Source organism: Ceratotherium simum, chromosome 22, assembly GCF_057802395.1.
Source record: "Ceratotherium simum simum isolate JZ-2026a chromosome 22, ASM5780239v1, whole genome shotgun sequence".
In the NCBI taxonomy this organism is placed as follows: Eukaryota; Metazoa; Chordata; class Mammalia; order Perissodactyla; family Rhinocerotidae; genus Ceratotherium; species Ceratotherium simum.
Genome location: NC_141921.1, coordinates 26,360,369 through 26,429,775, shown reverse-complemented (window position 1 = coordinate 26,429,775; position 69,407 = coordinate 26,360,369). Strand labels below are relative to the sequence as shown.

Here is a 69,407-nt window from a genome sequence, read left to right as displayed (position 1 = left end):
TCAGACTCAGTCCCAGGTATCACTGCTCCAAGCTCTGGACGTGCCCAGCTGACCACAGCGAGCCACAGGCTGCTCCCCAGCCTTAGCTGGAGTGCCATCTGGGGCCCAAACATCTGAGCCCCCAGGCCTCAAGTAGTGGGTCCTTGGCCAGGAACCTGGGTCAAGCAGAGCACAATGGGTCTTTGTCTTCCCAGAGGGCCCTGCTCAGCCTCCAGAGGAGAATGGCCCATTCTAAGCAGCTGGAGCAGCTGGGAGGGTCGGAGGCCTGGACCCCTGGGGAGAGGAGGAGGCCTGGGCCTCTGCTCTGCTGTGTGACCTTAGGCATGTCACTGCCCCTTTCTGGCTTCACCTCCCCTTGTAGAAAAAAAAGAGCATCAAAGGGCCTCTAGGGAGCATCCAGGTACAGAGAGGAAGCCAAGGCACAAAGAGGGGCAGTGGCTGCCCAGGGTCACAAGGGAGGAAGGACAGTTACTGCCAAGACCCAGACCGCCTGCCTCCCAGGAGGCTGAAGGGCTCAGAGGGTAAGTCCTGCTGTGTCTCCTCACCTGTTGCTCTGCCTCAGGCCCTTGGGACAAGAATAAGGCAGAGAATGAGTCACCAGGAAGGAGATGGCCATGGAAAAGGAAAGTGAGGTGTCCAGCCCCCCACAAAGCCCTGCCCTTTTCCTCTCCTCTTTGGCCAAGGAACCCAGTGAGTCACGAGATTCCACTGGGGCAGACTCAGCCCTAAGCTCAGTGATGACGAGGGCCCCTCGAGCCATGCTCTGGGCTCTGCTCTCTTCCCTTCCCTGCTCTGTTCCTGCCTCCCATGCACAGACAGACAGGCAGGACAGGCAGACAGCCAAAACCCCCAAACAGACACCTACACAGATACATGGACACCCAGCCAGCCAGGCAGACAGACAGACACCTAGGAGCTAGGCAGACACAAACAGGGACAGTCACACAGCTATCACACAGACACACAAGCCAACAAGCACACAAATGCAGGCAAACAACACACTGACGGAGAGACAGACAGACAGACTCATGACGCACACAGAGGCAATATTCAGACAGATGCACAGGCACATAGCAGACAGACAGGCAAACGGAGAGACAAGCAGACTCAGACAAACAGACACTCGAGCAGAAACACCCCACAAACACAGTTACTCAGATACACACAGGCACAACACAGACTCCCACAGGAGGCCTACAGAGGGTGATTTGAGGCAAAGGACAGGCCAGATGCCCTTGGGCCAGCCCCTAGCCCGAGAACCATTCTGAAAATGATCCAGGAAGATGAGCTCTTCTGAAGGCAGCCTCCATCTCCTACCCTGGGGATATGATGTTTGCCAATACCAAGGGGCCCACCTTGCAGCAAGGTGACTGGAGGTTTTATGTGAAAAGGGACTTCCCACCCAGGAGGGTGTTGAGACCTGTAGCAGGTGACTAAGCTGACTGAGAGGAAAAGAGCATGACCTCAGGTGAGTCTGTTCTTCCGAGCCTCAGTTTCCCATCTAGGCTTTGTCCTCCCAGGTCCTTGCAGGGAACAGATGGGCCAGCGCCTGGGTGTGTCAGAGCCAATGCTGGGGCCCCAGGACATTATTCCCTCATCCTCCCACCCCCTCACCAGCACAGGATCCCCTTGGTGACTCACTGCCCAGTGCCCCCTGGCAGGGGGTGACCCAGTCACAGATGCCCATTTGTCCTGGTCCCTCCCCTCCCCCAGGGGCTGGCCAGCTGAGGCTACCCCTGGGCTGGGGGAGGGGTGTAGGAAGGTCAGAGAGAGGGCAAAGGGGATCCCCGATGCTTGATGCTCCCCCACCCAGGGCTGGTGTGTGAGGCTCAGGCCTGGTGATGGGAGGAACCTGTCCAGGTGTGGTCTTTTTCATCCTCCCTGCACTTAGAGCCCTCTGGCCTGGGCCCAACCTGTTGGAGTAGCAGGGATTGCGCAATCAGGAGGTAAAAGGTGACGGCAGGCTTGGCGGGACAGAAGCCCCATTGTTTGGGGCCCAGGCCAGCCCAGGCAAAGGAAGGGTTTATGCCCCAGGCAGGCAAGGGGGGCTCTGCAGGGGGCGCCAGCTGGCAGAGCTCTTGCCATTGGGCCCTGGAGGGGGACAGGTGCCAAGCAGGATGCCCCTCGGGGTTGATAGAGGGGGCAGTGCTTGGCAAGGTGCCCAGGCAGACTGGGGAAGGCAGACCCAAAGAGGGGTCACAGGGCAGGGAGGCAGCCCCCACACCACACCCACCCCACCCGCTGGGGAGGATGAGCAATCTCTGGAGGATAAGGAGTCTACAGGGTCCTAAAGCATCTTCTCCAGATTCCAATCATTCCTGGGAACGGAGGCGGCTTGGGGCAGCTCCAAGCCTTCCAAGCCTGGGGGGCACAGGGAAGAGGGATGTGCATGGCTGGTTTTGTTACCGAGGGGTCAGAGGGGGGCTTAAGGATTTCTGCTGCCCACACTCTCGCCATAATTTCCCAAACTTAGGTCCAAAACTCGGAGCTCGGCTGTCCCCTGTCTCCCCTTCTCCACGCGAGACCCTCAGCTCCACGGTGAGGCCCATTGGGCAGTCCTTACGGGTGTCAGACCGCAATCCTTTCTGCTTAGGTTGGAATTCCACCCCCTAAGGGAATAGCTTCCACTGGAGACCTAGGAGGACAATCACGTGCTCACCGTCCCCCCTGACAAGTCCCAGCTTCGGAGTTACGGGGCTACCCCAGGTGCAAACGAGCCGGGGCCCCTCCCTCCCGCAGCCCGGCCGGGGCGGCGAGGCGGGCGGGGCGGTACAAAAAGCCGTCCCGCCCCGCGCTCCGCGCTTGACTTTGAGTGTCCGGCGGCGCAGGACCCAGGAGGCGGAGGCACGCGGGGCAGCCTGCGTGGGCCCAGCCCACACCCCTCCTCAGGTAGGGACGCTCCCCTGCTCAGGGGGTAGAGAGTGTAGACAGAAGGAATGGGGGGTGGGGGGGGGGCGGTGGCCCGGGGGAGGGGGGAAGCAGACAGAGGGACCAAGACAGATGGCAGAGAGGGAGAGTGGAGGGGGACAGAGGGACACAGAGAGGAACAGAAGAGAGGGGGCCCACGAGGTCATGAAGTTAAGGACCCCTGTCAGGAATGGAGACTGAGGGTGGGGCAGAGGGACCCAGGATAGGAGAGGTCCCCAATATGGGTATGGAGTGGGGGGCACCGAGAGTGCCACAGTCCCCATCTCCTATCTTTGAAGGTCCCCAGGCGGGTCAGGGAGGGGCTTCATTTCTTGCCCAGTCCCTTTCCCCTGTAAGCCGGGGCACGTAAACTGTGGCTCCTCTGCCCATGTCCTGCCTGGGGACGCAGGAATCAGAGTCTCTGACCCTGCTGAACCCTCTTGAACTCGCAGCCCCAGGAAGCCGAGATCAGTCCCCGGGGTGCCAGGGAGTCTCTGCTGCCCACCACCTCTGACCCCTGACCTCTGCCCTCCCTGGGCCCAGGAGGCACCATGTGGCGATGTCCACTGGGGCTGCTGCTGTTGCTGCTGCTGGCTGGCGAGTTGGCCCTGGGTGCCCGGCGGGGTCGTGGGCGCCGGGAGCTAGCACCGGCTCTGCACCTGCGGGGCATCCGGGACGCGGGTGGCCGGTACTGCCAGGAGCAGGACCTGTGCTGCCGCGGCCGCGCCGACGACTGCGCCCTGCCCTACCTGGGCGCTACCTGTTACTGTGACCTCTTCTGCAACCGCACCGTCTCCGACTGCTGCCCTGACTTCTGGGACTTCTGCCTCGGGGTGCCACCCCCCTTTCCCCCCATCCAAGGTGGGCACCAGACGGCCAGGAGGGTGGGTCACTTTGTCAACCCCAAACTCAGCAAGGCTCAGGAGCAAGGCTGATGCAGTGACATTTCCAAGGGGGGCTTTGTAGAATCTGGGAGAGACCCCGCCCCACTCTCTGCACTTCTGGGAAGTCCCTGCTGTGGTCTAACTTGAATCTCTCCAGCAAAACTGAAAGAGAGAAGATCCTTGGTCAGTGGGATTGTAAAGTGGCCCAGGAGAAGGGCAGCCTCTTGCCCTTTCTCCCAGTCCTGCCTCCATTCCGGACGTGGAAGGTGCTGGCCCCGCCTGCTGACTCACCCGCGGGCTGATAAAGCACAGGGGTTGGTCAGGGTCATCTTAACCATTCCTCTGCCTTTGCTCAGGAGTCTCTACCCCTGAGAGGGCTGGTCACACCTGGGAGGTGGGTCAAATCTGTTCAGTCCTCACCGCCATCCTTTCCCCTGCACTTGCCCCTGTCCAGTTGGAGAATCACCTGAATTCCTTCCCACAATCCCATGGGGCTCTGGGCATGAGACTGCATACCTGGGTTGTCATCCCAAAGTGCTGTGTTATCTTAGGGGAGTCACTTACCTTCTCTGGGCCTCAGCTTCCCCATGCCCCTCCCACTCCCCATCTCCAAGCCCCAACCCACTTAAATGGCAAAGGATCCAAGGGATGTTGTGGTTGGCATCGAAGTGAAGCAAGAGGGATCCAAGTTAGAGTCACTGAAGAACTTCCCAAGTAGCAGTTGGTGTGTGACCCTGCAGATGTCTTATAGTTTGGCTTTAGTTTCAGTGAGGGCTGGGATCAGTGTGTGTGTGTGGGTGTGCATGTTTGGGAGAACTCAGGGCACCTGGCCTCTGAGGACCTGGCCATCTCAGCCCATCGTCTCTGGTCTTGGTTCCACTTCTCGTCTCCTCTTCCCTCCCACCAGGATGTGTCCACGGGGGTCGCGTCTATCCAGTCTTGGGAACCTACTGGGACAACTGTAACCGTTGGTGAGTGTTTGGGGCTTGGAGGGGGCTTGTCTTGTGGGCTTTGTGGCCAACAGACTTGGTTCAGATCCCATCCGTGTCACTCACTTGCTGGGGCAAGTCCTTTCTCTTCTATGAGCCTCAGTTTTCTCATCTGTAATATGGGAATTTTCACACTAACCATGTAAACTTAAATAACAACATTCCCCAGGAGTGGTCAACCATGGATGCCTGGCCCCAGGTGCTGCCCTGACCTGGGAGTCCTTCCCTGCCCCTCTTGGCTTGGGTTGGGCTACTGCCCCTCCAGACCTTTCTGTATGTCACCGGAGAGTCCGAGAAGGGGGCGCCAGGAAGGAAACCTCTGACTGCAGCATCCGCTGCCCTGGACCGGATGAGGGTCAGGGATGGCTGAGCTGGAGGCCAGCCAGCCTGTAGTAAGACCTTTCCTGGAATGTGGCCCTCCCCCTCTCTGACCCCTCCCCACCAGGAAGCTGAAGGGGTCGGGGTGCCCCCTACTCTAATCTGAGGCCTGAGATGGGAAGTGGAGAAGGGTTAGGTAGGAAGCCTTGAATGCCTGAATGGAGATGATGGGGACCCCTGGACTCAGAGGAGGAGGCCCTGCACCCACTCCACCCCATGCCTCCTTGCCTGGGACTGAGAGGCCCTGGGGAGGAGGGAACGTTTTGGAATGCATTACGCACAAGCTGTTTCCATTGCCTCGCTGGCGTCAGGGGTGCCCGGGTCACAGTGAAAGTGAGGACTCCTGTGTTTCAGCATGTGTCTGGGTGAGAGGATGTGTGTGCAGGTGTGTGGTGTGAGTGTGTGCGAACTGTGTGTGCATGTTCAGAAAGATGGGGTACGCCTGCATGATTCTGCCGGTCCTGATAGGATGCCTCTGGACACTGAGGGGTTAACTCTCTCCCACTCCTGTCCCTGGGGCCTGGCCACCCAGACCCCTTCTGGAATGCTGGGACCTGCTGCCACCAGCCCTGTCCAGACCTGCTTGGGCAGCCCTGGGGACATAGGGGGAGGTGGCAGAAAAGGACTGACCAACCCACTGCCCCCCCAGGCCAGCTCTGGGTGGCTGTGTTCCCTGCACTGCACATGCCTAAGTGAGGGTGTGGGGCAGTGACTGGGGGCCTTCCAGGCTGGGTGAGCCCTTGAGGGATGCTCTGAGAGTCAGAGGGGGAAGGAAAGGACAAGGAGAGCCTCCCCACCCCTGCAGTCTCCTGGGGCTGGAGAGCCCAGCCATACTGGGTCTTGCCTTCCCTTGAAGCTCCTTAAAAGGCAACATGGGAGGCGGGAGCCTTGGGCGGGCTTGGAAGGAGGCGGATTAGCATCTTGTAATAGCCGAGTTATGAGCTTGTAAAAGCATCATAGAATTCATAGAATTCAACTGTTGGGTTGACACCTATTTATTAAAGACCTACTATGTGCCAGGCACTGTGCTGGGCCAAGGAGATGGAGCCAGAACGCGCCACACAGTCCCCATCCTTGCACTGGGGCTTCCAGTCCAATGATGAAGGACCACACACACAAATAGACTCGTCTAGCAACCTGTTAGAGGTGGGATAGGGGAAAACAGAGAACAGTGGGGGTCTCAGTTTAGAGGGGGGTGGGGGCAAGGAAGGCCACTCAGGAAGAGACACTTATGCTGATACCAGGGAGATGGATAGACTAGGGGACGAGCGGCTGGGAGGTGGGACCGAGCTCACCTCAGCTGGAGTTGCGAAATGGGGAGAGAGGCCCCGCCCACGGGTCTCATGAGCTGTGCCGAGGATTTTGTACTTTGTGCTGAGTGTCGTGGGGAGCCACTCAGTGAGCACACAATCTGACTTACGTTCTTCAAGGATGTCTCTGCCTTCAGAGTAGGTAGGGAATGGACGGTAGGTGTGCGTGGGGATGGTGAAGAGGCCCAGAGCCCGGTTAGGAAGCCATCGCCAGGGTCCAGGTGAGAAGTGACGAGGGACCAGAGTAGGGTGGTGGCAGTGCAGGGGTGGGAGGCAGACCGGTTCAGAGCCTTCCATGATGTGCGTCCCAGGACCTGCTGATGGTTGGGGCGGGGCACCCCAGACCACTCGGAGTTCTGGCTTGAACAGCTGGGTGGAGAAGGTGCCATTTTCTGAGTTGAAGAGGGGGGAGGAGCAGGTCTGCGGGGAGGCAGTTTGGCTATTTTCAGTTTCAGTTGCCTTTTGCACACTCAGAGATGTCAGGAGGCCAGCTGGACGTGAGTCTGAAACTCAAGGGTGGGGGGTTGGGGTTCCTGTAACAAGAACGATAACAATAGATAACAAATCTTGAACACTTACGATGGGCCAGGCCCTGTGCTAAATACTTTACAAGACCTGCTATTTAATTCCTGGAAAGTGGTCCTATTATCATCCTCATTTTACAAACAAGAACATTGAGGGAGAGTTTAAATAACTTACCTGAGGTCATGTGACTAGTCAGCGAGGATGGAACCCAGGATTTGAATTTCAGAACCCATGTTTTTAGTCACTTCTCTATACTGCCTCCATTCATTCAGTCATTCAACAAACATTTACTGGGTGCCTACTGTGTCCTAGGTTTCGTTTTCTAGGCACTAAAGATACCAAACAATACCTGACCTCAAGGCCCTTAGAGTCTATGAGGAAACAGTTATAAACAATATAAATAACTAAATATATAGTATGTCAGATAGTGATGACATGCTAATGAGAAAAATAAAACAGGGAGGGGCCAGCCCGGTGGTGTAGCGGTTAAGTGCTCGAGCTCTGCTTCGGCAGCCCTGAGTTCACAGGCCGGGCGTGCACCGATGCACCGCTTGTCAAGCCATGCTGTGGCGGCGTCCCATATAAAGTAGACGAAGATGGGCACAGATGTTAGCCCAGGGCCAACCTTCCTCAGCAAAAAAGAGGAGGATTGGCATCGGATGTTAGCTCAGGACTAATCTTCCTCACAAAAAAATAAAATAAAAAATAAAATAAAATAAAACAGGAAAGCAGGCTAGGAAGGCTGGAGGATGTTAAAGTTGAAGATGGGGTGGCCAGGGCAGGCCTCCCTGAGAAGGTGACATTTGAATAAAGACTTGGAAGACAAGAGTGTGAGCCACAGGGATGATGGAGGAAGAGCAGCTCAAAGGCCCTGGGGCAGGAGCACGGCCGATGTGAACAGTCAGGGGGCCAGCCTGGCTGGGGCCTCAGGAAGCAGGACTAGGAGGAGGAGGTCAGAGAGGGGACCGAAGGGCAGATCATGCAGGGCCCGTCAGCACGGTAAGGACTTTGGCTCTTACTCTGTGACGGGAAGCCAATGGAGGGTTTTGGGCAGACGACTGACATGATATGACTTGGGTTTAACAGGATCACTCTGGCAGCTGTGTTAAAAATATACTGAAAGGGGGTGCAGGGCAGAATCGGGGAGAACAGTGAGGAGGCTGCAGCATGATCCTGGTGAAAGGTGATTGGACCACGGTGGCTGCAGGAAAGAATGAGACGTGGTTTGGATTCTGGACGTGTTTTTAAGGGAGAGCCAACAAGATTTGCCAATGAACTGGATGAGCACGTGAGAGAAACAGTCTGGGGTCACTCCCAGGCTTTTGGCCAGAGCTTCAGGAAGGATGGAGTGGCCATTTTCTGAGGACCGGGGGAGGAGCAGGCATGGAAGGAGGGGGAGCAGGCATGGAAGGAGGGAGATCAGGAATTCGGGCTGGGATGTGTCAACCCACCACTGTTGGTAGACCCCTCAGTGCTGATGCTGAGTAGCAGCAAGATTCTTGAATCTGGAGTTTAGGGAGAGATCCAGGCAGCAGATATAAACTTGAGACTCGTGAACTTGAAGTTGACATTTAAAGCCTCCAGGCCGGAGGGGATCATCTAGGGGTCTTCCCATAGACGCTCGTGCAGAATCTCAGGCCCGTGTTGACCTCGGAGGCCTCCTCCCTTCAGAGGGTGCCAGCCCCTCCTCACCTCTTCCTTCCCTCCTGTTGTCCCAGCACCTGCCAGGAGAAAGGGCAGTGGGAGTGTGACCAGGAGCCATGCCTGGTGGACCAAGACATGATCAACGCCATCAACCGGGGCAACTACGGGTGAGAGGCCCTGGCAATGCCCCCAGTGGGCACACAGGCGCGAGCACGTACAACACACATGCATTCCGCCCAAGATGCATGCCCTGCCAGGCACACCCACACTCTAGTCTTATTCATGTGTACTCTCAGCCAGGATGTGTCTCTCCCACCCACATGCGTGTACCTCCAGGACCCCCAAGCTTGGCAAGTCTGTGACTCCCATCCCCTCTCTTTCAGGTGGCGGGCGGGGAACCACAGTGCCTTCTGGGGCATGACCCTGGATGAGGGCATTCGCTACCGCCTGGGCACCATCCGCCCATCTTCCTCCGTCACCAACATGAACGAGATTCACGTAAGTCCATCCTTGCCCACAATCCCGCCATCTCCCCAAGGCCTAGGGCCCCAGGGACCCTGGCACCCTGTGCCCTGTTCCTCCAAGGGCCTGGGCCTATCCCCCACCATCAGGCTGTGTGTCCCTGGGCAAGTCACTCCCCTTCTCTGGGCCTTTGGTTCCTGCCTATAACAAGATGTGCTGCACGGGAAGAACACATGCTCCGATGCTGAGTCTTGCGGTCCCGGCATCAGTCCCTCCCTGGCCTCCACAGCCTGGGAAAAATGCTGTTGGACCGAGTATGGCTGGGTCAGGGCCCACGGGGCCGGGAGGTCACCTTGGTATTTTGGGAAGGGAGGGACAGATACTCCTCCAGCCCTGGCCAGAGAGCAGCAATTCTCGGAAACAAATGCGGACTCAGTGGAACCCCGAGGGAGGAGGGGGCTTCTCCCTTCCCACTAGGGGGAGCCTTTAGGGGGAGATATGGAAACCAGGCCCGGAACAGTCAAAGGGTAAGGAAGGGAAGCTTCAGCGGGACGGGGCTGGGGCCCACGCTGGAGGCTCCATGCATCAGTATGGGCAGGGAGGAGGCAGTTGCTGGCCAGAGTGGCCCTCCCTGCAGAGGGACTTCAGCTTAAGGCTAGGGTGACCAGACCCTGCCCCTGCCCTTACTCCCCTGGGCCTCTGCTATTTTCTGCCTCCTGCTGTTTACCTTGGCTGCCTGCCTGGTCATGGGACCTTCCTGCTTCTTCCCTCCCCTGCCCTTTGGGGCCTGAAGCCCAAGGTCCTGGTGGGAAGAAGGATGTGACAGATCAGAAGGCGCAGAGCAGGAATGAGGCATGGGTTGAGGATGGAAAGTGGGGTGACCGTGGCCTGGCCACTTCCCTGATCCTGGCCTCAGTTGCCCCATCTGTAAAACAGGACTAGTCACCCCCTACCTGACACTAGGGAGGCACTAAATGGTGCTTGGGTCTTCCACTTGAGTCAGCATGGAGCTTGCTGGAATCTCTCAGCAGCAGGAGGGCTCAAGATCAAACTGCAGAAGGCCCTGGACTCTTGGTAGCCCTCCAATGCCAATAGGCTCCTTAGGGTCAGGCCGGGCCAGAGGCAGGAGGCAGACAGAGTGACCTTTGCCTTGCAGACAGTGCTGGGCCCAGGGGAGGTGCTGCCCACAGCCTTCGAGGCCTCTGAGAAGTGGCCCAACCTGATTCATGAGCCTCTGGACCAGGGCAACTGTGCAGGCTCCTGGGCCTTCTCCACAGCAGGTCTGTCCAAGGGCAGGGGCTGGCGTGGTGGGAAAGGAGGGCCGAGGCCTGAGCCCCCTGACAGCCCCTCTGCCTTCCCCACTAGCCGTGGCATCCGATCGCGTCTCAATCCATTCCCTGGGGCACATGAAACCTGTCCTGTCACCCCAGAACCTGCTGTCTTGTGACACGCACAACCAGCACGGCTGCCGCGGTGGGCGTCTCGACGGTGCCTGGTGGTTCCTGCGACGTAGAGGGTGAGCAGCAGGGGGAGGTGGGCAGGGAAGAAGGCACGAGATGGGGGCCTTCAGAAGGCACCCTGCAGGAGGGGCCTGGCCCATGCTGCGCCATGCTCACTCTGCCCTTGCTCCCTCCTGCCGCCCCTCCAGGGTTGTGTCTGACCACTGCTACCCATTCTCGGGCCGTGAGCGGGACGAGGCTGCCCCCGCACCCCGCTGCATGATGCATAGTCGGGCCATGGGTCGGGGCAAGCGCCAGGCCACTGCCCACTGCCCCAATAGCCATGTCCATGCCAATGACATCTACCAGGTCACTCCTGCCTACCGCCTCGGCTCCAGTGTAAGTCTGCATTTGGGTGAGGGGCTAGAGGCAGGAGAGCTGGGAGGTTAGCCAAAGGCTGGATCCTCACCCCTGATGGATCCTCTCCTCCCCACCCACCCCTCTCCAGGAGAAGGAGATCATGAAGGAGCTGATAGAGAATGGCCCTGTCCAAGGTAAATGCCTCTCATCCTGCCCCCTGCTTCCAGAAGTTTGTGCCTGCTTGTCTGTATGGCACTGAGCAGCAAGTCCACTGGGGCTAGGAGTGGGGGACCACGAGCAGCATCTGGAGAAGGGACTTCGAGTCTTGGTACTGAGAGGGGATGCGTGCCCTGGGGCCTGGGCATGCATCTCAGACTCAGGCATCAGTGCCTGTGCTAATGGGCTCAGCTGGCCCTACTGTGACCTCTGCCCACAGCCCTCATGGAGGTGCACGAGGACTTCTTCCTGTACCAGGGCGGCATCTACAGCCACACACCTGTGAGCCATGGGAGGCCGGAGCGATACCGCCGGCATGGGACCCACTCGGTCAAGATCACAGGGTGAGGGGCTTGCTGGGCAGAGGGGGTTGGGGGCAGCAGCGCTTGCCCTGGGGGCTCTGAGCCTGCCTTGTATCCTTACCATCTCTGCAAAGCCCCACTTCAAAGAGGAGGAAACCGAGCCTCAAAAAGAGGAAGGACTTGCCCTGCGTCATATGGAGAGTTAGGGGCCTTTTAAGGTGTTCTAGGAACTGTTCTTTTCTTACACACTGGGATAAAATAGCCCCAATGAAATACAGACAAGGATTCAAGAGTTGCTCAACCTCACCCCATCTCAGCACCTGTCCCAACTCTGCCTGACTTACTCCCCAGCCCTCAGTTTCCCCACCTGATATAACGGGAGATGTTAGAGTCACTGATTTCAATGGTCCAACCAATGAAATATACTTTGCAGCGAGAGTTTGGGGCTCTAAGGTACCCACATTCTCTGAGTCTCTTCCTTCTGGTCCCTGGTACCCACCCGTCCCTGGCTCCCCAAGTGAGGAGGGTGGGCAGGCAGATGTGTGAGTTTCCACAGAACTGGCCCCTGAGTCTGGGTCCCTGGAGGGAGAAGTCCCAGGGTCCCTCCTTTTCTGCATGCCCTCCAGCTAGCCCTTTGGTGCCTTCCCCCACACTGGGCGCGGGCACACAGACTTAGAGATGTGGAGACTGCAGGAGGTGCAGAGAGGGACAGAGACCTGCCCAGGTCCTACGGGTGTACCCACTGTCACCAAAGGCAACAGGGGCCTGGATAGGGAAGGACCCCCGGGGTTCCAGCCCCTGGAAGCAGTTAGAAGCAGCGCCCTTCCCCTCCCGGCTCTGCCCCGCAGGTGGGGAGAGGAGACGCTGCCAGATGGAAGGACGCTCAAATACTGGGTGAGTCCCTCCGCCGCGTGCCCTTCCCCGGCCCTCCTCTCCTCCTCCCCTTACTCCCATTCCCCCCATCACGGCCCCTCCTCATTCCCAGAGCGCGGCCAACTCGTGGGGCCCAGCCTGGGGCGAGAGGGGCCACTTCCGCATCGTGCGCGGCGCCAACGAGTGCGACATCGAGAGCTTCGTGCTGGGCGTCTGGGGCCGCGTGGGCATGGAGGACATGGGTCACCACTGAGACTGCGGGCACCACACCGGGCCGGCCGACGGAAGAGCCCCCTGTGGGGCGGCGCCCCCCGCCCCGCCCGCCTGCCCAACGGAGCTCGGAGCTCGGGGCGCAGGCGGGCGCCACGGGTCTAATCCCCGCGCGGGTTCCGCTGACGCAGCGCCCGGCCTGGGAGCCGCGGGCGGGCGGGGTGGCGGAGCCCCCAGACCTCCCAGCGGGGACGGGGCAGGGCCTGGCCTGGGAGGAGCGGGCCTGCAGATCCCAGGCCCCCGGCACCCCCGCGCAACACCACCGAAGCCAGGACACCCCAAGTCTCCAGCCCCACTACCCCACCCCTGTACTCTTATTCTTCAAAGATATTTATTTTTCTTTTCACTGTTTTAAAATAAAAAGAACGTATTGATAACTATCATGGAACCTCTGGGAGTGGAAAACCAGGCCAGAGTTGGGGTGGCATATGGTAAGACAGCAGAAAGGACTGCCCGGGGCCTTGCTGGTTGGCAAGGGTGGGTGGACTAGAAATCTCATCCGCCATTCAGCCCTAACTGTCAGTGGCCCTGGCCACCGACCCACTTGGAGGTGGGGCACGGATGGCATGGCCTTTAGCTCCCAGGGAGCCGTGGGCCCATGGGAACCACCTTTCAGACGCTGAGTCAGCACCGCCTGAGGGGGTAGCCCAAGCCACCAATCAGCAGAACTGGCGCCAGTGCCCAGCAGGCAAGGGGGGCACAGCCCCACAGAAGCTGGAGCCTCTGTCTCCACAGATCAGCCTCTCCAAGCCACCCAGGCGAAGGGGTCCCCCTTCTCCTTTTCCTGCCCATGGCCCAGGCTGGGCCTGCCTGTCTGACCCTCTCTCTACCCCACCTCCCCAGGCGCTCAGTGCCAGCAAAATAAGCCCAGGCCTCAGTCTGGCTTTCAAGGCCATCAAAACCCACCCCACCAGCCGCCTCACAAGCTTCTGCACCCAGTGACCAGGCAACTCCAGAGTTCTCACTGCTCCTTAAATGTCCAGTATATGTGCAGACCATTGGATATTTGCACATGCTGTTCCCCCAGTCTCGATGCCCTTCTGTTCCACCCATCCCTTGTCCCACTGCTATTTCAAAGCTAACTCCAGGGTTCCTTCACTCAGACAGCCCTGTGGAGAGTTACGCGTGCTCCAGGGGCTGTGCAAGGGACCCATGCTTCCCCAAACGGCCCCAGCCCCACCTAGCATGGCTCAGACACGCTCTCCCTGAACTCATCAGCACCTCGCCCTTTCACCCACTATTTCACTCATCTGGGTGTCTCCCTACCTCCTCCCGTTATGCTGGAAGTTCCTTGAGGGCAAGGACTGGGTTTGGTTCATTAGTGGGGCCTGGTAGCCATACCCGTGCCCTGGTATAAGGTGCATTACAGTTATGGGATGGTTGAGTGACTATGACCTGCTCTTTCCCCGGTAGCCATACCCGTGCCCTGGTATAAGATGCACTACAGTTATGGGATGGTTGAGTGACTATGACCTGTTCTTTCCCCTCTGCTTCTCTCCCAGGATTCCGCCCCAGCCCCTCCGCCCCTTCCTTTCCAGGAGCCCAGGGAAGCTGTGTCTGGGGAGGGGGCTCCCATGGCAGGAATCCTCCTCTCCCCCACCCCCAGCTGACCGGAAGGCAGGGGTAGCCCGAGTCACAGACGGGAGGCGGCTCAGAGGTCCTCCTCCCGGCGGGCAGCCCTTCAAGGCCAGCCGCGTCCCCCAGGCCGCACGGGCATCACCTGAAAGGAATGTGGGGGCTTGATAAGCGGCCGCCTTTGTCTCGCTTCCTGTTTGCCAGGACGTCCCGAGCCGGCTCCCTCGGAAGGCCCGCCCGTCCCCTAGGAGCCAAGGCCGGCGGGGGCCCTGGGGACAACGATGGGCCGGAGCCCCGAGCAGGGGCGGCGAGGGCTGTGCGCTCACCACCCGCTCCGGGGCCTCCGCCGCCGGGACGCGCCCAGCTGCTCCCACCCGGCTGGAAAAAACCCCGTCCAGGGGCCGCTCAGCCGGGCGAGGCTGGAATTTTCTACGAGGACCTTTGACGGAAGCAAAGGGGGGTGGGGAAGGGAGGGGAACAGGGGCGGGGCCAGCGCCCAGCCCTTCCTTAGCCCTGTTCCCGGGCCAGGGAGCCCTGGAGTGGGAGAGGGTGCGGGTGGGGCTGGGGAGGGCTTAGCGGGCGCCGCAGTAACCTCCATCAGCCACCCTGGTTCTCTGATGTGGGTAATGAACGTGTTGTTATAAAGAGCGAGGCAAACCTCAAGGGCGCCCAACCAGATTACTGCCCTTGCGGCGGTCCATAAAGAACTCCTGGCACCCCAGCCCCTTGCTGTGTGTCCTGAAGCTAGTCCCTTCCTCTCTCTGGGCCAAGGGCATGTGTCCTTACACAAACCCCTGCCCTGTTTGTTCCACACTGGCTCCATAATCCTCACCTCTCAGAGCCTCTGTTTTTCTATCTTTAATGGGGATAATAGTACTCACCTCCTGGAGCTGTTGGGAGGATTAAGTAAGACAAAGCATGCTAAGCAGTTAGCACCACGCTTGGAACTTATTAAGGGCCCACTAAAGGGTAACAGCTGTAATCATTTTAAGTGGATTGGATTTGATGATGTAAAGGCTTTTCATAATGAGCTTAAACATTCATTGACCACAGCTTTCTGCCAGCACATTGTTCTGAGTGGTTACATATATTATCTCAATTAATATGAAGAGCAAACCCCTGTTCCCTATTTTGCAAATAAGGAACAGAAGCGTAGAAGAGGATGAAGGTTGGTTGAGGCAGGATGCAAACCCAGCTGGTCGGAATCCCCATGCTCATCAGCTCTGCACTAACAGTAGTGGTTGATGGGTGGTGATAGTCCAATATCCCTTCCCAAGTCCTTTCCCTGTTTGGCAAACTCTTATTCATCCTTCAAAATCCACCTCAAATATCCCTTCTCTGGAAAGCCTTTCCTGGCACCTATCCAGAAGATGGGCCTCCAGGGACCCCAGCATACATCCCTGGCACAGAAGGAGTACCTGTTGACCAGTTTTCTTCCTGCAAATGGATAAGGCAGGAATTTTTTTCTTAGCCCCATCCGTTCCTATCCACCAAATATTCTGCTTGGGCATTCATTCTGGTCTCCTGTGGGGCTCTGCGGGGTCCCAAGGCACCTGACTCTAGTTTCCTGGGAGCTGCTGAGTTACATTACTTCCCGTGTGCTGATGCCTCACATCTTCCTGGTATCTTGCCAACCCCCATCCTTGCCTGGTGCCCATTAAGGGAAAGGAATTCGCGCCTACTGAGCCTGCCGTGGGCCAGGGCTTAGGCTGGGCGCCTCACACCCTTTAGCTCATTTGATCCTATGCACATCTAATGCCAACCAGCGAGGTGACTCTCAGAATCTAAGGGAGGGCGAAATTCCAGACTGAGAGCAGGGCTCATGGGCCCAGGCACAGCCAGAACCAGGGACCCAAATACTGCAGGATTACTGAGTCTCTCTCTTCTACCTTTCTTTCTGCAGACTCACTCTGCCCTGAGGAAGGACATGTGGCCAATGACAACTCTGAGTCTCTCAGCCCACAGCCATTTTCTCAGTTCTGATTCCCAAGAAAACCCAAGAGAACAGGGAGGGCTTCTGATCGGCCTGGCTCTAATCAGATGTCCACCTGTGGGCCAATCACCTATGGCCAAGGGACAAGATCATGGAAGCCATGACAGCCCTTACTGAACCAGTGTTTGGAGAAGGAGATCCCCAAAGAGGGAGAAGGTTTCTGTTCCAGGAGAAAGTTGAACAAATGGCAGAAATGTGTCCACAACAACCTGGGGTTCCTGTTATTGCCATTTGATGGATGGAGATTGAGGCTCAGGGAGGGGTGTGGCTTGTCAGTCACACAGCTGGTGAATGGGGGAGCTGGATGCAGACCATGCCTCCGCTGAATTTACAGATCAAGCCAGAGAGATACCCTCTGCAGGTCGAAGAGTGAGAGATTCCTCCCCCAGCTTCTCCCTGGTGACTCACTCCTGAGCCCTGGGAGATAACTTTTCTAGAATTCCATCCACTTCGTGAATATTCTATGGCTCTGACACTAACACCCAAGGCAGTCTCTTCCCAAAGTAAAGCCAAGCTGAGTCTGAGCAGCCCGTCCAGGGGAGCTCCCCTGCTCCAGGGGCACGGCGTGGTGCCCACCATGGGATGCGATGAGGCGCTTAACAGAACATGCCAGTTTATAGATCAGAGAGATGGCTGCCAAGTGCGCCATACTGAAGAGATGCACTATATAGGTAAGGACTGTTATTACCCCCATTTTACACGGAGGAAACTGAGGCTGGGGTGGGGCTGAGGGAAAGGGAAGTGACTTGCCCAAGGACACGTTGCTAGGAAGTGGTGGGGAACCTCATCTGTCAGGCTCCGAAGTCTAGTCTCTACCCTCCGTCCAGGTGCACACTCGACTCCCCTTCGTCTTATACCCGAGCAGGCTCTCTGGCCTCTGACTCTGTGCACAGAGGGCCGGGACATGAAGGGGGCTCACATAAGCTGGTAAGCTGGGGGCAGGGGGAGTGATGGGGGTGATGAACACTCAAGTGGGCTTGGCCTGGGGCTGCAGGGAGGTGTCAGGGTCTGCAGAATGGGAGTCAAACCACTGCTCATCCTATAAAGTCAAGTTCAAAAGTTTCCTTCTCTGAGAAGCCTTCCTGACTGGTCTGTACCGTCATCATCTGTCCTCTGAGCTCCCACCCCCACCCCACTTTCTCCACTACGGTACCCCTTCCTGACTGTAGGCTTCTCAAGAACGGGCTGTGCCTCCCCCTCTCCGCTCTCAGCATTGCCCAAAACACTACTGGGCACGGAAGAGACCCAAGAGCTGTTGGGAGAATGGAGGAATGAGTGAATGAATGAATGGATGCACACATGCAGGGCTCAGAGGCACTATGGACCTCGCTGGCAGGGCCCCCTGCTGGCTGAATCCACACCTCACCCTGCCACAGCGGAGAGAAGCAGTAAAGAGAAGGGACCTGGGCAGACTCCCGGAACGCATCAGCCAGCATGTACTGTGTGTCTTGCATACGGTCCCTGGTTGAGTCCTCATAACTGCTCTGTGAGGAGACTGGGACAAAGCAGGAAGGGGCAGAACTGGGAAAGGATCTCAGTCTGTTGGACTTCAGAGGCCAGCTCATTGCTGTGGCGCCCCCTGCACACCTCTCACCCAGATGGTGTGCCCCAGCCTGGCTGGGAGAGGGGCCGAGTTTGGCTTTGAGGTTTCCCTCACCTGTGGCATTGTCCTCCCCTCATGCCTCCCCTCAGGCTCCCCCGTCTCCCCGCAGCATGCACACACCTCCCTTGGAAAGCCTCTAACTCAGAGCCAGACAGACTCCCTGAAGCTCCCTTTCCTCGCTAAACCTCAGTTTCCCAGTCTGTAAAATGGGAACAGTGATCTCTGCTATCTTTGTGTGCCCTAGATTGAGGATTTCCCTAAGAAGGAGGAAATGAGGGAATCAAGCTGGGCTCCCTGAGAGTTGGATGAAGAAATTGGTACCTAATGAATCAAAGCAGAGATGTGCAAAGTCACATTAAAGGGCCAGCCTAACTCCGGGTCCTGCAGAAGCTGACAGGCACTGGGTGAAAGTATTGACCCATCTAAAGTAGTAAAGCATCCTCAGACAAGACGATTCCCCGTGACCCTGAGATGCTCAGTTGGTCCAGAGAGAGGCAGCTGTGGCCGTGGAACGAGTGGGCAAGCTGAGCCTGTGTTGAGATAGACAAGGTGGGTGTTACTGATGGGCTTTGAGTAGTTACTTTCCCCATGGCAGGATGGTGCTCTGGAGACCTGAATGTGGTGGCCATCTTAGCCTGGGGCCATTAACCCAGGGTCTCAGCCTCAAACGTCTTTGAGACGAGGCAGATACAAGAGTGAGCTAGGAGTGTCAGAACAGGGAGTAGTGGGGCCTGTGTCCAGCGTGTATTGGAGAGTGCACACTTGCCTAAAGGCTTTCAGAATCCGTGACTTTTAAAAACGAGATGCCAGCCTGCATCACTCAGAGTCCCAACAGGAAACAGATGGCTTACTCTAATTAGGAGAATTTGGGCAGAGTTTATTTTCAAAAAATCTAATGACAAAGCAGGGTATAGAGGAGTACAAGAGAGAGCGCAGGACTCTGGGGGGAGGGGGAGGGAGAGGTGACCAGGGCTCTGATGGAGGGAGCAGAGCGACCTCCTGGTGGAGGAATAAATACATCACCCTCACTCTCTTTCCTCCCTCTCATCTCCTGGATCCCCACTTACCAAACCCCACAGCAACTGTGGCTGTGGACTTTTAAATGAGCAAGAAATAAAGTTCTTATTTAAACCACGGTTTTTTAGGGTCTTTTGGAAGAGCAATCTAACCCTGATCAATACACTCATAAAAGGAAGCATCTGCCGAGAAGATATAATAATCCTGAACTTATATGTTCAGGACTTATATTTATTTTAGTGAAACACATAAAGCAGATCTCGCAGGATTGCAAGGAGAAAGTTACGAAGCTATAAACAAAGTGGGAAATTTTAATTAAACTTTCTTAAAATCAATGGATCCAGTAGCAAAACATTAGTAAGGATACAGAAGTTTGAACAATATAATTAAGGAGCTTCATCTACTAGAGAAACATGAACTTTACACCCCCACACACAGAATAACCATTGTTTTCAAGCTCACATGGAACATTTTAAAAAATAGCACGTGTGCTCATAAAGAAATCTAAAAATTTTTTAAAGAATCAATATCATTCAGTCACGTTCTCTAATCCCAATATAATCAAATGAGAAACCAACAATAAAAAGTTGGCCAAGGAAATCCAATATGTTTGTTAACTTAAAAACTCATTTCTAAATATTCATAGGATAAGGAGAACATTATAATGGAAATTCTAAGATATTTAAAACTGAATAACAATAAGCTAAAGTGGAACTTGGAGGAAAAAGGATAGCCTTAAATACATTTACTAAAAACAAGAAGGATTGGCAACAAATGAATTAAGAATCCAACTCAAGACTTGAGGAAGAGACCATCAGGAAACCCGAAGAGAGAAGATACAAAATAATAAAGATAAAGCAGAAAGTAATGATATGGAAAACAATGAAAAGTTGAACTAATTTTTTTAAAAGCCTTAATAAAATAAGCAGATCTTTAGCACAAGATACACAATACTGAGAACAAAAAGAAAGATATGACTAGAGATGTAACCAAAGTTTTAAAAAACCGTTAAAAAATACCGGGGGGATCAGGCAAGATACCAGATTAAGATAATACGAAAAACCCAGGAAATAAACCCAGAAGGAAGAAGTAGCTTGCAAGAGAAGTGGAGAGCAGTAAAAAAAAAAAAGATTAAGTGTGGGAAATTCAAACAAGCATGGACTTTATTAAAAAACTTTTAAAAGACTGATTTGGGGGTTAAAATAAGATAAGACTAAAAACTAGAAAACAATCAAATTATAGTCAGGAAGCTATGATCAGAGTTCAAAAGCATTCTAAGGTCCTTGATTGTTCTAGAAGAGGATATTGATTAACTTTAGACTGTTAACTGAGGTATGCATGTTAAAAATTTAAAGATGACTAACGAAAGAACAGAATAGAAATGCGTAGTATTTGTATAGAACCTACGCACATCCTCCCGCATACTTTAAATCCCCTCTAGATTGCTTCTAATACTTAATGCAATGTAAATGCTATGTACGCAGTTGTTATACTGTATTGTTTGGGGAATAATGACAGGAAAAAAAGTCTGTACATGTTCAGTACAGACGCAACCATCCTAAGCTTTTCAATCCGCGATTGGTTGAACCCGCGGATGCAGAATCCGCAGATAGGGAAGGCCTACTGTATTCTACAGTAGTAGAGGGGAAAGAAAGGGAATGAAGACAGTCCAATCAGTCCACCTCCAGGCAGGAAATGACAAATGAAAAAACAAAGAGAAAGCTCGGTGCAGTTGCCAGTTTCCAAGATGGCCCCAGGGATCGCTGCCTCCCAGGACCCATGCCCTTGTGTAGGCCCCTCTCCTAATGTGCCGGCTGGACTTAGTGACTTGTTTCTGTCCAATAGGATATGGTAGAAGTGATAGTCACTTCCAAGCAGGGCTGACTTCCTGGAAGTACAACCTGTGCTCTGGTAGAGGACACCCTCCTCAGAAGGGCTTGTGCTTGATTTAATGCTCTGCTCTCGCTGACTTGAAATTCCTAACAATTTTTTAATTATGTACAAATTATGTAGCCAATTTTGCTTCCAAGATCAGGTTATAAATAGGGTTGCCAGATAAAATTCAGGAAACCCAGCCAAATTTGAATTTCAAATAAGCATGAATGATTTTTAATATAAGTTATGTCCCCTGGAAATATTGAAATATTGTCTGAAATTTAAATTTAACTGGGCATCCTGCATTTTTGTTGGCTAAATCTGGCAACCCTATTAGAAAAGACCCGTGGCTTCCATTTCTCTCTTTGAGCTCTCTCTCTCGGGTCACTCACTCTAGGGAAGATGTGTCATGAGCAGCTCTATGGAGAAGCCCATGTGGTAGGAACTGAAGCTTCCTGCCCCTAGCCATGTGAGTGAACTTGGAAGCACATCATCCTCAACAGACCCTTCAGGTGGCTGCGGCCCTGATGGACAGCTTGACTGCACCCTCCCAGAGAGCTGCACCCGAATCGCCTACCTACATGGCTCCCAGACTGCTGACCCTAAGAAATTGTGTGCAATAGTAAATGTTTGTTGTTTTGAGCTGCTCGGTTTTGGGGTAATTTGTTACATAGCAATAGATAACTATAGATCTTATACATGGTAAATGGAATGCACAAAATAAGATTTAGAAATAAAATTTTAAATGCTGGTAATCACAAAAAATGTAAATAGACTGATTTCACCAGTTAATAGAGTATCAGGGTGAATGAAAACACACAGTCCAGCTATATGCTGTTTATGAGAGAGATACCTAACACAAAAATATGGAAATATTGAAAGCAAAGATATGAAAGAAGATACTCCAGGTATAAGAGGCACTGTCCATTGTCTGATCAACAGCATGCCCCAAAGCTGTTGCACTTTGCTACAGAATCCTGATTTTTTATCAGGCAGTTGGCCAAAATCTGTTGGTCCTGGGAGGATTGTCTTTACCCCAGCCCCAGTTTATTTCTTGTAATGTAAAAGTACCAGCCCCAAAGGATGAATCACAATTTGGTCTAAGCCCATCATGGAATCCCATTTTTCTTGGTCAATGATTAGGGAAAAGGTGCTCATGTGACCCAGTTCTGGGAACCAAGATGTCAAGAGAAATCTTCTGGAAAGTGTTTCCTTCCATTTTCCTTTCTCCTGCCTGGTACGTGGACACAATGCCTGAAAGTACAGCAACTTTTGTGCAGTCTTTTTTTTTTTTAAATTTTTGTTTATTTATTTTTCCCCCAAAGCCCCAGTAGATAGTTGTATGCTATAGCTGCACATCCTACTAGTTGCTGCATGTGGGACACGGCCTCAGCATGGCCGGAGAATCTGTGCGTCAGCGCGCGCCCGGGATCCGAACCCGGGCTGCCAGGAGCGGAGCGCGTGCACTTAACTGCTAAGCCACAGGGCCAGCCCTTGTGCAGTCTTGATGTAACAAACTTGAGCACAAAGGCCCACCAGCTGATGCTGATGAAGAGGGAACACAGAGCAAGCCTGGGCACCTGCAGGCATCACAGAGCAGCAAAGATAAAGCCTACGGCGGCCTCACTCTGGAATTTTTGTTATTTAAAGAAAACATACCCCAATTTGTTTCAGCCGCTGAAGTTGGGTTTTGTTACTTGCAGCTAAATGCATTCCAAATGGGCACATCAGGCAAATAATAAGCCAAAGGAAGCTGGCATATAGCTTTATAAATATCAGACAAAAGGGACCGTAAGTCAAAAGACATCATTACGGATAAAAGAATCATTACATAAGGATTAAGAAGGAAAATGTTACCAGGGAGATATAATTCTGAACTTCTTTGAACCTAACAGCATAGCTCTCAGATTTTGTGACGCCGAGTCAGCAAACTTCTCCTATAAAAGGACAGATAGTAAATATTTTAGACTTTGCTAGCCATACAGTCTCTATGTCGACTACTCAACTTTGCCATTGCAGTGAGAAAGGAATCATAGGTAATACGTAAATGAAAGAACATGTCTGTGTTCCAATAAAACTTTACAGAAACAAGGAATGGGCCAAATTTGGTCCACCCACCATAGTTGGATGATCCCTGATATAAAGCAAGCTTGAGACAATTTCCAAGAGAGATGGCTGGATCCATAATCCTCCTAAGGATTTTGTCTTTCTTCTCTCCATAGTTACTAAATCAAGCAGCCATAAGATTAGCAAATATACAGAATATTTAAATAACACAATTAAGAAGCTTGATCAATTGGAAAGTTGACATTCTTTTCGTGCAGTAAGGGAAAAGTTGCAAAAATTTATCACATATTAGGTCACGGAGCAAGTATGCCCCCAGAGTGAAGAATTGATATTGTATCGGTAACCTTCTATGACCACAATACAATAAAATGAGAAAACCTTAACAAAAAGATAACCTCATGTTTAAAAACTAAAATCATACTTCCAAATATTTAATAGGACAAAAAAAATACAAAATATTAGGAATTGCCTGACAATGAAAGCATTACATTTTGAAATTTGAATGCAGCTAAAACAATCCTTGAGGGGATATGTATAGTACTCTTAAATACGTGTATTAAAGGCTGAACATTATTAAAGATTGCACATTAATAAGTTGAGCATCCAACTTAGGAAATCAGAAAAAGACAACATAATAACACCCTCCCCAAGGAACAGGAAATAATAAAGGTAAGAGAAAAATCAATAAAACAGAAAACAAAGAAACAATACAGACGATCAATAAAACAAATGACTAATAAAATAGATATACCTTTAGGATAATTCGGTACATGTGTGTGGTGATGGGTTGTAATTAGTATTTTGGTGGTGAACATGATGTAATCTATGCAGAAATAGAAGTACAATGATGTACACCTGAAACTTTTACAATGTTATAAACCAATGTTACTGCAATAAACAAAAAATTAAAAAAATGTATGCAAAGAATAGATATACCTTTAGCAAAATTGATAAGAAAAAGGAGAGAAGGCCTATATAAATAATATTAGGAATGAAAAGGGGAGTTAAGTATAGATAGATGTTTTTAAATCGTGGAAACAACTTTATGCAAATAAATTTGAAGATGTGAATGTGATGGATAAGTGTCTATAAAATATAACTTATCAAAACTGACTTAAGAAATGGAAATGAAAAATAAATAACATTAAAGAAATAGTTGTTCAGATTGTTCTGTTTTTATCTTTTAAATATCTCCTGGATCTGTAGTTATTGTATCCTTTTCATTCTTCATATTTATTTATTTGTGCCTTTCGTTTTTTATAAATTAGTTTCAGAATGTTGACTATTAATCTTTTCAAAGAACCAACTTTTGATAACATTAATCTTCTCAATTGTATCTTTGTTTTCTATTTTTTTAATTTTTGCTCTTCATCATTTCCTTTGTCCTACTGTCACATTCTATTTTTTAATCTATTGTTCTTTTTTGTTTCCTAAGTTAGACCAAGATATAGAATTTTTCAGCACCCCAGTTATTAATCACCCTCATTGCCCCAGAGGTAACCGCTATTCTTTTTTTTTTTTTTATAATTTTATTTATTTATTTTTCCCCCAAAGCCTCAGTAGATAGTTGTATGTCATAGCTGCACATCCTTCCAGTTGCTGTATGTGGGACGTGGCCTCAGCATGGCCGGAGAAGCGGTGCGTGTGTGCGCGCCCGGGATCCGAACCCGGGCCGCCAGCAGGGGAGCATGGGCACTTAACTGCTAAGCCACGAGGCCGGCCCAAACCACTATTCTGACTTTTATCACTGTGGATTAATTTTGCCCACTTTTGAATTTTATGCAAATGGAATAATAGATTATTTACTGTTTCTGGCTTCTTTCAATATTCTGTCTGTGAGGTTCATCCATCTTGTTGCCTGTTACAACAGTCATTTTAGTGTGATGTATTTTGGTTTGTAGCATCCCATTGTATGAATACACAACTTATTTTTCCATTCGATTGTTGATGACCATTTGGGTTGTTTCCAGAAGTGTGTGTTTAAATTTCCAAACATGTGGGAATTGTTTATTGTTATCAATTCCTAATTGCATTTTGGTCAGAGAATATGGTGTGTATGACTGATTCTTGACGAGAAGACTTGCTTTATGGCCTGGCATATGGTCAGCGTTTGTAAATGTTCCATGCGTGCTTAGGAAGAATAAGTGTCGGGTGTTGGATTCTCTTTATGTCAATAATTAGTTGTGTTGTTCAAATCTTCCATACCTTTACTAATTTTTTTCTGATTAGAAACACCAATCAATAAGTAAGAGAGGTTTTTTGAACTATCCCGCCTCAAGCTGTGTTGTCAATTTATTATTATTACTCATTATTTGGTTTGTCTCTACCATTTTGCCTTTTGCTTTTTATTTGTCCCACTTTCGCTCTGCTTTTTGTTCTCCTTTCTTGCCTTTTTAAAAGTAGACTGAGTTTTGATTTTCTTATTCCACTTTTTCTGTCTACTGGTTTGGAAGTCATTGACTTGACTCTATTCCTATTCTTAGAGTGGCTACCCTTAAAATTTTACATTCCATACTTAACAAAGCCTAAATTTAATATCCCGACCTTCCTTCCAAACAATACAAGGACCTCAGAACCCTCTAAGTCCCATGGCTGTCCCCTTCCACCTTGCAATCAGGTTCATTGCAGTCCTTTTATTTTAGCCCACAAATTTGCCATCATGATCATTATATTATACTATGTTTGTTTAGATTTATGTACGTTTATCATTTTCTGTTCTCAACAATCCTTCTTGCATCTCATACTTTTCTTCAATCATTTTTCTTGTTTCTAAAGTACATAGTTAGATGTTCTTTTAATGTAGGTCTGTTGGTGGTGATTTTTAAACTTTTTTATTTTGAGATAATTGTATCTGGGAGCTAGGGAGAGCCTCTGATCTGAAACCATTTTAACACACTTCCAGGGTCCCTGTTCAACTTGCTCCTGCCCCATCAGCCTCCTGATTATGGGGCTGAGAAGGAATTTACCTCTAGGTAACATTCCTCTCTAAATGTGTGCCTCTCATAGCTCTGGGTTCAGCTCACGATTTTGTTTTGTTTTGTTTTGTTTCGACTCCTTAGAGATTTCACGTCCTGGAAAACCAGCAATAAGATAAAAAATGATGGGTTTTTGCAGCCTCTAGTTGTTTTGGAATGGGGAGGCCTTTCCAAGTACCTAGTCCACCGTGCTGCTAGAAATGCATGTCCTTTCCATGCAAGTGTTTATAATTTTGCTCCTCTTGTATGTACTCTTGAGCGGTTGATATCATTGTTTTGCCTGTTTTAAAACTTCATATAATGTATCATACGGTACATATCTTTCTGCCTTTTCTCTTCAATATTATGTGTGAGATTTGTCCATATTAACACACAGCACCTCACTTAGACTCAGGCAGGTGAGTCCCAGGGCCCCACCCCAGCCCTCCTCCATGGGTTAAGGAATCAGGGCCCACCCAGAACCCTTCCTTCTCTTTTCTAAACCATGGTCTGTGTACCCAGAATCCTGGAATTCCCCCTGCGCCAAGGGCCCAGAGCCTGTTTGCAAGGCCAGAGCAGTCATTTCCCTAGAGTTCCTCCTGAGGGTGACCATGCAGCCATACACATCCTAATCTAAGGAGTAGCCAGGCGTGCCTATTTGTGGGGGATGGGGTTAGTGGACAGAGTTTGGACAAATGGGCTGAAGTGTCCACAAGCATGCACTTGAGGTCCCTCACTGTGTGGGATGGAGCCGGAGTGGGAAGAGAATAAGGGTGGACCCTGAGCCTCCAGATTACTCTTGCCCTAGGCCTCATAAATATTAGGGGCAGGCCTGTCAAAATATATATTTACATATCTCCAGTACATTCATCTTAACCATCTATTTTATAGCTCCAGCGTGACTGATTTATACATTACACATTAGTCTTTTGTTTCTAATTTTTCGCTCCACACAGGGTTGTAATGAACATTCTTATACTTGTCAAGAGTTAGGATTTATTTCTAGAAGTGAATTGCTAGTTTAGAGGGTATGCACATGCTGGACTTTACCAGATTTTGCAGATTGTTTTTCAAAGTGGTTATAATTTAAACTCTCTCTAGCATTAACAAGAGTGCCCCTTGTTCCACATATTTTGTTGTTAGTGCTGTCGAGTTGATTCTGACTCCTAGTGACCCTGTGTACAGCAGAGCGGAACCCTGCCCAGTCTTTTTACGCCATCCTCTCACCTTGACAGTGCTATTTCAGACAATGCTCTGCTGCTATTTATAGAGTTTTCATGGACAATTTTTGTAGAAGTGAGTGGCCTTCTGCCTCATCTGTCTTAGTCTGAAGCTCCGCTGAAACCTGTCCACCATGGGTGACCCTGCTGGTATTTGAAATATCCATGGCATTGCTTTCAGCATCACAGCAACTTGCAGCCGCCACAGTATGACAACTGACAGGTGTGGTTCCCTGACTGGAAATGAACCTGGGCTGTGTCAGTGAGAGCACTGCCTCTTAACCGCTAGACCACCTCCATGTGTTCACCTACAGAACATAGTCAGACTGGAAATGCTGCCAATCATTGCATTATCAATTTGAGATATAAAATTCTATCTCATTGTTTTAATTTGCATTCCAATAATTACAAGTAAGGTTAAACATCACTTCATACATATTTGTATGGCTTTCCTATTTATATCTTTTACTTGTGTTCTATTGAATTATTTGTAATTTTTGTATTGTTCTGTAGTTTTTTATGTAGTCTGTATACTAATGCTTTGTCTGTTGTATGCATTATGTATACATATCTTCTCCCAGTCTTGTGGCTTGGCTTTTAATTTTATCACATTTTAAATTTTATTTATTTATTTTTTCCCCCCAAAGCCCCAGTAGATAGTTGTACATCATAGTTGCACAGCCTTCTAGTTGCTGTATGTGGGACACGGCCTCAGCATGGCCGGAGAAGCAGTGCATCGGTGCGCGCCCGGGGTTCCGAACCCCGGGCCGCCAGCAGTGGAGCGCGCACACTTAACCACTAAGCCACGGAGCCAGCCCTAATTTTATCACATTTTTGCAATACAATTCTTTGGAATTTTAATGTAGTCAAATCTATTGGTATCTTCTTAATTGTTTAGGCTTCTTGTAGCTTGTTTAAGAAATCATGATTTCTAGAAAAGATTTTCCTTTGAAAGTTTTGTTTTATTTTTCATATTTAGTATCCTTATTTAGTATCCCTCTGCATTGACTTTTGTGATCAGAGTGATATAGGGGTGTGATTCTCTTGTTTCTACATGGAAAACCAATTTTACCACCACCATTTATTGGAGGGAACTGATTTAAATGCCACCTGAGACATAAGTTGAACTTCCAGTCTGCACAGCTCTGTCTCTGAGCTCTCATTTCTGCCCCATTTATTTATTAGTATGTCCCTCTGCCAATATCTCCCTGTCTTATATATTTGGAGGGTGATTCTTCTCACTGGTTCATTTTCTTCAAAGTTGCCTTGGCCACTCTTGGCTATTTGTTCTTTCATATAACTTAAGGTAAGCTTGACATGTTTCCCAAAATACTAATTTTAAAAACCCTTTATTTAACCCTTTACTGAAATTGAAATAAGTTTATAGATCAATTTGAGGAGAACTGACATTTTTACAATTGTCTCTCCTTCTACAAGCAAGTTACACTTCTCCATTTATCTGTATCTCTTGAATGACCATCAATCAAGTTTTCTAATTTTCTCCGTAAAAATCCCACATCTCTTAGGTTTATTCCTAGGCACTTAATAGTTTTTTGTGCTTTTATAAATAGCATTTTCTGTTTGTTGCTGGTGTTTAGAAATGAGATGCCTGAACTGTCAAGAATGTGAAGGGTCTGGGAGTTTACCCTTCTCAGATCCTTAGCTACCACAGTGTCATGGATGCTGGCAGAAGACACAAGACTCCTGGGTCAGAGACAAATGACTTTATTACTCTTGGCTCAGCAAGCAGCACAAACTTCACGTTTGAGTCAGAGGTTCCACTAGTCCCCCAAGTCCCACAGGGATGTTGCACGTGCAATGAGTGAGTCTGCATCATCGCTGAGGAACTCTGAGCTTACTGGACCCAAATGCCTGATCTTTGCTGCAGAGGGAGACATTATCTTCATTATATTGGACAGAAAGCAAATTTGCCTTCTGCTCTAGAGGGAGACACTCATTTTATATTCTGAAGACGGTTGACATACAAACATCCTTGAAAAGCTTGTTCAAAAAAATAGATGTATATATATACATAGTCTGGAACAAAAGGGCAGTTAGTGCCCCTGTTTGCAAGGCATTCAGAAATGCAACAGACCCATGGAAAATTCTCTCTCAACATGAATCTTCTCAATAGTTTTAATAGTTTGTCTATAGAATCTCTTACATTTTCTAGGTAAACAATCACATGATCTACAAGTATATAATGGCCATTTTGTTTCTTCCTTTCCAGTGGTTTATACCATGTATTTCTTTTTCTTTTTCTTATTGCACAGGCTAGGAAGTCCATCTTTGAACAGAAACAAGAATAGTGACCATCCTTTTTAGGTTTCTGATTTTAAAGGGAATGCTTATAACGTTTTACTGTAAGTGGAACGTTTACTATGAGTTTTAGAAAGATATCCTTTATGATGTATCACATTAAGGAAGTTCCCTCCTACTCCTAGTTTGCCAAGAATTTTTATAAACTGCTTAATTTTATCAAATGCCCTTTCTCCATCTGTTTTATTTTGGTATTTTAATCTGTTAATGACAGATTAAATAACTTAAAATTAAAATTAAATAACTTAAAATGACAATTTTCTAATGTTGAAGTACTCTTGCATTCCTGGAATAAACCCAACTTGGTCATGATATATTTTTTAATATATTACTGTATTTAGTTTGATAATATTGTTTTATTTAGGTATTTGCATCTATATCCATAATTGAGATTGATGTAAAATCTTCCTGTCTCAAATTGTCCTTGTCTAGGATGGATACCAAGATTATGCTAGTCACATAGAATCCAATGGATAGTTTTTCCTCTTTTTCTATTTTTTTGGAGCCATTTGTTATAAAAGATGGACTGTCTGCTCTCTGGCTACGCACCTGAGCCCACACTTGATTATCATAGCCACATGCCACCAAGGGGGGACAGGAGAGGCAAGACTGAGACTGTGAGCCCACGACATGTGAAATGGGGGTCAAACCATCTACTTCCCCAGGCAGTGATGGCCTTGATGGAGGTTAGGTTAGCAGATCCCTTAGCTCTCACACTAAGCTAAGCCCTCCGACTTTACATCATCAATTATAAAAGTAATATTTTGTCTTCCATAATTACTTTTTTTTTTTGTGAGGAAGTTCGGCCCTGAGCTAACATCTGCCAATTCTCCTTTTTTTGCTGAGGAAGACTGGCCCTGGGCTAACATCCGTGCCCATCTTCCTCCACTTTATATGGGACGTCGCCACAGCATGGCTTGACAAGTGGTGCGTCGGTGTGCGCCCGGGATCCGAACTGGCGAACCCCAGTCCGCCACAGCAGAGCACGCGCACTTAACCGCTTGCGCCACTGGGCCGGCCCCCATAATTACTTTTTTGCTTTATTTCCCAGCATGTCAGAATCAGGCCCAGGAGGAGAAGGACTATTTAAAGGAGACCCCCTTGAAGGCCCAAACTGGCAGGTACACAGAGAAAACTCAGGCAATTGATTAGAGGGTAATCAACACAGTAATTAATTAGAGAAATATTCCCCAGCGTATGGTACAGGCACCTCTGCTGTGGGTGATATTTAGTGGTGGATGAATAAACCTCAGTTATCTTAATAGTTATGTGTCTATTTTAATAGAGATTAGAAAATATAACTATATAATTACAAACAATAAGAGATACAACTATAATGTCAAACTTGCAATTTTAAGGGTATAGTATAGGACTACAATAGTCAATTTAAAGAAAAATAATACCATAAATAAATATTAATTCAGGTAGCAAGAAGACATATGAAAAATTGAGACAATGGTATGAAAATAAACAAAGTTTGGAAAATATTCAAGAAAAGGCCTATTTAGTGAATAACCAGCCAGCATCAGCCACCAACTTCCCCCTGCAAACACACATACTGGGATCATACAGGGAGGGGGACAGATTAAAAAATGAGAAAGAACTACTTTCTAAAGAAATTAAGTGATCTTTCTCAAAAGGACTAGAATTCCTACTTGGGATGTTGGGGTCAAGAGTAAATCTCTCCTTATCTTGGCTCAGAGTGGGAGTCTGCTTGCCTATCTGCCTCCTTGCCACATGCCTGCTGGTTGATCTCCTCACTCAGTAAGTGTAAGGACAAATTAAAGACATTCTTAGACGTGCAAAGATTCAGACAGCTTTCCTTCCATGCACCCCTTTTTAAAATGTTATATGAAGACATATTCCAGCGAAACAGAAACAAAACCCAAGAAAGAGGGAGAGAGAACAGATTCACGAAACAGTGGCATTAACCCAGGAGTGCAATGAATAGAAATTCCAGAGGTCCATAAAGCCATCAGTCAAAATTAGAACAGGAAGTCAGAGGATTTGGAGAAGAACGTTTTTAAGAAGAAAATGGGCTTCATTCAACAAATAATGTAATTAAGAAGCTGGAAGATTTTAATGACCTGATTAAAAAAGGCATATGTTTCTTTTCTCAAGAAGGAAAGAGAAAAGCAATTAAAAACTGCAGGAGAACAAAAAGTTGTATAAGAAAGTCATGGGCCAAATATGAAAGGAATTAAAATATTACATGACTGAGTGTCTGAGGGAGAGTAGGAAAATACATTTGAACTTGAAGCCTGGAGCATATTTCTTGAAGCAGCATTTAAACCACAAGATTATAATTCCTTCTCTATGGGTCACAGGATGCTAGTTAGCTCTGCAGAGAACAATGTTTACACATCATAATATTAAAAAAAATACTGGAGCCAGCCCTGATGGTCTAGTGGTTAAAGTTTGGCACTCTCACTGCTTTGGCAGCCCGGGTTCGCTTCCTGGTTGCGGAACCACACCACCTGTCTGTCAGTTGCCATGCTGTGGTGGCGGCTCATACAGAAGAACTATAAGGACTTATAACTAGGATATACAACCATGCACTGGGGCTTTGGGGAGGAAAAAAAAAAAAAAGAGGAAGCTTGACAACAGATGTGACCTCAGGGAGAACCTTTCCCTGCAAAAAAATATATATATACTTTATTAATTTTCAGTTTTTGAAATTCACAGATAGACAGCACATAAAACCAGAACATTTAAAGTATGGATACAGAACTAGAAGCAAATGTAGTGGTTTAGTGCGAAGAGTTAGGAGGAGGGAGGGCAAGAATGATAACAGATGTCTTATCTTGTACATTGGGGAATCAAGAGAGATTGCGTAAAATCAGTGGCACAAAAAAGAAGAGCTGGAAAATGCGTAGCTAACCAAACTCTGGAGGGAAGTTACCTTTGCTCAACTTCTCATCTTTCATAGCAGGACCCTGTGCCAGACTCTGTTAGTTCTTCAGTAACCACCTCCCCTGCTTCCTTAAGTCATAGAACCCTTAGATTTCACTGGGCACATGGCTAGTCACAGAAAAATTATATTCCCCGTCCTCCCTTCCAGCTACATGTGACCGGGTGACCAAATTCAGGCCAACTGGATGTAAGCAGAAGTGATGTGCCTTCCACTAGTTGGAGTATGGATGCGATCGGCCATCTCTGACCCAGGCCAAGAGTTTTTGCCATAAATAATAATAGCTAGACTTATATATATGCTATGTGTCAGGCACTTTTCTAAGTGCTTTGCGTATATTAACTCATTTAGCCCATTGAGGATGTGTACGTATTAGTTTCGTGTTGCTGCTGTAACAAATTACCATGAATTGAGTGGCTTAAAACAACACAGATCCATTCTCTTACAGTTCTGGAGGTCAGAAGCCTAAAATCAAGGTGTCAGCTGTGGCTGCTTCTTTCTAGAGATTCAGGGAGAATCCATTTCCTTGCTTTTTCAGCTTCTAGTAGCCACCTGCCTCCTTTGGTTCACGATTCCATCCCCATATCAGTATAACCTCTTGCCTCTGCCATTATATCTCCTATTACTACTTTGATTTCCTGTCTCTCTCTTATAAGGATGCTTGTGATTACTTTGGGCCCACCCAGGCAATGCAGAATAATCTCTCCATCTCAAGATTCTTAATTTAAGCACTTCTGCCAAGTCCTTTTTGCCATGTAAGGTAACATTCACAGTTTCTAGGGATTAGGAGATAGACATCTTTGGGGCAACATTATTCTCCCTACCTCAGATTGGTACTATATTATCCCTGTTTTACAGATGATGAAACTCAAGCACAGAGAAGTTAGGTAGCATGCCCAGGGTCACACAGCTCGTAAGTGGCAGACCCATGACTTAAACCTGGACAGTCCGGACAGAACCTGTGCTCATCATCACGACCCTCTTCTAGCTGGGAGAATTCTGGCTTCCTGATGACTATAGAGCCTCCTTTCCAGCCCTGGATAGCCTGCAGAGAAAAATTAACTTCTGTCTTTCTGTGCCACTGTCTTTTGGGGATTCTTTGTTACAGTAGCTATATTCTAATACAGGAGTCAATAGCTACTCTACATAATTAAAAATAATGATTTTGGGCCGGCCCCGTGGCTTAGTGGTTAAGTGCACACGCTCCGCTGCTGGCAGCCCGGGTTCGGATCCCAGGCGCGCACCGACGCACCGCTTCTCCGGCCATGCCGAGGCCGCGTCCCACATACAGCAACTAGAAGGATGTGCATCTATGACATACAACTATCCTCTGGGGCTTTGGGGGAAAAACAAATAAGTAAAATCATTAAAAAAAAATAATGATTTTATCTTATTCTGAATGGCTTGAATCTTTTACAAGGAAAATGTAGTTTTTATTCATTTCAAATGTGTTTAAATTGGAGGACACGACTGCCAATCTGTCCACATGACACCCTTACTTAAACCCTCCAGGGACTCCACTGCCTTTGGGATCAAGACCAAACTCCTCAGCCTAGATTCAAAGTTGGCCCCTCACCCATCTTTCTCTTTCTCATTGCTCCTCTTTATGGGAACATCCTCAGGCCACACTAGTATTACCATGGCCCCAGAACAGACCTCTGGCCATGCCCACCCCTTGCCTTTGCTCATGCTGTCACCTCAGAATTCCATGCCCAGAATCTTGCCCTTTCTTCCTCTTCCACTCCTGCCCAGCCTCTCACTCAAAGCCCATCTGTGAACTCCTATTCATCCCTCAAAATCCAGCCCAAGTTACCCCTGGAACGTTTTTCTGCTTATCTTGGTCTTTCTCTGTCCTGTTAAAGATTTTCCTCAAATGTCTAGTGATCCAAGTCATAGTTAGAAACCCCCCCAGTCTACACAAACACACACACACACACACACACACCCCTCCCAGGAAGATCAGGTCTCTCCTTCTTTTCTTTCCCCATGTGTGTTCCTGTGTTGAAGTAACCACACCAGCACACATCTACTGTGATCATTGTTTATTACTAACATTATCTATTATTTTACGATTTAGATCTTTAGCAGACTCCAGGACCAATGTATGACTCAAAATAAAAACAATACAAATGACAAGATAAGCATGAGGAGGTCTGATGAAGTCCTGATTCTTCCCATGATGACCACCCTGATTTTTTTAAATACTCAATTATTTTTAATAATATCATGCATATGAATGGGTGAGTCTCTGTCTGGCTGGCGCTCAGCACCTCCTGCTCTGCACACCTGCCCGTTCACAGTGAACCCTTACACAGCCCTCCTGCTCTGCACACCTGCCCGTTCACAGTGAACCCTTACACAGCCCTCCTGCTCTGCACACCTGCCCGTTCACAGTGAACCCTTACACAGCCCTCCTGCTCTGCACACCTGCCCGTTCACAGTGAACCCTTACACAGCCCTCCTGCTCTGCACACCTATGGCAAAGGCTCCTGGTGGTCTCAGAACCAGTGAAATGAGGCATGGAGAGGTTGTATTCATTTCCCATGGCTGCTGTAACGGTTGACCACAAACTTAGTGGCTTAAAATAACAGAAAGTTTTTTCTTTCACTTCTGGAGGTTTTGTTGTTAGTGCCGTCGAGTTGATTCTGACTCCTAGCGACCCTGTGGACAGCAGAGCGGAACCCTGCCCGGTCTTTTTGCACCATCCTCTCACCTTCAAGCACTATATCAGACAATGCCCTGCTGCTATTCATGGGGTTTTCATGGCCAGTTTTTTCAGAAGTGGGTGGCCAGCTTCTTCTTCCTAGTCTGTCTTAGTCTGGAAGCTCCGCTGAAACCTGTCCACCATGGGTGACCCTGCTGGTATTTGAAATATTGGTGGCATAGCTTTCAGCATCACAGCAACACACAGCCGCCACAGTAGGACAACCGACAGACGGGTGGTGTGGTCCCCTGACCAGGAAATGAACTAGGGCCAGGGCGGTGAGAGCACCGAATCTTAACCACTAAACCACCAGGGCTGGCTGGTGCCCAGAAGTCCAGAATGAGTCTTATGGGGCTAAAATCAAGGAATCAGCAGGGCTGCATTCCTCCTGGAGCTCTCAGGGAGAGTCTATTCCTCAGCTTTTCCAGCTTCTAGAGGCTGCCATCCTTCCTTGGCTCGTGGTCTCTTCCAGCATTGGCATCACTCCAACTTCTGCTCTGTCATGACGTCTTCTCCTTCTGACCCTCCTGCCTTCTCTTAGAAGGACCCCTGTGATCACATTGGGCCCAACTGGATAGCCCAGGATAATCTTTCCATCTCAAGATCCTTAACTTAGTCACATCTGCAAAGTCCCTTTTGCCATGTGACATAGTCACTGGTTCCAGGGATTAGGACCTGGACATCTTCAGGTGCCATTTTTCAGCCTATCACAGAGGTGAAGTGACTGGTCCAAGATCACACAGTGGTAAGCGCAGAGCCAGGAGGCTCACCTTGGCCCCAAACCTGTACTCCTAACCTCCTCTCAATGTGACACTTAACAGACGGAGGGCTTCGTTCTTTCTTCAGGTCCACAAGCCCTATCATTGTTGGTCCCATCCCGTACCCTGCCCTGACTCCGCAGGCTCCCACCCTAATGTATTTGATACCCATCCCCATCCATTTGTTTACATGGGGGTCTGCCCAGCCTAACCAGGAGGGCCTCCATCTCTGCAGCCTATCTGCCATCAGTGCTTGTTGAGTGAATATATAAGTGAGTGAAGACAGAAGACTGCTGTCTCCAGCCCCTTCCCTCTTGCCCCTGCCCCTGGCTGGAAGATGCTCTGTAGCTTGTGAAGCCACCAAGGATGCCTGACCCTGGGCCCTGGGCCCCCTGCTCTCCCAGTGGATGTCAGTCCCCTTCCAGCCACCCAAACCCTGAAGGAGGGCTGGCCCTTCCCGAGGAGAAAAAGCAAGAGGCTGAGTGCCCGGCTTGGAGATGGAGGACATGAGGTCCCTGGGTCCCTCCCGGGGGCGTGGCACTCTCTCAGGAGCTCCAGAGGTCAGCGCTGTTGGGCCCAAGGACCAAAACACTCCTGCTGCCTCAGCGGCCTGCCTAGACTCAGCCCTCAGAATCCCCCTTTCTGGACCCACAGCCCAGCCACTGCTGGCCCTCCCCTCCCCCCATCCCACCCTACTGCTTGTGTTCTGATCTCTGTTCTTCTAAGAAGCACCTCTGCACTGCCCACAGTGTTCCCATCCGCGTCCCAGGCCTGTGGCAGCATTAGCAAGTTGAAAACCCAATTACATTGCAATTACTCTAGTCCTAGCCAGACAGAGGTTACTGTAAGTCACACTGGAATTGGGAGGGAGGGGCAGGTAGCAGCTGGGGCCAGTGCCCCAGCTGACACTTAACGATAGATGTGACAGGGACCTGTGGCTCAGAGGCTCAGGATTAGCTCAACAAGGCTGGAGCTGGCTGGTTCCAGGAAGGAGGTCGTGTGGCTACCAGTTGACTGACAGCTCGGGCAAAGCACAGGCTTCAGGCTGGCTCTCCCCAGGCGCAGGAGGCTCCAGGGCTGAATGCCTAGCCTGGAGATGGAGGACATGAGGTCCCTGGGTCCCTCCCCTGGGCACAGGGGCTTTGCCAGGAGCTCCCAGAGGCAGTGTTTTGGGCCCAAGGAGCAAACCATCCCAGCTCCTTGTGGAGCCCCTCTTGGGACCCCAGGGTTTCTCTGAGCATGCACCCAGGGGTCTCTCCCTCATGCTCACCTGGGCTGAATAACTGGTGTCTCTCATCCTCAGGCCATGGCTGAGAGAGCCAGACTCAGGACCAGAGAGACCTAGGGGCCCAGAGCCTCCTGCCTGGCCAGGGTCTGATAGGATGTCCTGGGGAGCAGCCATCTAGGGGACCAAGGGATGAAGAGGTGGTTTGGCAATTGGGATCCCTCTTAAAGGGAGATAGGACGGGCTTCATGAATTTGGACATTGTGGGTGTGGGGATGGATTTTCAGTTACCACTCCTTCCCCACACAGACACTCGCACCCCGATGTGTAAAGATTTGGGGTGACCTGGGGAGCCCCTTGCTCACTCCAACCCAGAGTGTCTGGGAGGCCCTGAATTCCAGTGTTCTGAGCTCCGGGCTGGGTTCTAAGTCTGGGCTGTGCTGGGCTCAGCCGCTGCCCACCGCCCACGCAGACACACATGGGTCTGTACCTTTCACATCACCGGCTGCACCCTGTTGGCTGCAGTTGTCATTTGACGGCCCCCACAGGGTCTGCTTCCCATCCCCCCATGTACAGCAGCCCCCTCCCCAGCCCCGACAGCAAACCGCCACAGCTGTAGCTGGGGGGGTTAATGTGGAGGGATTAGATGAGTCATCACTGTGGGGGCAGACGCACCGAGTTCCACAGATACACATTCACAGAGCCATGGACACAAAGGCAGGCACACACTCACATTCTCACACTCACAGGGGAACACACTAGCCAATGCCATTCAAAGTCACAACTGCACATTCAGACACAGAGAGAGATACCCACCTCCCACACACATACACTCCTCACAGACACAAACACCAACACACACAGAGACAAATCAAGACGGATACTGACACCTCCCACCCGGGGTGAGCCCCAGTCACCAACCCAGAGCTTGTCCCCTACCCATATGCACACTCGGAGACACAAAGACACACACAGTCAAACATTGGATTCCCCAGACGCACACTCATAGCCCTTACTTGAATACCGACACACACACACACACACACACACACACGCCAGCCTCTCCTCTCTCAAGTCCCCTCATCCCCCTCCCTCTGCCGGCACTCGGGCAGGCAGGACAGAGCTCTGGACCCACGGGGATGCTGTGACCCATCCCCCGCTGTGCGGATGCTGCACCCACCCAGGGACAGAGTTCTGCCCTGGGGGAGCTTCTGTCCTCCCTCCCGTTCTGGGGAGCTGAAGGAGTCGCCGGCGGGTCCCCTGTGCTGCCCCAGCCCCCCTCCCACACACTCTAGGCCTAAAAGCGCATCTCCAGCTCCTTTGAAAAAGGGCTTTGGTTGCAACAGGGAAGATGGAGCTTACATCTCAGGAATCAGCTCCCAGGAGGGAAGGAGTCTCCGAGGTGAGAGAGGAGAGTGGCTCTGATGTGTTAGAAAGGTCCTGTCCTGAGGCAAGGGACAGCTAAGGTGACTGCCTGATGCCCAAGAGGTCACCCTTCCCCCACCTGTGATTCCTGGAGGGCCTGACCTTTACGCCTGTGCACCTGCTCTTTCCTCTCCCTTGCATCCTCTTGCTGCTTCCACAATCCCCCCTGCAGGGCTACCCTCACATCCTTCAGGTCTCCACGTTCCTGCTCTAGGAAGCCTGTCCTGACGCCCTGGCTGAGTCCATCTGTCCTTCTGTGCCCCACAGCCCCTTGGGTCCCCTCATAGCTCTCCTCACACCATAGAGGCCTTGCCTGGCTGTAAGCCCACCTGCCTCCAACCAGCCTGCACCCATCTGGAGGGCAAGGCGCCTCTGTCTGGTGAGGGAGACGGGTAGACCTGGAGAGGAGCACAGGCTTGACTTCCAGCTCTGCCTCTGCTGTGTGACCCTGGGCAAGTCACTGAGCCATGTGAGCAGAGTATCCTTATCTGTAAAATGGAAACAGTAACAACTGCCTCACTGGGTTGACCTGAAGATTAAATGAGACATGCATGGAGGAGACTACACAGTGGCAGCTATATTATAGCTCATTGTCTGGCACACAGCTTAGCAAATGTTTGTTGAATTAATCAGGCCCTCTGGCTCCCACCCTCTTGCTTTCACCTGCGGTCCCTGTCTTGGGAGGGAGAAAGCACGAATGACCAAAAAGGATTGGGAGACAGATAGCATCGGCGGCTGGGAGATGGGCCGGCGGGGCCTCCGGCATCGCTGGGAACTAGCTGCTCCAGCAGCAGCCGGAGCTCGGCGGGAGGCGGCGCAGGCTCCGTCTCTCACCCCTGTGACCCACCTGTGCCATCATCCTCGTCAGCTAGGTGAGGCAGCGAGGAGAGGCGGAGCTGTGATCCACCTCCGCACTGAGGATCTCCGAAGCTGCCCCGGGCCGGCCGGCACACAGTAGGTGCGCTCTGAATGCAGACTGGCCGGAGGCATAAATATTGAATGAACGCGAACGATATGAATGAACGGATGGACGCATGAATGGAGGTGGGATGGAAGCGTGAAGTGGGAGGTGAGGAGGAACGAGCATTTCCCTCCGCCCTCCTCGTCTGGGCCTGGGAGGCATGAAGCCGAGACCTGCTGGGGGCTCTCCTCCCCGCCCTGCCCCTCCCGCTGCGGCCCCCCCTCCCCGCGGCGCGCAGCCCGGCGGAGCCCGCGCGGAGCCACAGCCCGCGTTGGAGCCGGGGCTCGCGCCCAGCCGAGCGAGCCGAGGCAGCGCAGCCTTGGGAGGGGGCTGCCCCGGCCCCCTCCTCCAGCCCCAGTCCCCAGGAGCCCGGCCTTCGGGGCAGGGCGGCAAAGTCCCCGGTGCAAAGTGCGGGGACCAGCAGCCGAGGACGCCGGGGTCCCGGAACCAACAGGTGCGGGGCGTTAGGGAACCCCAGGCCCGGGGTGGGTGTTCCAAAGGACCCACGGCGGGAACCAAGAGTCTTTGGGGAATAATCTGGGTGCTGGGAGGCTGGGTCTCCAGCAGGCTCTGCCCTCCTCCCGGCAGGCTCCTGCAGAACCCCTAGCGCCCTCGCTCCCCCAACCCCTTGCAGCCCGCCACAGCCCCCCACAGCCCCCGAGGTGCAGGGAGGTCCCGCTGAGGGAGTGGGTCCGCCAGCGCTCAGTGGGGGTATGGAGTCCTTCCCCCTCCCCCTGGGGACCCGCAACCCTCCTACACGCGTCCGGGGTCGTCGCTGCCCAGCCTGGGGAAGGAGGGGTCTGAGCAAGCCAGGAGGGGCGGGGAGCGAGGCCGGATTTATGAATGGAGAGAGCGGCCTGCCCACCGGCCCAGCGACCCCTGGTGGCTGCCGGGGCGCACCGCGGCCCCGGGGATTCAGGGGGGTGCCTAGTAGGGGCCTGAGAGGCCTGGCTGCTGGGACTGGGGCTCTCCCCTTGCTTCCAGGGAGGTCGTCAGTTCCTCCCTGCATCCCTTCACTGTCTCTGTGTGTGTGTGTGTGTGTGTGTGTGTGTGTGTGTGTCCCACAGGGGAGGATCTGGCAGGTCTGGTGGGCGGGGCCCGGGTCTCGGCCCGCCCTTGACCATTTTTTTCAACCGAAAACTCAGGCCTGTGGGCTAACACAGGAGAAAACATTTGCAATCGGGATGGCATCCCCTCCCAAATATGTGGTGTTGGGTGGATTCAGACAGACCTGGCATAGTAGCTGTGTGACCTTGAGGAAGGGGTTCAACCTCTCTGAGCTTCCGTCTTCCCGTCGTCAGGCAGGGTTCCCTAATAAGGGTAACCGGTAATGGCCGTGAGGCTGGCTTCCCCTGCCAGTTTCTGGGCAAAGCACTTGACGTGCATTAGAGCTCATTACTCCTCACCCCAGCCCCAGGTACAGCTATTGTTCTATTGGACAGATGGGGAAACCAAGGCTGAAAGGGGAGAGGTACGTTACCCAAGAGCAGTTTGTATGGACTTGGGATGCAGGCCAGGTCTGTCTCTCTCCACCGATAACCCACACCACTGTGAGAATTAAGAGGGAGCTTATATGCAAATTGCCTGGCACACTCCCTAATGTTTCCTTTCTTCCTTCTTCCCTCCCTTCCTCCAGGAGGTTTGGGGCTAGGACCCCAAAGACCTGGGTGCAAGACTTTGGGTCCCCTGAAGGAAGTGGGCTGAGGCCTGGCCCACGCTCCCCTCACTCGCAGAGCCCAGGATGCTCCTGGGTGGCAGTGGCTCCTGAGCTCATGGAGCCCTCAGCCACCCCAGGGGCCCAGACGGGGGTCCCCACTGGCAGCGGGGAACCATCCCCGGTGCCTCCTGACTACGAGGACGAGTTTCTCCGCTATCTGTGGCGTGATTATCTGTACCCGAAGCAGTACGAGTGGGTCCTCATCGCAGCCTACGTGGCTGTGTTCCTCGTGGCCCTGGTGGGCAACATGCTGGGTAGGTCTCTAGGTCCCCGTGGTGCTCTGGGCTTCCCCTGGGGACTGGCAGGGGTCCCAGGCCTCTCCCCTTCCCCCCAGCTCCTACCTCTGGTTTGCCGGTAGTGTAGGGGAGGGGGCTCCCCGATGGGTGTGGCTCTGCCCTGGCTTTTCCTCATCCTGGCCCCACCCCACAGTCTGCCTGGCGGTGTGGAGGAACCACCACATGAGGACGGTCACCAACTACTTCATCGTTAACCTGTCCCTGGCCGACGTGCTGGTGACGGCCATCTGCCTGCCTGCCAGCCTGCTCGTGGACATCACTGAGTCCTGGCTCTTCGGCCACACCCTCTGCAAGGTCATCCCCTATCTACAGGTGAGCTCTGCCCAGGTGCCCCTCATCACCCCGCTGTCACATCAAGTGCTAAAACCATGGCCTCGCATAGGTCTCAGTGACCCCCAGACTCACCTTTCAGACAGGACACGGTGGCTCAGTACCTCTACAGTGTCATCCTCCACTGTCAGTAAGGGCAGGCCACCAGGCCAAGACTCGAGGACACAGACACAGCCCCACATACTCATACAGAGATCCCCTCCTGGTCACACCCACAGACATATACATAGCCCTGTGTGGGCACAGGTACGGTCACCTCCAGGTACATGGGCACACGGTGGAGGAGAGGCACAAGCCCACAGTGAGAGATACAGTAGACACTGGGCCTGCCTCCTGATCCCAAGGGGGGCAGATTTGAGGGGGCCTGCTGGAAAGAGTCTCCTCCCCTCCCCTTCCACCTGTGGCCAGGCCCTTCCCTTCCCCCATGGTGGAATCAGGATGTCCAGATGGGTTAGTGGGGCAGAAGGAAGGCTGGTTCTTTAATTGCATCCTTTGACACTTTCCCTGTACCCCAGGGGGCCGGGTCACTCCGGGAGGCAGCGCCTACCTACAACTCTGGCCTAGACTCATCTCTGCCTCCCAGAATGAGGCCTCTTTTTCCTGACAGTCTGGGCAAGGGCTGGCACCCTAGGGCAGAGAGAAATGCCTCTTGGATTTCCCACCGTTTTGAGGTTTTCCCCCCAACTGGTTAACTCTGGCATTGCTGAGAATAAAGATAGGCAGGCAAGGAAATTCACCTTAGGCAAAGTATTTAACCTTTCTATGTGTCAGTTTCTTCATCTGTAACATGGGAGTAAGAGTACCCACCTCATGGGATTGTTGTGAGGATAATGAGAACAGTCTGGCACATAGTAAATTCCATAAGTGTAAGTTATTATTCATAGTGTGTGCCAGGTCTCGAGCTGGACATTTTCCATCTACGATTTCATTTATTCTCACAAGAATCCTGACAGGCGGATGGTATATTCCCATTCTGCAGATGAGGCTCAGAGAGGGTGAGTGATTTGCCCAAATCTACATAGCCAGTAAGTGGCGGAGTCAGGATTTGCACTGCACCTGGCCGCCCGGTGTTTCCGGGCTGTGAGCCCCATCACTCATCCCACGTCTCTGGGTGGCCCCCAAGAGGACTGACCCTGTGTCCCCCTGGGGCAGGCCGTGTCTGTGTCAGTGGCAGTGCTGACTCTCAGCTTCATCGCCCTGGACCGCTGGTATGCCATCTGCCACCCGCTGTTGTTTAAGAGCACCGCCCGGCGTGCCCGCGGCTCCATCCTGGGCATCTGGGCTGTGTCGCTGGCTGTCATGGTGCCCCAGGCTGCTGTCATGGAATGTAGCAGTGTGCTGCCTGAGCTAGCCAACCGCACCCGGCTCTTCTCTGTCTGTGACGAACACTGGGCAGGTAATGGCGGGAGCCTTGGGCAGGCATCCCTGAATGGGCACCTCTAGGTTACAGACCCCTAGGGCAGGCATCTGTCAGGGCACTTCTGGGGTGGGCACTGCCAAGGTGGATATCTCCCAAAAGGACACCCTAGAGCGGGTATCTACCAGGTGCACCCCCAGGGTAAGTAACCCCTTGATGGACACCGTAGAGCTGGCATCTACCAGGGATACCTCTAGGGTGGGTACCTTCTCTAGTGTAGACATCTGCTAGGGGTCCCTCCAGGATGGACACCCCCAGGTTGGGCAACTCCAGCGTCTCTCTGCCATGGTGTCTGTATGGGGCCCAGCTGCCCCCAGGCCTTGCTTTGGCCCTAGTTGGGGCAGGGTGGCATTGCTAAGCAGGGAGGCTCCCAGATTGGGCCCAACCCTTGCGTCTCTTGGCCCCTGCAGACGACCTGTATCCCAAGATCTACCACAGTTGCTTCTTCATTGTCACCTACCTGGCCCCGCTGGGCCTCATGGCCATGGCCTATTTCCAGATCTTCCGCAAGCTCTGGGGCCGCCAGGTGAGGCCCACTCCGGTGTCACTGTCTGGGCTGGGAGGGGATAGGGGTCTAAGGGAGTAGACAGTTCTCTACCTTTAGAACATGCCATCCTGGCTGCAACCAGAGAGAGGCAAGGCCCAGGGACATGTCAAACTCAAGGCTGAAAATGCTAGGCTGAGCCTGGAACTGAGAGGTGACTAACACTGTTCTAATATGGGTAGCTGCCATTTCTTGTACCACATGCTCCGGCTGGTCTTGCATCCTCTTAACCACCATATATTATCCCCAACTTAGTACATGAGAAAACTGAGACCGGAGAGGCAAAGCAACTTCCCCCAATCCCTCAGCCAGTGAGTGGAAGATTGGGGACTAAAACCCAGATCTGTGGGACTCCAATGCTGTTCAGTGCCGCAACAATAATAAAAATAGCAGCTCTGTGTGGCTTGCCAAATTGCACACAATGTCTTCACAACTATCTAACCAAAGAAGCAATATTACCCACTTTACAAATGCTGAGGACGGACAACCAACTTGCCAAAGCCCAACAAGTGGCAGAGCCTTTCTGTTCAGGGCCTGCCTTCTTTCCTCCATTACAAACTTACCCATAGCAGGTTTCGTGGGGTTTTTGGTGGTTTTTTTTGCAGGGGGAGGAGGGTGCTCAGGGGCCCTTGGCACTAGTGGGAGTAAGTCCTGGGTCAGTGCCCGGGCAGTGAGAGGATGCAGGCCAGAACATGACCAGCCTTGCAGTCCACCAACACTTCCCATCTGCTCCTCGTGGCCCCCTAATCAAGATGGCAGGAGTCACTGTCCTCATCTGACAGACAGGAAACCAAAGCTCAGAAAAGGAAAGTAAGTTGACCAAAGTCACAGAGTTCATGAATGGCTGAGCTGGCCCAAGACCCCATTTCCTGAACGCTAGCCCCGTGCCCCTCTGTTGTGGGAATTCATGTGTCCAGTGCTTGGAGAGGCTTCCAGATATCTGTGGCTGCTCCAGGAGCCTAGAACTATCGCAGGCTTATGGGCACCAATCTAGGCTGGGCCCTGTACTGTGAGGCCCAAGCCATTCCACGCTGCCCACCTGCTCACCCCTTGTCAAGGCCTCCCCACAGTCAGGCATGGGCCAGGGGGAGGCACAACTCGCTCCCTGCCCTCACTCCCAAACATGGAAGTGGTGATTTAAGGAGGATGGATGGGCAGCAGGAAGGATGCTCAGGCCCCGCTGTGGCCTGGGGCCTTGTCAAGGGGCCCCTGCCTCTCTGAGTTTCAGTTGCCTTCTCTATAAGGAAGGGCCAATAATACCTTCCCAGAAGGCACGTTGCGGGTGGTCTCACAGTGAGCTAATGCAAAGTGAAAGTACATTGTTCAGTCTCGGTCCAGAGTGTTGGTCTTTACTGTGAATACCAGGTTCCTCCCTACTGCAAGGGTTTGTTCCCTTCACCCACCTCCACCTGCCCCAGGGTCCAGCCCGGAGCAGGGCCCAGCAAAGGAGAACCACACTCCCAAGGAGCTCCCCCCACCGCTGCTGTCTCTGTGTGTGCTGGACAGATCCCTGGCACCACCTCGGCCCTGGTGAGGAACTGGAAGCGGCCCTCAGACCAGTCGGAGGACCAGGGGCAGGGCCCGAGCGCAAAGCCCCCGCCTCGGGCCCGTGCCTTCCTGGCCGAGGTGAAGCAGATGCGAGCTCGGAGGAAGACGGCCAAGATGCTGATGGTGGTGCTGCTGGTCTTTGCCCTCTGCTACCTGCCCATCAGTGTCCTCAATGTCCTCAAGAGGTGAGAGCACGGGGAGTGTTTGAGGGTGGGGTCAGAAGATGGAGGTCTCTCTGCTCTGGAGAAAGACCTGGCTCCACTGCTCATCCACTGTGTGACCTTGGGGCAGGCCATTTCTCTTCTCCGAGCCTCAGTCTCCTCATCTGTAAATAATGACAGTCCTGGCCTCCTAGGGCTACTGTGAAAATTCATTCACCCATTCACTCAATCATCAGACGGTAGGGGCTGGGGACACAGTGAACAGTGCACAAGACCAAGTCCCTGCCTTCACAGAAGTTACACCTAGCGGGAGAGAAAAATAAAGATATGTATCATAATGTCAGGCAGTGATAACTGCTCTGAAAAAAAGTAACATAGGGAAAGAGGATAGAGAGTGACAGTGACAGGGGTTGGTAGGTTGTTTTTTAAAAAATCTTTTTTTAGATATAATGGCTTAAAAAAAAAAAAAAGGCCTCTCTGAGGAAGTGACATTTGAGCTGAGACTTGAAGGAAGGGAGGGACCAAGCCCTGCAAGTGTCCGGAGGAACAGCCCTCTAAGCAGGAGGAACACAGGGCCAACCAAGTGAGAGGCCACCGGGTGCCGGGAAAGAACGTGGGCTAGTGGGCATGAGATAATGTCAGTGCGAGTTTGTGCTCAGCCACTTCCTGGCTGTGTGATCTTGGGCATGTCACTTTACTTCTCTGAGCCTCCGTTTCCCTATGTGAAAAATGGCTGATGTCTGCGACTCATCATGTTGCTGTGAGGATGGATGAGAAAGTGGAGGAGGAGCCCCAAGGGATCCCATAGCCAGTGACTGAGCAGATGTACCTGCTGCCAGATGTGAATGGGCCCACTGAGTCATACTCTCTGTGCTCAAGAACCCAACTGTGGTAAAGACCACAGACCCAAAGGCCCAGGAGAGGATGGAAGTGGGCAGTGGGAACTCTTGTACTTTATAGCCCTGCAGCTTGAGTTCTATGAGCAACACCATATAAACACACACACACACCTACCCCACTTCTGACTGTCCTGCCCCCTTGTCCTAGGGTGTTCGGGATGTTCCGGCAAGCCAGTGACCGGGAAGTCGTCTATGCTTGCTTCACCTTCTCCCACTGGCTGGTGTACGCCAACAGCGCCGCCAACCCCATCATCTACAACTTCCTCAGTGGTGAGTGGGCTGGGCAGGCAGAATGACAGAGGGTGGCCACAGTGCCCGGGACAGTAGTCGCTCCATCCCCAATCCAGGCTGAATAAAGGATGGCAGGAGGATATACCTGCTCCCCCGATGGGGATCATGACCTTCCTCTGGGAATTCCCACTCAGGCGGAAGACTTGGCCCCACCCAGAAGCCCTGGTCTGAGTGGGAGACAGGCCACACTCCCAACAGTGGCCAAAGAAAGCTGAGCAGCACCTAGGGTCCAGTGTTCCAGATTATGCAGACCAGTGAGTGGGTGGGAAGGGCAGGGGGTAGGCCAGCTCCTCTCCACCCCTGCCTGGTGCATGCACAGCAGGATCTCCAATCAGCCCCCGTCTGGTCACCACAGGCTCCAGAGGGAGCCAGGCCTGCAGGAGGAGGGCCTGGGAGCCCCTGCCTGAGAGAATGACTGCACAATCGAGGCATCAGGGCTAAGGGAGGGTCACCAGCACAGGCAGCCCAGGGCCAGGAAAGGGCTTTCCCAGGCCTAGCTAGACACACATTGGCAGAGTGGCCAGAATTTGGGGGGCTATCCTTGGCTCCACCTGCCTCTAGCACCAGCCCTCTCACTCTCCCATCTGGAAGTCCAGGCATCCCAGGCCCCCACCCCACCCTAGGCCTCCTCTCCCAGCTGTCCCACGGGCTCCTTCCCCTCCGTCTACCTCCTAGTCTCAGGGTGCTAATGCCCCCACCCCACCCTCCACTTGGCTTAGCAGAAGTTTAACTCACCAGACCTCCGACTTTAGGACTAGGCCTAAAGAACTGGTCCAGATGACTGCTCAAGCCTGGACACAAATAATCTTTGAGAAAAGGTTGCAAGGTTAAAGAAGTCACTGAGACTGAAGAATTACTCAGCCAAGGCTAGCCAGGTGGGTTTCCAGCTCAGGGGAGAGAACAGAAGAGATGAGCGCTGCAGGGAGGAAGTGTCAGACAGGCTCCCTGACGTGAATTCCTCTGCTTGGTCTACATTTACTGAGCGCCTACTGTGTGCTTGGCTCTCCAGTGGGCGCCAGAGAGGCTGGTGGGATGATGAAACACGATCAAAGAGGTTTCAGTGCCAGATAAAATCTCTGTCTCCCTTGGCTGAACAAGGTGGCTGTGGTAGTCTCTCCTTCCCAACTCGGTCTTCCCCTTTAAGCAAAGGGCTTTGGAATTAGAACCGGGTCCAACTTCTGGCTGGATGACCTTGGGCAAGCCACTGCACCTCTGTGTGTCTTATCTGTGAAGTGAGGATAAAGGACTCCAGCCTCTCAGGCGGCTGGGATGACCTGGGAGACAAGCTCAGGCACCCAGCACAGCGCCTTACGCAAAAACTGCTGCTGGGGGCCGGCATCGTGGCTTAGCGGTTAAGTGCCCGCGCTCCGCTACTGGCGGCCCGGGTTCGGATCCCAGGCTCGGATCCCGGGCGCGCACCGACGAACCGCTTTTCCGGCCATGCTGAGGCGGCATCCCACATACAGTAACTAGAAGGACGTGCAACTATGACATACAGCTATCTACTAGGTCTTTGGGGAAAAAAAAGGAGGATCGGCAATAGATGTTAGCTCAGGGCTGGTCTTCCTCAGCAAAAAAGAGGATTAGCATGGATGTTAGCTCAGGGCTGATCTTCCTCACACACACACACACACAAAAGCTGCTGCTGCTGTCATTTTCATCACATGGGGCAGAGATGGGGAAAGCCCAGCCGCAGATGGGGAGCCCCAAGCCCCTCCACCTACACGCTAAGGAGGGCAGAGGTGACCTGAGGCCCCAGAGCCAGACACCATGTTTTGAGCTGGACTTGAAGCCAGAGCGCAATCAAGGAATCAGATGAAAATTGAGTTTCTCCTTGGGAAACTGCTCCATGGCCTCTGTCCTCACTCTCCCTGGCAGTGATGAGGTCGCCTTGGGGCTGTCTCCATCCCAGCTCTACCCTTCCTTCCTGCTCCCTCACAGGCAGCTTGGCTGGAGCTGCATGGGTGTCCCCGGGCCCAAAGCCCTTCCCTGCTGCATCCATCTCCTTATGGCTGTGTCTTCTGTCTCCCAACCAAGGCAAATTCCGGGAGCAGTTTAAGGCCGCCTTCTCCTGCTGCCTGCCTGGCCTGGGTCCCCGCTCCTCTGCCAGCCACAAGTCCTTGTCCTTGCAGAGCCGATGTTCCGTCTCCAAAGTCTCAGAGCACGTGGTGCTCACCACCGTCACCACAGTCCTGCCCTGAGCGAGGGCTGCCCTGGTGGCTCCAGGTGGTGCAAACTGTTCCCAGCCGGGGCTGCTCCTCTGGCTCCTGGGGGACCTGCCCCTACTCCTTGTGGAAAGACTGCTGGAGGCAGTGGGAGGCCGGGGCTCCAGTCCTGGTTTTCCACCTGTTTGACTCTGGGCAAGTCACTTGCCTTCTCTGAGCTGTGCCCCCTACACAGGAGCATGCTCAAGAAAATGGAAAGCTCTCTCTAAACTGTAGAGTGTTGTCGACAAGATTGTTTTGTATTCCTCCCACTTGGCCATACCTCACAGTACCATCCATCCCCATCATCCTTCCAGAGCTTGGCCTTCCTCCCAAAGACTCCTCTCCTACCCAATTACAGGCCTCCCCTGGAGTCTGCTGTAAGGGTCCCAGCAGGCATTTCCATCTGGCCCAGTGGCTCCCGAAAGCTCAGGCTGCTCTTGCCAGCTACTCTGAGGTGTGTGTGAGCTAATCTGGGCTCAGCCCTTCCCCAGTGGGAACACAGCCCCACCCTCACCAGGTGCCAAGTGCACGCACCATAGACTGGACCCTGTTCGCTTTGTGGTGTGATAAAACACTCTCCATGTGGCCATTTGGCATGGAGGCCAGCAGCCTGACGCAACTGTAATTAAAAGCCTGGCACTGAATGTTCCCTTTCCTTGTCATTGCACAAAATCTGTGCTGCTCAGGTTAGGATGAGAAGGTGGGGGAGTTGGGGGAGGGGAGAAGACAAGGCAGCACTGGAATGCTGTTATCTGCTGACCACTCCCGCCTCCCATCCCCCACACACCGGATCCAATGGGCTCCTAGCCAGGCCTCAGAGTGCAGGCGGGGCTGCCTCCTCACCTGGTGCCAAACCTCTGATGCCCAGGATCTCGATCCTTGACACATCTGTCTGCTCACGGGCCCAGCGGCCTATGGAAGGTAAGGGGGTAGGGTGGGCAGACACCAGGGTTAGCAGACTGATTCACCTTCTTGGAAATCAGGGCTTGCATTTCTTTTCTATGAACTCACAATATAAAAAGAGAAAGCCACAGACTTGGCTAGACATGCTCCGCCTGCCACCCAGATGATTAGAGGGCTGCCAGAGGCCCTGATCCTTGGTGCCAGAGCAGGAGGTAGAGCGAAGTACTACTCTGCTGCGAGAAGCAGGAGACATCTGGCAGAGGCCAGCTCAGCCGTGCACACAACCAGGTCTGCTTAACTTGATTAATGGAGCTGCAGGCTCCCTCTGACCTCACCCATCAAGCAGTGGGGCAAACCATGGTCCTCCAAGGGCCCAGCCAAGGAATGTGTAAGCACCCCTCCTCTTAGGCACCACACTTTACCCAGAGCAAGCAGAAGGTGTGCTCTAAGTATGTCATACCACTCTCCCATGGCTCACCAGCCCAGCTCTCGTGGACACTTCTACAGACGTGCAGTTGTCGCCAGGCGGGATGGCTTGTCCTGCCTGTTCCACACCGCCGCTGGCCTTAGGATCCAAAGCTGTCTGTAAAGTTTGTAGCCAGGCTTGCAGGTACAGTGTGCCAAGAGGTGAGGGCTGGCCCCCAAGCTCAGAACCAACCATGCCCACAAGGAGCAACCCAGATGCTGGACTCCTCAGCCCCAGCTGAGCACAAGGGCGAGAGACTAAGATGGGCACAGTCCTAAAGACGGGTTTCAGTAGACACTGGGCTCCATGGGAGCAAAGAAACAACAGAAGCTTTCCCTAATGGCTGCAGTTCTAGTCCACTCTCTGCTGATTGAACACTTAATGGGCCTTAGGCTGCCATTTTGGGGGACTTGGATGAACTGGAGAAAATTCAGGGGAGGTGACCAGGATGCCAAGGGGAGCGATGCTCAGTGAAGAGTTGCTGAAGAGCCCGGGACTGTCCAGCCTAGGGAAGGAAGGACTTGGGGGGAAATATGGCGGCAGGTTCCAGAAATCCAGAGGGTTGACATGCAAAGAGGGGTGATGTATGTTCTGGGTGGCCCACGAGAGAAAACCATAGCCAATGGGTGGTGTTTTCAAGGTGCCACGATTTGGAATCCACATCAGGAAGCAGTTTCTACCAGTCAAGGAGGAAATGGCTACCTAGTAAGGCACTGAGCTATTTGTCATTGGAGGTTGGCAAGCAGAGGCTGGACTCACTGGGGGGCCATGGAGGAGTCTAGCTCCGGGTGGAGGCTGGCCTCTGGGAACAGATTCCATCTAATTCTAGGACTCTAGCACTACAGATAATGGGGCTGATCTGGCTGAGCCAGACAAACCTGCTGGGCCTCACTGAGCTGGAAAACCGTCACAACTCCTTCCCCCAACCACCCACTGCAGGGAGAGGAGCCCTGCTCAGGGCCTGGCGTTCTTATCTTCACCCCCAAAAGCAAAAGGATTATCGTCACACCATTACCCATATAAGGTCTCCCAGGCAAACCAGAATGTCTGGTGTCTTGGCTTTGGATTGAAATTTTGTCAGATCACTATCGACATTCGGAGTAGACTGGTTATCATGCTGATCTGAAAATCCAGCTGGCAAGTACAGATGTCTGTGCTTAATAAAAATGGGACAAAAGTTATGACTTAATAAATGCAGTTTGTCTGGAAAACTAGGGCTTGAGATAATAAAAAGGCCATGCTGTAAAAAGCTTGGGGTGGCTGCTTCCAGCCCAAAATGCCAGCCCTAAAACTGCTATAAAACACACCATCAGCTTCTTGTGCTGACCCCCAGGCCATACTGAACTGAACCTGGCAGGCTCCTACACTTCAACGTCACCCTGGTAAATGAGAGCAGCCCCATACAGACCATGTCCCCCCGAGCTGCTTCTTTCTGCACGGCATGGTATACACTATGCACTTAAGTATTCATTGAATGAAAGAATGGTGACAGAATGGATGACCATATGAACCTGTAGCTGGGAAGGTGTGGTGGAAAAACGTGGAACTCCAGAGTTTTATACTTTTATTGAAGCTTTCAGTTTCACTGAACTTTTGGCCCCAAATGAAAAAACCACAAATTAAAAAAAAAAAACATTGGCAGTGGGAGGTGGCAACTGTCCTCTAGGGACGAAGTCAAGCAGAGAATGGCAAGCAAGTGAGGGGTCCATGCTGCAGAGGGCGGTAGCCTGGCCAAAGATGCCCAGAGAGCAGACTCCCAGCTCCCCGAGCAGGGACAGCCCCCAAGCAGCTAGAGGTTAACACACACGGACTTATGGGCATGGGGGTGGTGGAATCCAAGCCTCTGGTCCCGAGAGCAAATCTCTCTCATGCTTGGTCACATTCTACTTTGGAGAAACTGGGTTCATCTGACAAGATAGCGTGGGTGAGGGAACACAGCTGCTAATAGTAAGAGGCCCATGAACACTCACCACTGGCCTCAGGGCGTAGAAGAGAAAGCTAGAAGCTGGAGCCCAGCCTAACACTGGACACTAACGCCATTGCAGTGTCTGGCATCTCCTGCTCCTGGTGCAAGGCTATGCCATTTAAATGCTCAGGACTGTAAGGACATTCAACTCCCAGGCCTCTCCTAGGTCAGGCCCTACCTATGTGGCCTCCACCCAAGTCCCCACTATGTGGTAGCTATGACGCAGGGCTCCCAGCCTTCTTTGGGAATAGTGCTGCATCAGGCAAGGGAGAATCTTTTTCTAGGAGGGGCAGGAAAAGAAGAGAGGCCCACATGCTTCTCCTACTCTAAGGAGGCAGGAAAGGTCCCCTGGTGCACTCCCCTCTCTACAGATGGGCTGGGTCATAGCATCCGAGAAGCTGTCATGGTGACGAAGTCCTCAAAGCTGAGCCGAATGTTGCCCTGCACAGCTGTGTCCTTCTCCCGGAAGGCCTCGGTCAGCACCTGCAGCTGGGTGCACACCTGGATGAAGCGATCGAGCTGCATGGCAGGATTGGCGGAGCGCGGGCAGTAGCGGGAGACCAGGAGCTGGGTGAACTGGGGACTCAGGTTGTAGCCCATTTGGGACAGAGCTGGAGAGGAGGGGCACACAGAGCAGACACAAAGACCTGCCGTGAGCACGGCCATTGAGCAGTTCCACGGAGCACCACAGTTCAGGGCACTTCGAGGGGATCAGCACGGAAGCACAAAGAGGACAGAAGTCCCAAGGGTCTATCCAAGATGCGAGGAGTACAACAGGAGCTCTGTCTGGATGCTCCCCTTGGCTGGAAGGCCCCCATCCTCTTTCTCCACATCTCCAATACTGCCTTATCAATCAGGGGCCTGTGGGGTCCCAGAATACACCGGTCTATCTGTGCTCATCCCTGACTCGTGTGCGTTACAGAAGGAAGCCTGAGCCCCCTAGGGCCACCTTGACCAGGGCGCACATCAGAGGCGGCCCAGCATAGAGGTCACGAGGGCCTGCTCTGGAGTCAAGACACCCCCTCGGCAAGTTGCTTACCCTTGCTAATCCTCTCTCTCATCATCTCTAGAATGGGAATAATACCTACCTCAGAGGTTCTAGTGAGGATTAAAGGTGATCATGTAAAGCACCTGGCACAGTGCCCAGCACATAATAAGCACTCAGGGTTATTTATTAAAAATAATAAAATCACCATATCCCCAGGCAAGGCTGCTGGGCAGTTCCAAGGTCACAGCCTACATGCTGCTCCGCCTCTCCCTCCACCTGGGATGTCTTCTTCCTTCCTCTCTGCATAATCTACCAGCTCAGGCTAAAATCCCAGCTTCCCTTTGGCGATATGGCCCTTGGGCAAGCTACCTATACTGTTTTCTCATCCGTAAAAGGCCAATAATAAGGGACCTTTCATCTAAGGGTGGGAAATAATAAACAGTACCTACCACACAGGGAGAACGAATGATGTAACACATTCAATAAACATTCGTTTCATTGTGGTAATATCACCCTCCCCAGTCTCCACGACAGGACCCGGCAGGAGAGTAGGTGATCAGTACAGGTCATCTACCTCCTTTCGGGTCTACCAGGGTGCAGATATGGTGAGTTCACCTCCACCCACAGAGCTTCTCAGTCTGACTGAAATCCATGGCCAGGGCAAGGGGCTGGGTTCTCTGGGAAGCCCTTTCTCCCCTCCAGGTGGCAAAGCTCCCTGTGAGGTTCTCATAACCCCACTAACCACCCATCTTCTCGAGTCAGAATCGGAACCAGACCTGGAGCTGTGGCCTCAGGTCATCTTACCCAACTGCAACTTCTAGAGTGGTCTGTAGCCCAGAGTTGGGAAGAAAACTGCCTTCTAGCAGAGCTAGCAACAGAAACCATCTTTCCGAGCTCCTATACAGGGCTCTTTCCATTCTGCATGCTAGAAACTAGAGAAGAGCCACACGAGCCACACATACTGGTCTCAAAGAGCACCGGGCTGCTGAGTTTCCATCCCCAGGGATCCCTGCCAGCCGGGCCTGTCTCACCAGGCACTGCCAGGAGTCCCGTCAACAGGGAGTCCAGCCCCGACCCTGAACCCAGGTGTTTCCTTGCCCTGGATGTTAGCTCAATACCCCAGCTGGGTCACAGGAGGGATCAGGGCAGGGTGGGGGGCTGTGTTGAGGGCAGCATTCTGTAGCGCAGTTGGACGTTCAGTAGTCAGAGGCTAGAGAAAGCCCTTGATCTGTCTTAGGGAGTAGAGAGAAAAGTCCAGCTCAGCCTGTGCACAGGCCCTACCCTGGCCCTCACCTTGCTGCAGCTCTGTGTAGCTAATGGAGCCCGAGTGGTCCCGGTCATACTGCTGGAAGAGGTTCTTCCACTGCTGGATGAACTTCCACAGGGCCGAGAAACCATAGACATCGATGCGGCCTGACTTGGTCTTGTCAAACATGTCTTGGTGGGGAAGGAAAAGAGGGAAGACAAGTTTCAAGACTGAGGGCCGAGGGACCTCGGGTAGCACTGAGGCAGCCCCTACCCCAAGCTGGAGTAGGACATTCCAAAGAACCACAGGCCTGAGGCCCAGATGCCTGTACCCAAGACACACCCTCATCAAGTGTTACACCAGTCCCACCCTGGCCACCCTTGGCCCCACCTCTTCCAGAACTGCATTTTCTCTGCACCCTTGACAGCTGACTCCCTTCCTGTCATCCCTCTGCAGAATGGGAAACTGAATTAGCCTGTGACTCAGCAGGGTCTAGAACTTGAGAAAAGATCTAAGGGAAAGAGCTCTCAGTCTAGGGGATCTCACCTTGAACCCAGTTTCCTGGCCAAAAGATTTCTCCTCAGAATGGTTGCCCACCAGCCTACTGTCAGACATCAGGCAGCGCTGCCCAGCTCAAGCCCAGGGGGAAGGGCCAGGACTCACTGATCATCATGAGGCATGTCTCGTCATTGAACGAGGACCAGTTGGAGTTGACCAGGGCCTGCTTCAGCTCCTTGATGGAGATGTAGCCACTGCGATCGGAGTCCACTGACTGGAACCAGGAGTACGCCTCAGGATCCACATTGGGAGGGGCTCCACCTGCAGGAAGGGGTGCAAACCAGGGGAATCAGACGCAGGTCTCAAGGCCAATCCACAGAAATGCTGGGAAGGGCCAACCTCAGTGCCACCCTGGCTACAGGTGTCTCTTACCCACAAAACCTCACAAACCCACCTACCCCTGTCTTCCATCAGGCCCACATCCTGACTCTGATGGAAGAGGACCTCTGGTGTCGACTGAGGAGTATCTATGGTTGATTTCTACTCCGTGAATCTGTCCAGCTATAGTGTTCTGGTCACTTCTCTATTTGATTTTAAGTTTCTAAGGAACAAGGACTTGTCTAGCTGATTAAGAATTCTCTGAAAAGAGGGATTATCTCTTCCCTACAGACTGGGGATCCAAAAATGTTTGCTGAGCGCCTAACACACACAGCCCAGAGACAAATATTCTGAGTCACAGCAGCAGGCAGCTCTCTGGGGTGGGAACTAGGTCTGATCCATCTCTGATTTCCCTGGCCCAGTGGAGAGCTGACACATTCCATCAGGATCTACCAGAGTGTGGGTGGCCATGGAGCTCCACCTCTCTTCCTTCCCCATCACTTCTGATGTGCATCCCCGTCTCCAAACCTCCCTGGAGACATCTTTGACACCTCCTCATCCCACACATCCAAAGAGCTGCCCATATGCAGATTTCTCCTCCTCCCCATTCCTATTGCACCTATCCTGGGTCAGACACCTCTCACCTGGATTGTTGCAACAAACCAGAAAGCCTAACCAAGTCATCCTTATAGCTACTCTCCTCCACCCTTCACTTGTTAATGATTAGTCCTTGTAAAATTCAACTCTGTTCTCACCAATTTTCTCCCACCTGAACTCAAAACTCTTCAAAGGCTCCCTACCGCCTACAAAATGAAGTCCAGCACCCTTAAAACAGCATTCCAGGTCCCCCCACGATGCGGTGTGCCCTGTCTGCCTCTCACTCTCTCCCACGCCGTTTCCCCCGCCTCTGTCCCCGCCCAGATGAAGCATTACACCTGCTTTATCCACACCTGCACATTCCCACCACAGAACCGTCACTCACCTGCTTCTCTCCGCCTCAGATCCCTTCTCCCTTGTCTCTCTGCATCTATTTCCTGTCCACTCTTCAAAACCCAAATAAAATGCTGTTCCTGCCATAAAGCCTTCCCTGTTCTTCTGTCCCCAGACAGGCCTCCTTCCCCTCTCCTTTGTACATCTCTCTCATGGCCCTGATCACGCCACTGTCTACAGTTTCTCTACCCACTTCCAGGTTAGACTTGGAGCAACTTGTGGGCAGGATCCCAGCCTAACTCATCTCTGAATGCCCAGAGCCCAGCACAGAGCTGGACACAGAAAGGGAAGGTGCTCAAGTCATGCTAGAGTCGGCCTCACAGTTCAAGTCCCAGCTCCCCCATCTCGTGGCCTCAGTTATTTAAGCTTTCTGTGTTTCAGTTTTCTTATTTTTAAAATGAAGACACAATAGCATCTACTTCGTAAGTTGTAAAGATATAATTAATATATGAAAACCCTTAAATCAGCACCTGGCACAATCTAAGTACTATATAACTGCTGATTATTAGCATTGTTGTCGTGGTTCAAATAGCTTTGTGTGTCTGTCAGAAGTATGTAAGTAGCTCTAACTATGTATGTAAATAAGGATCATTCATTTGGAAAGACATGCAGGGTGAGCTGGGGGGTAGAGGGAAGGGGTGGTAGATGAAAATGGAGAAGCACAGAAGATTGTCTATCTTAGGAAAAAGTCAGTTACACAGTATTGTAAACCTACTGAGTTAACTGGCCACAAAAAGGGCCCCTTCATAAGGCAGTATCAGATAGCCACGGGCAGTTGTGGAGCACGGAAACCACCATCCAGTCCCAAACCTGAGGCCAGAAGGAAAAAGGTTTGCCTGATTGAGGGACTAGTCTGACTTCCTTAGGTGGGAAATCGAGGCAGGCCCCACCACCCTCCTAAATCAGCAGCTGTGCCATAGGGGAGCACAGGCCACAGCCCGGGCAGGAGACTTTCTGTAACATGGGTGGTCTGCGCAGGTTGCATAGAAGAGCTCAGGCTCTGGAATCAAAGAGCAGAATTTCAATTCAAATCCTGGCTCTGATCCTTACTAGCTTGTGTGACTTTAGGCAAACTGTTTAATTTTCTAAGTACTGATTCCCCCATTTCTAAACTGCACCCACTTCCCAGGGTTGTGTGATGATTAAGTGAGATAATAGCAAAATGTTTTAGCCAAGGGCCTGGAATGTGTGCAGTCACATTTTCAGAGGAAGGGATATTTAAATTGGGTCTGAAAGGATAATAAGCAGTAGAGACGGGGAAGAAAAAGTATGTGGCAAAGGCATAGCCTGTGTTCAGGGCACTCGAAGGGGTCTTGGGTTGATGGAGGTGGGGGGGAGGGAATGGCAGGTGAGGAGGCTGGAAAGACCCTCTGGGTCTCAAGTGCCTTTAGGATCTTTCCTGTGAGCAGCGCGGCACCTTTAAGGGTCAAACCTGTCTTGCAGAGCAGTGGTGCTCAAACTTTAGATCCTAGATGCAGTGGGGCTGGGGTGGGGCCTCCAATGCAGGTGACAGATGGATCATGCTTTAAGCAGCACTGCTCCAGGGGGTCACTAGCTGCACTGGAGAGGAGGCAATGGTGGCCAGGTGAGAGGAAGCTGCAGAGGGTGAGCAGCTAAGAGTCTGAGGCACATCTCTCCTCTCCTCTCCAGCCCCAGAGATCACCTCTGGCCTCAGGCCCTGGAGGGGTACGCCTCACAGCCAGGGGCTCCTTTCCTCGCAGTGACCTCATGTGGGCTCAAAGACAAGATTTTTAAAATATGAGGAAATTTACCATGAGGCTGCTGAGCCGAAAGCAAACGGCCGGAAGCTGTGGGCTCTGACAAGATAAATGCCACTGCTCACAGTGTTTAGAACCCCCAAGGTCTGAGCACCTCTCTCAGGGCCACCTGCCTGGGCATGTATGCTAAGATGCTGCAGCTTCCCAGCAGTGCCATTCCCTCGAGGCGCTTCAGGTGCACCAGAATGGTTCCAGGCTGCCTTGATGCTGGCTTGGTCTCCTGGGAACAAGCATTCTGAGAAGAGGCTGCCTGAATGAATTTGGGAGGAAGCAGGAGGCTGGGCACTCACCTTCCCTGACCCCTGTCTGAGATGGCTCGGCAATCTTATTGGAGGCTGAAGCCCCCACCCAGATTCTCTGCCTTCACTGAATCGCCAAGCCCCCAGCCCTCCGCCGTTCCTGTCTGTACCTCACCTTTAGCATCTCTGCTCTTTATCCTTCCCCTGTCTCCTCCCATCATTCTCCTGCCTGCCTCAGCATCTTTCAGTGGTAAGGCCCTTGCCATACCTGCTATCACGTCAAATGCTGAATATCTCTGTGCCGAGAGTGCTCCAGAACGAGTCCTTTCACAGAATATTGTTTATTAAGCCCTTCCCATGTGCCAGACACTGTGCCCAGTGTTGACCTGCACTTTCTCATTTAATCCTTATTAACAACCACGTGGGGTAGTGACATTACCCTCCTTTTGCAGATGTGGACACTGAGGCTTAAAGAGTTGAAGTAATTTGGTAAGGTCAGTAAGTGATCTCAAAAAGCCCAAGCTTTCAATAACGACACTATCCTGCCTTTCTACATATAGTGGTCAGTCTCCCTTCCACAGAAATGAGGTTTCTCCCTGTAGTAGACTGTATTACTGATTCCAGTTATTTGCTAATCCCACCCCCCTTCCCTGTAAGAGCACTGTACATCCTCTCCACTGCCTGGTGGCTTGCAGAGCCCCTCCATGAGATAAGCATCCATTTGCATCCTATTATTGTTGGGCTTGACCAGGACATGAGGTTTAGCCAATAGAACGTGAGTGGAAGAAAGAGAAAGTACTTCAAAGCAGAAGCTTTAGGAGGCATCATGCATTCCTGCTAGCTCTCCTGATCTTTTTCTCTGCCACAAGAACAGCATATCCCAAATAGGAGCTGCTCCTTTACCCTGGATCCTAGAAAGAAAAGACACCTGGAGCAGAACCTCAGCCACCAAACCCACAGCTGCCAACAAGTAAGCAAGAGTAAATAAGTGTGAGCAAACAATAGAAATAAATGTTTTGAAGTGGTTGTTACCACAGCAAAGCTAACCAACAGACTTCTCATTCTGCTGACACAAGCTGAAGCTAGAAGCAAGACGCTAAGGTGCCAGAGACCAGGCTGCCTGCATATCCACAGGAAGGGCGAGGGTGGGCCCTGGATAACTCAGAATAATGTCAGAGGCACCTGGAGTCCAAGATCTTACCTGGAGGAGGACCCTGTCCATAAGGCCCATAGGAACTTGGAGGTGGCTGACCATAGGGGCCCCCTGGGGCTGCACCGCCATATGGTCCTCCTGGAGTTCCAGGGGGGAGCCCCCCAGGGTTGGGGTGTCCATAGGGCCCTCCACCAGCTGGTGGTCCATAAGGCCCTCCAGGGGCAGGACCTCCTCCATAACCGCCACCAGGGGGTACCCCGCTGCCATATTGCCCTCCACCGTGCGGGGATCCAGGGTAGTAGCTACCCGGAGGGGCTCCGGGTGCTTGTCCTCCAGCTCCTGGGCAGCCCTGCAAGAAGAGCAAGATATCAGTCAGAATGATAAGGCCAGAAACTAGCCACAGTATGGCACTTTAGTTATAAAGCACTGCCACTGCCATTCTTTCAACTGATCCTATAGGCAGGGCTGGAATTATGATCCCATTGCTCAGATGGGGAACCTGAGGCTTCTAGAGAAGATACAACTTACCCCAAATCCACCAATGACCTGCAGAGTCAGGGTTGGAATCCTGCCCTCCTGGCTCCCCTCCCCTGCACACCAAGGGGCTCCACAAGGGCTGGGATCATGTCCGGTTTGCCACTTTATCCCCCACCCCCACTGCAGAATGGTTGCTCAGTAAATATTTATTGTATGAATGAGTAGGCAAATGAATCAAACAATTACAAATCCTCACCCTGTGGTACTTCCTCTCTGTCTATGCAATTCACAGCACGAAGGTGATCTCCACCACACACCTCGGACCCTCTTCAATCACAAACAATACATCCATAGCATGGATTCATCCACAGCATGTTTTTCTTAGCCCACTCGAGCTCATGATACAAAAACACTTCCCTATCCTCACTCATGGCTCTGTGAGACATATTACCTACTCCTAAGGTAATATAGTACAATGGTTAAGAGTCAAAAAGACTAGTTCAAGTTCACTTACTAACTGGACTAATGACTTACCTTCTCTAAGCCTCAATATCCTTTGCTCTAAAATAGGAATGAAAAATAATAGTGCCTACCTCTCAGGTTGGTATGTGAATGAAATGAGACCAGTCCCATGAAGTGCTTTGACACAGGCCCTGGCACAGAGTAAGCACTTAATCCACATTAACCATTAATAATAGCACCCTTCTATGGAGGAGGAAACTCAAGTCCAGAAAAATCACACATAACTCTGTGTGTGGGGCTGGAGGGGCTGGGGCTAGAATCCAGGTCTCCTAGCTGCTAAGCCCAGGCCATGTGTACATTAGAGCACACATAGGAGCATTCCATCTCTTGTCCACGTCCACGTGCCACTAGCCAGGGATCCCTGAGGCTCAGAGTGCTCGGCTCTATCTCCCTAAGTGACCCGCAAAAGGCCTGGCACAGCACAGCCCCGACAATATGCAGACAGGCTGAGTTAAGTGCACAGAGAGCAGCTGGGCCCAGCTCTGAGGATGGTACCATCTAGACATGTTCTAGATCAACCTGTAAGGCACACCAGTGGCCTAGGCACTGAGAGCCTGGACTTTCTCTTTTTATTGTGTTTGATAACTCCTGGAATAGTTACCCTCAAGGCTAAGGCCAAATCCACACTTCATCTAAAGAGGGTACGCTTGCTCAAGGAAGGGAGGCTTCTTGAGGAAGGGAGGAAGCAAGCCCTCCACCTTCTCCACTCGGCATTGTGCGAGCTCCTCCGCTCTGGAAGCCGCCATAGCCAGAAGCAAGACTCCTTCTCAGATAACGAAGTCACAGACAGATCTCAACTCAAAACTCTGCTCTCACCAGCTGAGTTCATGACCATGAACTGAGCCTGTTTCCTCACAAGGAAAATATAAAAATACCTTCCTCACTGAATTGTTTTGCAGGTTACAAGAAATAACTGCAGCAGAATTTTGTCAGTTTAATTTTTAGCTAAAGAATCTTTTGATAAAATTTTAAAAACTGATAAAAGAAAATCACTCTAGTTGAGGCAAGGTGGGGTTTCCTGAGCCCCGACCATGCAGGCCCCCTCCCTTGCTAGATTCTGAGAGAGCTCTACAGAACTCTCATAGTGACTCAGAAGATAGGTTTTTTTTCTGCTGAGGAAGATTCGCCCTAAGCTAACATCTGTTGCCAATCTTCCTCTATTTTGTATGTGGGTTGCCACCACAGCACGGCTGACGAGTTGTGTAGGTCTGCATCTAGGATCCAAACCTGAGAATCCAGGCCGCTGGAGCGGAGCGTGCCGAACTTAACCTCTACACCACGGGGCTAGTTGAACACCATTAATATAAGAAAAAAAAAGTTCTTACAACAGTTCCTTGCATAAAGCAAATGATCAATAAATCACAGCTGCTTTTGTTATATTGTTATTATCAGCAAAGCCCTGGGCCAAGTAAACCCTGGGGGGCGGGTATATCAAGGAGAATGAAACATTCTGAAGGAGCTCACAGTCAATAGGAGAGGCACAGACACACTCTCTGTAACATCTAACAAAACAGCATAAGGAAATAGGTGTTTAAAATGGACACATAAGCCATGTGCCATGGGACCACAAAGTAGAGAGGGTGAAAATCAGGGAGGGTTTTCACGAGAAAGCAGCATTTCACCTGGAACTTAGAGAATGAAAAAGATTCTCCAGGGAATTGGAGAGGTGTGATGGCAGACGTGCGCAGGAGGCCAGTCACCTAACCTAACCCCCTCAGTTTACGGATGGGGAAACCAAGGCTGGAAGAGGGGAACGGACTTGCTCAAATCACACTTTGAGTTGGAGGCAGAGGCAGAGCTAGACCACTTCCCCCACACCCAATGACTCCTACTGCCTCCTGCTACAGTGCTCTTTCTGTAAGCTGTAGGGCACAGGATTCCAGTGTAGGATAGAAAAGGGGTAGGGACTCTGCAGAGTCTGGGCACACCCAAGAACAGGCTGGACACCAAGCCAGGAAGCAGCCGCTCCACAATAAGCCCTGGGAGCAAAGCCATAAACTGGACCTGGCCTAAGGCGCCTGAGGCACAGCCCTTCCCCCAAGGAAACGCCCCCAGGCCAACAATGCAGGTGCTGCCAGGCAGGTCTTCTGACCTCGTGCTAGCACATTCCAGGGGTCTGGTGCAGCCCGACAGCAACTAAACCCTTTCCTTTCTGCCCTGCATTAAAGCCCTCACGTGTACAGTTTACGAAGCACTTTCATAGACACACAAACGCTACTGGCAGAATCCTGCCAACAATCCTCTAACAGAAAAAAGGAAGATGTTAGTTAGTAGGCCTATTTTCAGATGAAGAAACTGAGCTGCACAACTGTTATCAGACTTCATTCAGCAAGCATTTACAGAGCGACAATATTGTGCTAGGCTCTGTGTGAGGCCCGGGGGCACAAAACTAAATAGGGCCTGTCCTTGAGGAGCCCACAGATAACTGAGATACAATCTGATCAGTGCCATCAAAAAATCTACTTACACACTATCAAGGAGGCATAGGCAGAGGAATTTGTTCTGTTTGTTGAATGATAATTGAGCAATCAAATGAACAAATGCATGAAGTGGGTCAAGGAAGGCTTCCTGGAGGAGGCAGAAGTAACACAGGAGCTGGCACTGAAGGATGCGTAGGCATTCTCCAAAAAGAAGGCAGAGAAGGACATTCCAGACAGAAGGGAGAAGACAGACAAAGGCAGAGACCTGTGAGCAACATGGAGTGTCAGGGAATGGGCTAAAAAGCAGGGGGCAGGGGCAAGAACGCAGCGTGATCTCAGAAAGGCAGGCTCTTCCCACACTCTTTGTCCGAGCACCTCTCCTGCTGCATTTCAGTTAGCTGGTGAGTTACTGATGTCTTAGAGTAGTTTCCGTCTAGCCATGGTCTCCTCCACGCAGCAGTGAGCTCCCCAGGGCCAGACACTGGGCCTCCTTTGTCACGGCACCCCAGGGTCCAGCACAGTGCCTGGCACCTGCATGCCTCCATAAATATCTGAACAAATGAACATCACTCTCAAGTGTTTGGGCTTTATGCTGGAGGACATCGAGCGCCATAGGAGGGCTTCCAATAGGGGAAGAACATGATCAAAGCCTTGTTTAGAAAATTAACCAGTGGTGGCGTGGAGGACAAGCAAGTGAGGGAGGCAGCAGCCCAGGTGCTGGGCAGGCAGGGCTTGAACCAGACAGCAGACTTGGAGACGGAGAGAACGGGATGAATTCTGAAGCTATTTCAGAGATAGACTAGACATGACTTGGCAACTAATTAGGTTAGGGAAGAGATGGAGGGGGGAGTGAGGGAAGGCCAGTGTTTAGAATGACTCAGGTTTCTAGCTTGCACAAGAAGAAGGAAGTGGAGCCACCAACTGAGGCAGAATCCAGGCTGGGGAATCCAATCAGGGTCACCGAGTTGTTAGAAAAGGTCTGAACCAGAAATGAAAACCAGAGTCCCTGACTCCATGTTCTTTTATACTACTCCATGCTGCCAACTCTTCTGAGAGCTTTTCCAAGAGCATTTGATTATGATAAACATAAGATTGTGAAAGAAAAAAAAGACAGGAAGAGTTCAGTAACCATGGTTTCCAAAGCATCACAGAAAACTATCCCTAGGTCTTTACTGATTGCAAATAAACTACATTTGATATACTGGGGTTGGGGGAGGGAGCAATTAACATTTTACTGAGGCTCTGCTAGATGCTTCCAGTTCAGTTGGCTCTCACTGATCCTCAGTCCTGGGAAGTAAGTGCTATTATCCCCATTTTACAGATGAGAAAATTAAGGTGCAGAGTTTAATAATGTGCCTGTGATGATGCAGCTAGAATGGGTGAGTTAGGATACAAAACAGGGTCTGCATGACTCCACTCCACTACCCTCTGCTCTGTGTTCACTCAATAAATGAGTGGGCGTCTACTATGTGCTGGTGCCAGGGACTGTCCTAAATATATCTGTCAAATATGATGGATTTCTACAGTAGATGGGGTTGAAGTGGGAAGGGATGGAATGAGATGATCTTTCAGAGGCTTCAAGCCCAGAAATCAGGGAGACTCAGAAGAATCTTATTCTTTTTCCCCAGCACCCAGACCCATTTGAGAACCCCAATATTGTAAGAGATCCCAAAGACCCTCCAGTCCAACCTCTCAGTGGATGATGGAATCTCTGTAGCACCATCTGGAATCTGTTTGCATTCCTGCAAGTGGTGGGGAGCACACACCATCCCAAATAACCCACTTAGAAAGTTCCATATTTTCTTTTGGCTCTGAGGGCTCATTCTTCTAGTCCCAAGGACCTCATGAAGCTCAGAGGTGTCAAAGGTTGGTACAGGCTGAGTCCTGATGGGGAAGAGAGTAGGCTGCATTGCAGAGACGAGCCTGCGCTCCAGAGCTACCCCTCAAGTGCCCGCTGGAAGAGGCTAGGGCCCATTCTAAGGGGTTAAAGAATCACAAGAAGACAGAAGGAGTGGTTTGGGCATTCACGAGCAGAGCCTTGTAAAATATTTAAAGGCCAGAAACCTGCAGCCAATAAACAGTGAGCTAAGAACTGTCCCAAGACTTCAATTACCACCTCTGTGCTGACACTCCAAAATCTCTCCCTCCAGCTTCATCTCCCCCGAGCTGCAGACCCACATATCCAACAACCTCCTGGACCTTCCCTCCAAATGGATTCCTCCCTCTGGGCTCCTATCTCGGTGAATGGGAAACCCTAGTGCCCTCCTGGGCACCTCCTCTTTCCTCTTCTCTGTCACCTCAATTAGGCACCAAGTTTTCTCAATTCTCCCTCCCAAATGCTTCTCAAGTCCATTTTCACCAGGTCACTGTTCTCTCTAACCTACATTACTTCAATAGCTTTGAGACTGGTCTCCCTGCCTCCAGTCTCTTCTGCTTCAACCCATTCTCACAATGCCCCACGGCACAAATAGAAAACTCTTCAGCAGCGCCCTCGTTACTCTTAGGATGAAGTCCACACTCCTCAAAAAGGCATATAGGACCCTTTAGGATCTGGTCCTTGCTTACCTTTCTGGTCTTACATCTCCTTTCCCCCTCTTCACTACAACTAGACTGATCTCCTTCAATTCCTCCAAAATACTGGGCTCTCTCACTTGCTTCCTGGCCTTTGTGCATGCTATTCCCTCTACTGGAATACCATTCCTTTCTTCACTCAGATAACTCCTACTAGAGATTCCATTTTTGGCTTAATTGTCACCTCCTTTAAGAATGTCCTTCCTCCCTGAGACTCAGCTAGGTATCCCTCTTGTGCTGTCCCAGTACCTTACCCTTACTCCCATTTAATACTTATCACACTGATTCTACAACTTATGTATCTGTACCACTTTTCCACTTGGAGTATGTATTATATGCCAAAACGCCATATCAAGACTTTACATGGATTATCTCATTTAATCTTTACAGTAACTCTTGACGTAGGTACTCTCATGATCCCATTTTAAAGAAGGGGAAACCAAGCCTCACACTTTTGCAAGAAATTTCTGCAAGGAAATGGCAGAGCAGGGATTTAAAGCCAAATCTCTCTGGCCTCTGAGACCATGCTCTTAAGCACTGAAACCCATCATGGTGGCTCCCCTACGGGACCAAAGGGTACTTGAGGTTTACTGCCTCAACACCCAGTCATGCTTGAGGACCCTAGGGCTGGGGCAGTGGAAAATTACAAGAATTCTGACTCCTAACAATAGGCTGGAATCCTCCAGGGCTATGTACTGGGTGGAGGGGAGGTGGTGCTCACCAAGCCTTTGGACGCTTTAAAAAAAATACATTTCCTTTCTTGGAACACCATGGACCAGGAGCTGGACAGGCAGACAAGGATATGAAAAAAAGCACTTTTTTGCTATTCCAGCATTTCTTCTTCCGTTCCAGACACGTTTCTCTCTGTGCTCCTTTTCAAGATTTCACTGAGCATAAGCCCAGGCAGCATGGCATGATAACAGCATTCGCAGCAGCGGCAGCACTGGCACACACTATGTGTTAGCAGTGTGCCAAGCTCCCTATAGGCTTTATCATATCTCATCCTCATTTCAGTCCTATGAAGTCTTATTCCTCCCTTTTTACAAGCGAGGAAACTGAGGCTTAGAGCCCTTAGATGATGTGTCCAAGGGCATGTAACTATTAAGCAGCAGAATTAGGATTTGAGCCCAGTTCTGTCTAACCTGCAAGATCAGGTTCTTAATTTCTATGTCACTGTTTCTAGGATGCATACAAATTACCTCCTAAAGCTGATTAAAATGTAGACACCTGGCCATTCCTGGGTGCAGAACAGGTCTGAGGTGGAACCCAAAAGTGTGTTTTCAACAAGCTTCTAGGTGATTCTGATGCAGGCCGTCCACTGAGAAACAATGCACTATGGCACTGTTTCCCCAGTGTTCCTCAGGAATACTAGTGTTACCGAAAAATGACCAGACATAAAAAAAGGGAGGAGGAGGGAAGTCCATGGTTGGTAAGTTTAAGAAATACTGCATATTCTATCCCTTGTTAGCAGATTTACAATGTATATTGACAAATCAAGAATTCTGAGATGCCCTATGGTGAACCAACTTATTCAGCTGTATTTAACAGAGTATTTCCCTGATGTATTTAACCACAAAAATCCTCCTCCATTAGCAATACCTATTAACATCTCACAAGACTCAGCAAATGGAACGGAGCTTGGGAAACACTGCTCGATTATACTTCTTCCTAACCCTTGCCTAGGCTGGCCTCTCTCTTTCCTACCCCTGCTAAGTATGCAATGAAAGGATTTCTAAGTTCTAGCCCGGGCCTCACCCCCTCACTTGCTATGTGTGACCCTGGGCAAGCCACTTAATCTTTCTGGGCTCGTTCCTCAGCTATCAACTGGGGGTAATAATCCCTGCCGGCATGCCTCCAGGGCTTCATGATTGAGATAATGGAGGTCCAATACCGTGTACAAAAACCGTACAGAGCTACACTCCCTCAGAGCGCTCTTGCCACATCCTTTGCCATGTGACTGTACTCATGGACTGCTTTGTAATGTCCCATACGATGTTGTCTTCCAATTTTGCCTGCATGGGTTTTATTTCCTAAATTAGCATGATCTTGGGCAAGTCAGTAGCCCTCTCTGGGCTTCAGTTTCCTCCTTTTAAAATGAAGGGAGTGGGCCAGCCCCGTGGCTTAGTGGTTAAGTGCGCGCGCTCCGCTGCTGGCAGCCTGGGTTCGGATCCCAGGCGCGCACCAACACACCGCTTCTCCGGCCATGCTGAGGCCGCGTCCCACATACAGCAACTAGAAGGATGTGCAACTATGACATACAACTATCTACTGGGGCTTTGGGGAAAAAAAGGAGGAGGACTGGCAATAGATGTTAGCTCAGAGCCGGTCTTCTTCAGCAAAAAGAGGAGGATTAGCACGGATGTTAGCTCAGGGCTGATCTTCCTCACACACACACAAAAATAAATAAATAAAATAAAATGAAGGGACTATTCTGAGGGCCCTCCCAGCACTGACCTTCTAAGAATCTGGTAAAAATCAAAACACTGAGAGGTAACACCTGTTACACTCTCAGTAGTACCAAATGCTTTACAAGCATCACTTCATTACTCTTCACAACAGCTCTATGAGGTAGACTCTATTATTTGGTCCTATTTTACAGAGGAGTTAACTTCAGCTCAGAAAGGCAAAATACCTTGCTCAAGGGCTCCCAACTATTTAAGTGATGGAGCTAAGATGTGAACCTTCCTCTGACTCCAAACTGCACTTACCCCTCTACACTTCCGTCACCCAGCAAAGGATTCTGGCCACAGAATCACCTCGCTGCGGTGTTCTTGGCTGGATCGAGATGGGTTGGCAAGTGGGGAACAGGCACTGGCTGACAGCTCTGGGTTCTGCTGCCTAACTGCCTGTTCACTTCAGCTAAGTTCCGTGTCTGCTCTGGGTTTCATTTTTCCTATGTGTGAAAGGAGGCGGGTGTTGGACGAAGTCAGTAGTCAAAGAAGCTCACCTGTGGAGCCTGCTAAGCCACAGAGGCTCCTGATTATTCGGATGCAGTACGTCTGGGGTGTATTTTTATCCGACGCCCCAAATGATACCGACGGAACTAGCGTCTAAATGTTCTACTAGCGTTGATGACCCCGCTCAGGGTCCCCGCCGGAGACCTGGGAAGGTGTGGGGCCAGGCCGAGCCCAACCTGGGTCTATGAGATCCAAGTCCCCCAAATCCTCCCGTGCGCCACGTCAAAGGGGGCGCGACACGACCTCCCCGACGTGCAGTCCTACGTGACGTGACAGACGCGACCGACCGTCCCCTTTCCCTTCTCTTCCGCGCGAGACCTCGCTGAAGCCAACCGCAGCGTGGGAAGGGCGCGAAGAAAGCGGGGAGAAAGGAAAGCGGGGTCCCGAGCCCGGACGTAGCGAGGCCCCTACCTGGATTCCCCCGCCCCTCACGCACTCACCTGCCCATAGGGATAGCTGGCCATGGCGACTCTGACGTAACACGTCGACGAGGGGCGGGGCTTCCTGGTTTCAAACCCGTCCCTTGTCTGGGCCTAGGGGCGGGACCGCTTCCGATTGGATGTCCGCGACTGTCAATCCTGGGCGCATGTGTCGACGGAAGTGACGGTATAGGGCGGTGGTCGAGTGACTCCGGAGAAGCGGGAGGGGCTTCTCCTGAACGTCGGCGTCCTGTTTCCGAAATTTTGTTCGTTATGTTGGCGCGGATGTTTCTCCCACTGCTGCCCTAGAGTAGGCCCCAGGGCTGGTCAGTCCCGGATATTTAGTGAGAGGCTTGGGTAGGTGTTGCAGCAGTGGCCATGTTGTAACCTGGCAAATGGGACGCATGATAATGGCGTCGTTGCTGTCGTCACTCCAAGTTTCCGCCGCCGGAGGGCTTAGGCGGTTGCCCTGACAACGGGGAACCGCCTGAGGCCTCTTGGAAAGGCTAGAGGCAACAGCGGAAGTACAGATGTTCCTCTTATGATGAGGAACCCATCCTAAGTTGAAAATATCTTAAGTCAAAGGTGCGTTTAGGGCCAGCTGTGTGGCGCAGTGGTTAAGTGTGGGCGCTCCGCTGCTGGCGGCCTGGGTTCGGATCCCCGGCGTGCACCCACGCGCTGCTTGTCAGGCCATGCTGTGGCGGTGTCCCACATAAAGTGGAGGAAGATGGGCATGGATGTTAGCTCAGGGCCAGTCTCCCTCAGCAAAAAGAGAAGGATTGGCATGGATGTTAGCTCAGGGCTGATCCTCCTCATAAAAAAAAAAGTGCATTTAATATACCTAACCTACCCAACATCGT

At 51.3% G+C, this 69,407-nt stretch overlaps 3 protein-coding genes and 1 long non-coding RNA gene across 5 annotated transcripts; 2 read left to right on the top strand and 2 right to left on the bottom strand.

The window, feature by feature from the left end:
- The first annotated feature begins 2,780 nt into the window (after positions 1-2,780).
- Positions 2,781-12,940, top strand: TINAGL1 (tubulointerstitial nephritis antigen like 1). 2 transcript variants are annotated; one of them, XM_004425869.3, is made up of 12 exons: positions 2,781-2,889; positions 3,451-3,768; positions 4,699-4,762; positions 8,712-8,804; positions 9,021-9,135; positions 10,256-10,379; positions 10,465-10,615; positions 10,748-10,937; positions 11,047-11,092; positions 11,335-11,458; positions 12,265-12,310; positions 12,402-12,940. In XM_004425869.3, exons 2-12 carry the CDS (start codon positions 3,459-3,461, stop codon positions 12,540-12,542), a joined length of 1,404 nt encoding a protein of 467 aa, XP_004425926.2. In that variant the 5' UTR covers positions 2,781-2,889; positions 3,451-3,458; the 3' UTR covers positions 12,543-12,940. The 2 variants fall into 2 exon arrangements, with proteins under 2 accessions (XP_004425926.2, XP_087302528.1); XM_087446402.1 differs by having other exon boundaries at positions 2,841-2,889; positions 3,360-3,768.
- On the bottom strand, positions 6,138-14,533 carry LOC147914096 (uncharacterized). The gene is made up of 3 exons (XR_015555794.1): positions 14,280-14,533; positions 8,445-8,714; positions 6,138-7,001 (listed from the first exon to the last, which is right to left on the bottom strand). It is a non-coding gene; the product is annotated as an uncharacterized LOC147914096 (long non-coding RNA).
- A 24,936-nt stretch (positions 14,534-39,469) lies between these two features.
- On the top strand, positions 39,470-49,286 carry HCRTR1 (hypocretin receptor 1). Its single transcript, XM_004425871.3, has 8 exons — positions 39,470-39,620; positions 40,803-41,137; positions 41,313-41,491; positions 42,662-42,905; positions 43,337-43,452; positions 44,977-45,203; positions 46,227-46,348; positions 48,407-49,286. The coding sequence occupies exons 2-8, from the start codon at positions 40,939-40,941 to the stop codon at positions 48,568-48,570; spliced, it is 1,251 nt and encodes a 416-aa protein (XP_004425928.2). The 5' UTR covers positions 39,470-39,620; positions 40,803-40,938; the 3' UTR covers positions 48,571-49,286.
- A 2,206-nt stretch (positions 49,287-51,492) lies between these two features.
- On the bottom strand, positions 51,493-68,869 carry PEF1 (penta-EF-hand domain containing 1). Its single transcript, XM_087446401.1, has 5 exons — positions 68,569-68,869; positions 59,230-59,530; positions 54,809-54,964; positions 54,193-54,336; positions 51,493-52,522 (listed from the first exon to the last, which is right to left on the bottom strand). Exons 1-5 carry the CDS (start codon positions 68,590-68,592, stop codon positions 52,293-52,295), a joined length of 855 nt encoding a protein of 284 aa, XP_087302527.1. The 5' UTR covers positions 68,593-68,869; the 3' UTR covers positions 51,493-52,292.
- Between the last annotated feature and the right edge of the window lie 538 nt (positions 68,870-69,407).

What these genes read in the sequence shown, in the direction of transcription:
- HCRTR1 (XM_004425871.3), top strand. Translation starts at nt 40,939, where the DNA reads ATGGAGCCCTCAGCCACCCCAGGGGCCCAGACGGGGGTCCCCACTGGC. An exon ending in AGGTCATCCCCTATCTACAG is followed by an intron (nt 41,492 to 42,661) that starts GTGAGCTCTGCC and finishes CCCCTGGGGCAG; the next exon opens with GCCGTGTCTGTGTCAGTGGC. An exon ending in GTCCTCAATGTCCTCAAGAG is followed by an intron (nt 45,204 to 46,226) that starts GTGAGAGCACGG and finishes CCCTTGTCCTAG; the next exon opens with GGTGTTCGGGATGTTCCGGC.
- PEF1 (XM_087446401.1), bottom strand. Translation starts at nt 68,592, where the DNA reads ATGGCCAGCTATCCCTATGGGCAG. An exon ending in TGGACAGGGTCCTCCTCCAG is followed by an intron (nt 54,965 to 59,229) that starts GTAAGATCTTGG and finishes CCCTTCCTGCAG; the next exon opens with GTGGAGCCCCTCCCAATGTG. An exon ending in GACATGCCTCATGATGATCA is followed by an intron (nt 54,337 to 54,808) that starts GTGAGTCCTGGC and finishes TTCCCCACCAAG; the next exon opens with ACATGTTTGACAAGACCAAG.
- TINAGL1 (XM_004425869.3), top strand. Translation starts at nt 3,459, where the DNA reads ATGTGGCGATGTCCACTGGGGCTGCTGCTGTTGCTGCTGCTGGCTGGC. An exon ending in ATCAACCGGGGCAACTACGG is followed by an intron (nt 8,805 to 9,020) that starts GTGAGAGGCCCT and finishes CCTCTCTTTCAG; the next exon opens with GTGGCGGGCGGGGAACCACA. An exon ending in CCTACCGCCTCGGCTCCAGT is followed by an intron (nt 10,938 to 11,046) that starts GTAAGTCTGCAT and finishes ACCCCTCTCCAG; the next exon opens with GAGAAGGAGATCATGAAGGA.